General features: G+C 33.5%; 2 protein-coding genes across 7 annotated transcripts; one reads left to right on the top strand and one right to left on the bottom strand.

The window, feature by feature from the left end:
- The first annotated feature begins 51,466 nt into the window (after positions 1-51,466).
- Positions 51,467-64,241, top strand: LOC100882624 (sialin). Of its 3 annotated transcripts, none has more exons than XM_076533427.1 (10): positions 51,467-51,761; positions 55,564-55,769; positions 56,308-56,355; positions 57,015-57,236; positions 58,050-58,134; positions 58,195-58,361; positions 60,029-60,178; positions 60,711-60,843; positions 61,736-61,989; positions 62,806-64,241. In XM_076533427.1, exons 1-10 carry the CDS (start codon positions 51,695-51,697, stop codon positions 63,097-63,099), a joined length of 1,626 nt encoding a protein of 541 aa, XP_076389542.1. In that variant the 5' UTR covers positions 51,467-51,694; the 3' UTR covers positions 63,100-64,241. The 3 variants fall into 3 exon arrangements, with proteins under 3 accessions (XP_076389542.1, XP_076389544.1, XP_076389543.1); XM_076533428.1 differs by lacking the exon at positions 51,467-51,761 and adding an exon at positions 54,442-54,554; XM_076533429.1 differs by lacking the exon at positions 56,308-56,355 and having other exon boundaries at positions 51,471-51,761.
- Positions 64,242-66,114: 1,873 nt separating this feature from the next.
- LOC100874961 (uncharacterized) lies at positions 66,115-71,662 on the bottom strand. 4 transcript variants are annotated; one of them, XM_012286581.2, is made up of 3 exons: positions 71,480-71,662; positions 70,390-70,590; positions 66,115-69,825 (listed from the first exon to the last, which is right to left on the bottom strand). In XM_012286581.2, exons 1-3 carry the CDS (start codon positions 71,495-71,497, stop codon positions 67,894-67,896), a joined length of 2,151 nt encoding a protein of 716 aa, XP_012141971.1. In that variant the 5' UTR covers positions 71,498-71,662; the 3' UTR covers positions 66,115-67,893. The 4 variants fall into 4 exon arrangements, with proteins under 4 accessions (XP_012141971.1, XP_012141972.1, XP_076389364.1 ...); XM_012286582.2 differs by having other exon boundaries at positions 66,115-69,690; positions 71,480-71,660; XM_076533249.1 differs by lacking the exon at positions 71,480-71,662 and adding an exon at positions 71,238-71,440.
- Positions 71,663-72,089: the final 427 nt, after the last annotated feature.

The following is a 72,089-nucleotide window of genomic DNA, read 5'->3' as shown; positions in this document are numbered from 1 at the left end:
CACGCGTGGTAATTCGACGCGTGGTAATTCGATGCGTGGTAATTCGATGCGTGGTAATTCGATGCGTAGTAATTGCGCGCGTGGTAATTCCGCGCGTGGTAATTTGATACGTGGTAATTCCACGCGTGGTAATTCGATGCGTAGTAATTGCGCGCGTGGTAATTCCGCGCGTGGTAATTCGACGCGTGGTAATTCGATGCGTGGTAATTCGAAACGTGGTAATTCCACGCGTGGTAATTCTACGCGTAGTAATTCCACGCGTGGTAATTCGACGCGTGGTAATTCGACGCGTGGTAATTCGATGCGTGGTAATTCGACGCGTGGTAATTCGACGCGTGGTAATTCGATGCGTGGTAATTTCACGCGTGGTAATTCGATGCGTGGTAATTCCACGCGTGGTAATTCGATGCGTAGTAATTGCGCGCGTGGTAATTCCGCGCGTGGTAATTCGACGCGTGGTAATTCGATGCGTGGTAATTCGATACGTGGTAATTCCACGCGTGGTAATTCGACGCGTGGTAATTCGACGCGTGGTAATTCCACGCGTGGTAATTCGATGCGTAGTAATGCGGCGGGTGGCAATTCCACGCGTAGTAATTCGATACTTGGTAATTCCACGCGTAGTAATTCGATACTTGGTAATTCCACGCGTAGTAATTCGATACTTGGTAATTCCACGCGTGGTAATTCACTAATCCCAGCGCAAGTATTACGCGCGCTCTGATTGATCCATGTTTTTGACATAACATAAAGGTGAACATATTTCGCCTTGATAATATAGACCCACGTTTGAAGGTTTTTATTGGTAATAGGTTCTTAAATGTTACGATTTATATATAACTCTCAAGGTACAATTGACCTTTCGATAAAGGCTCATAATTAATCTCCACTTCATTAATCAAAATCTCTTTCCAATTCGGTGCACGTATAATTATAAAAATCCGTATGCCGCTATATACTATTAAAATGATTTTAATATTGTCGAAATGCCTATTCGATTAAAATCCATCATGTTATCGTGCGCACCATCTCGATGTTCGTTTTATCGAACATTTTCGAGAGCGACACTAAAACCGATTGCACCAATCGACACGGATCAATGGACACTTCTCGTCAAATATCGCAAATATTCATCTCGTTGCATAAATAAACGGCGGGAAAAAAAGGTAATCAATGAATATTCAGTTATCGCTTATACCTTGCGTTATTCATATTTGCAATATCTATTCATAGTTTCTGTCAAATGTGTTCTTCTTTTTTTTATTTTACTTCAAATTTGTCATTTTCTATCGTCGTTGTTTCGATCCACGATGATACGCTTATACAGTTTTTAAATAATACGTGTTTTTGATTATACACTTCCATATTTCCAAATTCTCAAATTCTTAAATTTTCAAATTCTCAAATTCTTAAATTTTCAAATTCTCAAATTTGGGAATTCCCAAATTCCCAGTTCCCTATATTCTCAAGTTCCTTATATCCTCCAATTCTCTATATCCCCAAATTCCCTATACTTCCAAGTTCTCATTTCCCCAAATTCCATATATCCAAAAATTTCCTATATCCCCAAATTCCTTGCATCCCTAAATTTCTTATATCCCCAAATTCCCTATATTTCAAACTTCCTACGATCACACCCCTGTATTCGTTAAAAAAAAATAATTTTAACGCGTTATTGATACGGCAACGAATGTACGTATTGAAAAATAATTGCATATTCGTCGAAAGGAATTTCTTTTGACAGATGGAAATTTAATAAAATAATTTCCACCAACGATTATTTAAAGCGACACGAGAAGGGTATATCCGCGTCATTGGTAACAGCCAGGTACAGTATTCCACGAAATTATCGAATCGATCCCGATGCACCCGCGACACACGACAAACTCTCCTCCCCGTTCACCTTCTATTCTCGCTCGTCTTTGCATTTACAACGGTGGTAGCGTGAAAAGCGACAACGAACGGTCCGTTTCACCGGTGACAGAAGTATCGACTTCTATTCAACCAGCGCATTTGTACAGTTTTTTAGATAAAAGCATTTTCTGCCGTGCACGCGGCTGTAAAGCAAAGCTTTTAGCTGAAAAGCACCGTTCTCAAACGACAAGTCGCTCGCCGGACGATACATCCTGCTGATCTTCCGTTACGACGGTCAACCACGATCAAAATTGCACGTCGCCATTTAATTTCATCGCGTTCCGCGACCGTAAAAGGAAAATAATGTTTAGTGGTATACTCCGACTATGTTTGTGGTACAGCAACCTTTCTATGGTATTCTATATCCGACATTTCGAATAACAATTTTTATCTTTGGTGATTTCGGTTTGTGGCGATATAGCGCGAGGTAACTTTCATCGCGTAGCAATTTCGGTGCTTTAATATTTTGGTGGATGTGGAATCTGGTGATATAGTGGCAATATAGGAATATGGTAATATAAGTGGCGGTGTGGATGAGTAGCAATATAACGCGTGGCGATATAGTGTGTGGAAATATAACACGTGGCGAAATAGTACGTGGCAATATAGATACATGATGATATTAGTACGTAGCAATGTGGACGTGTAGCAATATACCATATGGCGATATAGCGTGTGGCGATATAACGCGAGGCATTATAACAAGTGGTAATATAGTCTAAAACCGTGGAAATGCGTGGCAATATGACGCGTAGTATTGTTAAAGCGTAATAATCTTGACATATGACATTTCTGACGCGTGGCGATATAGCGAGTGGTAATATAGAGCGTAATGACAGTAACGAGTAGTGTATTTAACATGTGACAATTGTGACGTGTAATAACATAGTATATGGTGATATAGCGTGTGGTGATATAGCGCGTGGCAATATAGCGCGTAAAAATTTTGCGCGTCACTACATTGATTCGTGGCAATATAGCACGTACTGACGCGATGCGTAGTGATTTTGATACGCAGCATTTGTGTTGGGTGGCGATATAGAACGTGGCAATATAAAGTTTGAATGAAAGTGGCAATATAACAAATGTCTACTGTATACCACCAATTATCACCGTTCTTGTGAAATAATTACAAACACAATATAATTTTTGCAATGCTCGTACGTACTTAGAAATACACTTTTGTCTTTCGTTTACTGACATAACAAATTTGATTCTAATTATAGCGATAGAATGTTGCCACGAATTAAACACTCTCATAATTAGTTCCGTACAAGTGGTCAATTTCCCAGAAACATTTTACTTGATTCGTAGTGCGTAGATGAAATACATTAATATTAATGACATCACTGGGACAGCTAGTTTATCAGCGAAGATAATTAATTATGATCAACCACAGAAACCTACTATCAATTCGTACCCATGATTCACATTATTAAACACTTTTTAATGACCTAATATTCGTATGAAACAGGAGTACAGTGGGAGAATGACATGATTAATCAACAAAGTAAGTAATACATTAGTGATATTGGACACTGGTATCACAGTAAAATGGTAAAATTTTAAAATAAGTAATATATTGTTATATAATGTATTGTCACATAATAGAATTAGAGAAACGAGTAAAATTTTTAGAATGATAGTTTAATAGTGAAAGACTAAAAGTAGTAGTGTAATGGAAGAATGTAAATAGAATACGTAGTGGAAGAAAAAGATATAAAATAATACGACAGCAGCATATTACAACGATAAAACAATGAAATAAGTACTATACTATTAGCATGGTTACGAAGAGAATCAGTGTTAAATAATAGTACTATAATAAAGCACCATAAAACAGTAATTATAATGCTATAACAACTCCAAATAATTAACAAGATCTTCAAACAACTCTAGAGTCATCAAATAAAATTTTAATTACCAAGGAAAACGCCAATATACCGACAGCGTGTAATACTACAACTTTTATGGGTTTCTTTAAAGTAGCCTTTCGTCTTTAAGATACCTTGATTTTCAGCTCAGTATAGAACCAGCTTATAGTAAGCTTCGCAAGTAACAACATAAAATTACCGTCAGAATTATAATAATTTCGTCGCGTGTGCTTGGAGCGAGCAGTAAGTAGGTAAAGACGTGACGCGATAAAGATCGAGAATTGTTAAGGAGAATAAGGAACTGACGGAGGTTGCGAACTGCCAGGACGAACGATAAATCCTTATCGGCTTTCGACGTGCCGTGGCTGGAAAGTAATAAATAAAACGAACAAAGGAGACCAGCGACGGAGGCCAGGGTGCGGACCAATAAATATTTTCCGCACGGTCATCGCACGAAACGTATAATAGTCGAGGTGGTCCTGATATCCTCTTGTTTTTTTCGCGGTTTTAACAATTCACGAAAATCGTACGAATCCTGGATTTGGCAAATGTTTCTCGGAAATAACGAAGAGGAAGGTTTTATTAAACACATCTGGGTCACATCTATATTATCGAGCTTCCTAGCTCTTCTGCAGTTTAATTAAATACTTATAACACTTGGTCGTTAAACACCGGAATATTGTTTTCGATGCGTTATTCTACTCGGCTTTAATTGCTCTAATATCGAGCGAAAGACGAGCGGATTTACCTGCATTTTGGTATTACGTCCAACCGAATGTTTAGCTATTCTGACAGAATATTTCCGTATTCAGCATTTTTTTCTGAACAGAATTTTCTCTTAATTCAGCGTTTTGCACTCTTGCTTAACCCTTTGAGTACCCTACATTGGATAACATACCTACATAGATTAACACACCCTACATTAAACAATAGTAAAATAACCCAAGAACTTATAATTAGAAAGGGTGTCTCATAATTAGAAAAGCATGGACCAATAAGTCGACGCGTGGTAATTCGGTGCGTGATAATTTGATGCGTGGTAATTCGATGCGTAGTAATTCCACGCGTGGTAATTCGACGCATCGTAATTCGATGCGTGGTAATTCTACGCGTAGTAATTTCACGCGTGGTAATTCGATGCATAGTAATTCCACGCGTAGTAATTCCACGCGTGGTAATTCAATGCGTGGTAATTTGACGCGTAGTAATTCTACGCGTGGTAATTCGATGCGTAGTAATTCCACGCGTAGTAATTCCACGCGTGGTAATTCGATGCGTGGTAATTCCACGCGTGGTAATTCCACGCGTAGTAATTCCACGCGTGGTAATTCGATGCGTGGTAATTCCACGCGTGGTAATTCGATGCGTAGTAATTCCACGCGTGGTAATTCGATGCGTAGTAATTCAATGCGTGGTAATTTGACGCGTAGTAATTCTACGCGTGGTAATTCGATGCGTAGTAATTCCACGCGTAGTAATTCCACGCGTGGTAATTCGATGCGTGGTAATTCCACGCGTGGTAATTCCACGCGTAGTAATTCCACGCGTGGTAATTCGATGCGTGGTAATTCCACGCGTGGTAATTCGATGCGTAGTAATTCCACGCGTGGTAATTCGATGCGTAGTAATTCCACGCGTAGTAATTCCACGCGTGGTAATTCGATGCGTGGTAATTCCACGCGTAGTAATTCCACGCGTGGTAATTCGATGCGTAGTAATTCCACGCGTAGTAATTCCACGCGTGGTAATTCGATGCGTAGTAGTTCCACGCGTAGTAAGTCCACGCGTGGTAATTCGCTGCGTGGTAATTCCACGCGTGGTAATTCGATGCGTAGTAATTCCACGCGTGGTAATTCGACGCACTGTAATTCGGTGCGTGGTAATTTGATGCGTGGTAATTCCACGCGTGGTAATTCGATGCGTAGTAATTCCACGCGTTGTAATTCGATACGTGGTAATTCGACGCGTGGTAATTCTACGCGTGGTAATTCGATGCGTGGTAATTCCAAGCGTGCTAATTCGATGGGTAGTAATTCCGCGCGTGGTAATTCGATGCGTAGTAATTCCACGCGTGGCAATTCGAAGCGTGATAATTACAACAATTAATTCGAAATTTCAGCTCCCGAAGGTATGTACGATGGTTGTAAAACATCATAAAATCTCGTCCTTTCACATTTAATTTCTGACGCGAGCGGCATGAAGTTAAAAAAATAAACTAACCAGCCCACGCAGCGACCAGTTATCACGTATAAGGGTTAAATATCGTGGCAACAGCAACGGGTCGATTGTTCGACGACCATACACACACACACGAGCGTTAAATTGCCCGGCAAAGGGTTAAAGTGTCTACAATACGGTTCTCTTCTCGTAGGCTAGTGTATCACGTATTATTAAAAAAGAAAAAAGTAGTTGATCAACGCTGCTCGAGAGGATGCTCCTCGATAACACAATACTCCCGAGTTCGATGGCTATCTTTATTTCACGGGAAAGCAGCGATGTCGAGAGAGAAAAAGCTCGACGAAGTTGAGTATCCCTCGGCTAAAGTTCATCGATACAGTTTTGAAAAGGAACCGATATTTGAATACGTTCGGCAACGCCGTACGCCTCGCTTACTTCCAACAGAAACACCCTCGTTATGAATTCTGAATTCGACGCGGGTTTACGAGGTGAGGCTCGTGAAAAGCAACGTTTCATTTTTATTGCTGCTTTCGTCGAGATAAGTTATGTTGCTAGAGGACTGTTGAAATTTCTGTCCCGTTAACGCGTTAATTGGTGGACGGAGATTTGTAGACCTTAAATCTGCTTGGACAATTAAAAGAAAACGGTAGGGAAATGTTAGCTGCAATAAGATATGCTGACAATGCAAGATGACAGATTCTGAAAATCCAAAGTATCGAAATTAAATATTTATAAGTTATTAAAATTTTAATCTGTCATAATTTACTGCTCCTATCTGCAGTATGTGACTACAATTTTAATATTTTATCAAAATTATGGAGCACATGCTTTCACACTGGTGATGAATGCGTTAGTCATGAAGCGGATGATTAATTTTCAAATTAATGCCCACCTGCTTTATAAACACATTAACGTTATTTACAGTTGACCTCTTTATTGATTGATAATATAAAAATTCACAACCTCCATCAGCAATAATTACCATACCACTTCATAATCTGTGAACGGAGGGCAAAGATTTACGAAAGTGCGACGGGAAGTGCAAACTGGTCAGACGAGTAGAATAAGCAAAGCTTGTTACTTAAATGGATTAAGAGATGATAAGGTGAATTAAAACCGTATCCATCATGCATCTCCGCGATATTAATACGTAATGTTTAAATTAAAGTTGAAGTGGTCTATACAGAAAAGTAGAAGAAATGTTAAGTAGAATGAAATATAATTGATCAGACAAGTAAATCAATGGAAACTCATAGCTTAAGTAGAACGAGCTATAACTTGTCAGACAAGTGGATAGATTAATAATTGACTGAACTAAAATCATGTTCGTCTACTGTTCCCATGATATTTATAGATAAGATTCACATTACACTGAAGTTAACTACACTTTATGGGAAGTTTGATAACGTTTAATTTAGCGAAGTGAAGTATAATTCAGGGTAGATTGAGAAGTGTCTGATCAGATTAGAATCGTGTACATTAACTATTTCTATGACAGGTTAACATTAAATTAAACTGAGTTTGACATTTATATTCTACAGTAAAAGTTATTGTATAAATGTGGAGCACAATGAATGGTCAGAGAAGTAGAATAAAAATAGCTGGTCAGACAAGATTGAAAAGTGAATGCTCGGATACGTAGATTGAGAAATGGTGGTCAGACAAGTGGATTGAGAAGTGATTGATCAGACAAGTAGATTAAGAAGTGATTGTTTAAAGTAGATCGAGGCGAAATTGGCCAGACAAGTAGATCGAGGTGTGATTGATCAGACCAGTAGATGAAAAAGATAAATAATACAGAAAGTTTAGAGTCGGACAAGTAGATTAAGAATTATTGGATCAGACAAGTAGATTACTAACTACTTTAATTAAAATTATATTTTTAAATTATTTTAAATAAATATATTATTTATAGTTTGCAGTGGATGTTGTAAGAATGCACTGTAAAATGTGAAATGTATGGCTAGACAGGTGAAAGAGAACTAATTGTTCAGACCAGTAGAAAACCGACTAATCAGATAAGTAGATTATGTACTCCTGGGTCAGGTAAGTAGATTAAGAACTCTGTAGTCAGACAAGTAGTATCAGAAGTGTTTGGTCAGACAAGTAGTATCAGAAGTGTTTGGTCAGGCAAGTAGATTAAAAAGTAACTCACCAAACATATCATCTTAATTAACAATACTCACAATATTAATAAATAAAATTTATACAAAACTAAGAATGTTGTTAACTTTTTAGTTCTGCAAACTTGACAATTACACTTCATGGAAGTCGTGTTGCCAGAACGATAATAAATTACGCACAACATATACAATTTTTTATTGTCATTAGCAATTCACGTATTGTAATAAGAGCACGGGAAATATTTATAACTACATGTTCCAAAAGTTCAATGAATATTCATTAAACATTTTGGAAACAGAAGTTACAGTCAGACTGAAGCAGATCGATCATATTACACTTTATAATAACCCTATTGGAAAGTCTACCGGGAAGACATGTGGTACTCATACAAATCCATATTCACATTTCAATTACAAATTTTCCGTTATAATTGTTCATCATGAATAATGCATAACCTCAATGAACACTTTTATTTCTTCTGAAAGAGAACATCGGTATTACTGACATCAAACCTGTTTTGTGGGTGTCAAATTCCTAGTACTTTTTAACTACTACTAGTTGAAAAAATTTAACTTATCTTCTATTTAAATAATAATAATAATTACAGGGAACAAATACTACCCCTATTAATTTTTTTTTAATTAACTGAAAATTTCTTGGTATTCGTATGAGGTCAAATAAGCCCCACTATATTTCTTACACAACAAAATGGCCACCATAAGCTAACCACCGAGCCACCTAACCTAACCATACCAGCTGAAGAATACTCGAATAATTCTTTAACTTCAATAAAAAAGAAAATTTTTCCCTCATCCACATTTACTTTCTTATTCCCAATTTCAACTCCACGTTCAAGAATATCCTTTCACCTTCAACACGAGAATATTTAAGCAAATACGAAAATATTTAAGCAAAACCTTTCTTTAGATTGCCTTTACCCAGTTTGTATTCCGAACCGTGCTTGTTCTCGTTTTATTGTTTTTGGCATTGAAAATTCGCTCGTCCTCGTTCGCATGTGCGTAACATTCCGTGATACGTGTCTAATGGGGGCATATGGACGCGAAACACCATCGGCCGGGATCATTATGCAAACGTATGCTAATGCCGACCAGAATGATGACGTACAGAAAATGCAAGAATATTTTTCCACGCTCCGAACACGGGAACTGTCGCGTTGAAATGCATTCAAATTCCAGTGCCTTTCAACTGTGAACGATTTTTTCAGCTTTTTGTTCGAAAACGGTAACGAACTTCATTTCCGATATGAAATTATAACCGTCACGTCAGAAGGTGCTTTCTGAAAATTTTTTCGAATTTCACAGAAACCTTTGGTTGTTAAAATACTTTCATATCAAGTATTTTTACATCAAATTTTTGGTAAATTTGCAAGGATTCGTAGTTTAAAATTGAAGCTAAATGTGGAAACTTGAAGAATGGAAATTTCGTTGATCTGAAAATTGGAATAGTTTCAATTGGAATGCACAATTTAAATTTTATTCAACAATTTGGAAATTTGGAGATCTGAAAATTTTTCAGTAGGCAAATTTGAAAATTAGAAGCTAAAAAATTTGATAATCTAAAAGTTTGCAAATAGAAAAATTTTATAAATTAAATTAAAAACCTTACACACTAAAATTTGTTATCATAAATATATAACTGCAGAACATAAAAAATATATATAATATATATAATAAATACATAACTGTTATCATAAACATAACTGCAGAACAATTAAAAATATAGCAACAATTAATTCCGAGTCTCTGAATCGCCCATTCACAAATCTCCTAACGAACCACTCTTGCAAAGATTAAAGCAAGTCCGCAATATGGATTGCTGTTGAAACTTTAAAGCAAATCAAACGAAACTGCAAAAGCTAGGATGTGTGTAACAGGGGGGATGAAAGACAAAAGCATTCCTGGCATCAGACAATAGTGTTAACAGGTCTCTAATCAAATAAGCTCGGCTAGAAGCTCAGAAGCTGGAACAAGGCAAAGCAAGCCAAAGCCTTGAAACACTGTTTGTCCCGTTGGGAGAGGCCTGTTGACATTTGTCCCCTCCCATTTCATTGATAGGTAGGTAAAGGGCACTGTAAACCAGTCAACTTGTCGAAACGAATGTCTACTTGTCAACAAATTGAAATTTCTTATGTAGGTTTCGTTATTAAATAAGAGCATGTGAGTTATGAGAACCTTTTTGTAAATATCTTGTGAACGATCAGTTGTATGACAAAAATAGTTATGACCGAATTTGTAGCTTATACAATTCTCCACGAAAAAGGTTTACTACTATTTTATCTAGTAGTAGCCGTTTCCGAGATAATGACATGTGTATGTTAGAAAATTTAAAAGCGTAAAGGTGAGGATACTAAAGATTATATGGTGAGAAAGAAAGCTCGTATGAGGAAGCTTGTAGAACCTTTTTTATAGAGAATTTCCTAAGCTATAAATCTTGTAATAGCCATTTTTATGGTAGAAGTGACCGATCACGAGATATTCTCGAATGAAGATTCTTCTTCTTCAACTTCTAGCCTCTACTCTTAGCAGGAGTCACATAAATGACATGCATTACATTGATTAAATTTAAAGTTTGTAAGTAAATTTTGCTACAAATTATTTTATAGAAAAATAATAATTTTTTCCATTACGAATTTTAATAAATTTAACAGGGTGTAATTAGTTAAATATGCCTTTTGATTATGATGTTCCAGATGTGGGTTGAATCACTCTCCCGATTATGTGGCTGCATGTACGGATACCTGGCAGAGGAACCGAAGAAAAAGGGAATTTGCGAAGGCACCTGTTGCCTTGGGAAAATAAAAAAAGCCCCGTTGAAAAGCGTCCTTTTACACCGACCGTGTTTGATGGGAGTGGATGGATTGTGGTTCGTTTTCCTTCTTCTGTTTTATGTAAAATATGCTGTGTTAAGTAATCACGGCTTTCGTTGCATGGAAACTCGCTTTCCTGCTCGATTCTTCTTGAATTTGGTTTACGATAGATACATTTAAATTACCTGAAAGCAGCCGTGACAGAAGACTCGATTATGGTCACAAAGGTGATTGGTTCGCGATACAAGCGTGAATTCGTATTTATTCATAGAAATCTTTTATTCATAGAATTTATTCGCGAAACCAGAAAATATTAACGATAGATTTGTCGATGCAAAAACTTTCAGAATGTATTTTACAATTGGTATCGATGTTTAATCAAAACTTGAACACAATTTACAATGGTCAACCTTTTTTTCAACAAAAATATCAAAACGTTCGTTGAAACAAGTATCAGCTTTTCGTGATTGCTTTTTAAAAAGCAATCGGAATACGATCGTATTTAAAACAGATGAAAAATAATCTACTCTGTACATACCTGTATGTATTATCCTGCATTGGAACAGTGCACACAGTCGATATTGACAGTTTCGATTGCTTGCATTTTAAACTGCTTATGATCAAAATACGCAAGTTAAATTTGTATCTCGAAAATAAAATTGCAATATTGTACAAAAGGTGCAAAATTTCTAACTTTACAAATTTTTAAAGGTTACTTAATGATTACATTTCTGAATTTTTTATGGCACAAATTGTTAAACTCTCACACTTCTAAATTCCTATATTCTCAGATTTTATTATTCGTAGATTTATAAATTTACTAATTCTTAAAATTACAAATTTCTAAACTTTCAAATTTTTTAATTCTTAAGTTATCAAATTTTTAAATTCCTAAATGCTCAAATTTATTAATCCCTAGTAATTAAATTCTCACATTTCTAAATTTCCAAATACCCTATTATTCAAATCCCTAAACTTCCAAAATTCCAAGATTCAAATACCCCAAAATCCCAAAATTACTAGATCCAAAAATCCCTAGACCACAAAGTCCTCAGATCCCAATATTCCTAGATGTAAAAAACCCTGGGCCCTAATATTACTAGATCCAAAAATCCATAGACCCTAAAATCACTAATTCCCAAAATCTCTAGTCCCCAAAATTCCTAGATTCCAAAATCCCTAGATCGCAAAATACCTAGATCCCAATCACTCTACATCAAAAAATCACTAGATACAAAAATCCCAAGATCCAAAAGTCCCTAAACTCCAAACTCCCTTAATCCAAAAATTCCTAAACTCCAAAATCACTAAATGCCAAAATCTCTAGACTCCAAAATTCCTAGACCCCAAAATCACTAGATCTTAAAAGTTCTAAACCTTGAAATCCGTAGATCCAAAAATTCCTAGATCCTTAAATCCCTCGACCCCAAAATCCCTAGATCCTGAAATCCTAAATTCATAAATTATTAAACTTCAAAACTCCTAAATTGAAAATCTCACATATCAAAATCCCTTAACAATTTCCTCACTCTTCATATTCTTAAAAAAAAAGAACCCTTAATAAAACTTCGATGTGAAAGTCATATCTATTTCCGTCAAAATTCACGAGCCCCAGTAAAAATACGAGAAACAAACAGCGCGGAACCGGCGGATAAAAAGCGACGAGAGGAAAATAAAAGGGAAGAAAATAGAAAAGGAGTAAGTTGCGATCTATCCGGGAACGCAGATTGCAAACGATAAGTTGCACCGTGGTTCCATAGCGAGTTAACGGAAATGAGAAAAATATTAACATCGGGGGCACCGAAACGGAAATAGAGGGCTGAGCGGAAGAGGGTGTTTACTGCGAGACGAGATCCAACTCTGAGCAATTTCAGGACAGCTGTACGATGCCTGGATGAAACGGGGGAATCACGATCAAGAAATCGTTCCTTTTCGTCGACGGAATTAAGATCTCATATTTCACGACGTGAAATATACGAATTCACGTGCATGCTAGCCGTCCTGAGGCTACGGAAAACACACTTCACCTCATGCATTTTATATTTTGAATATCGTGTCCGTGCAAATTCAGCTACATATTTTTCTGCCGGGGCTTTTTTAAAATAAATTCGGTGAAATCCGGAAATTTACTGGGTAAGCGGATTATGTTGTTTTTAGTTAAAAATCAAGTTGTACTGGGTTAGTGCGTAGAATGTTGTTAACAAATGTTGAAGCGAATAATTTACTGATCTAACATGTTGTATAGATTTGTTTACTTCAATCATATAGTTTGTATATTTTAATGGATTATTTTATGTAATTATTTTTAGTAAATTTTCGATAAATTAATGTTTAAAGATCAAAATTGAATTTGATGTATTCGTTGCTCATAATAAATAAATTAATCAATTTATAGTCATAAATAAAATAATTAACAAGTTACAAATATATGTAGTATCAAGTAAAAAATAAATTTAGTACTAGATCAGAAACAAATTAATTTCTTTCGTAACCTGAAACTTCTGAATAAAACAATAGATAAATATTTCAAACACTGTGGCTGATTAATAAACTCACAGTATTCACAAAACTAATAAAATTAACTATCTTCAATAACCCACAATTCTAATTAAATTAATAAATTTCAAAATATCAGAAATCAATATAAAAGATAAAATACCTTAATCGAAGAAGTCTCAAATTATTCACGATACCAATTAAATTTAACCTACAAATATCAGAAATTAATATAAAAGATAAAATACCTTAAACGGAGAAGTCTCAAATTATCAACGATACCAATTAAATTTAACCTACAAATATCAGAAATTAATATAAAAGATAAAATACCTTAAACGAAGAAATCTCAAATTATCTACGATACCAATTAAATTACATAACCTACAAATATCAGAAATTAATATAAAAGATAAAATACCTTAAACGAAGAAGTCTCAAATTATCTATGATACCAATTAAAAACCTACAAATATCAGAAATCAATATAAAATACCTTAATCACGAAAAAATCTGAAATAACCTCCTAATTAAATTACATAACCTAAAAATATCAGATACCAATATAAAAAATGAAATACCACCACCAACCACGAAGAAATATGCAACTAAAAAGGAGAATATTAAAGCAAAGTATATTGCACGATGTAACTTTCTCGCAAACTTCGCAAGAATGTGTAAAATTATTTATTAAGAGTAAGACGGTAAATGTACACTGTAATTCTTCATGTTTACGAGGTAAATTTATTCTTTCGCAACATTCTGTATCATAATCTTGAGTCGACACGAAGTTACCCTCGACTTCCAGCCAGAAAGAGAGTTTCATTTCGGGCAAGAGAAACTTCTTAATTGTTACGAAATAATCTACGGACTACGTTTAACGCGAGTTTATCAACTGAGACCAAGTTCTCGAGATACATCTCGCCTCTGTCCGCCATTTGCTTTTGCAATTCTTCGTCGAATATCGCGATGCCGGCAAGTTTCGGTCACTTTACGAACTTTCGATGTTGTTTTCGTTTTGTTAAAACGATGTTCGGTGACGGAGAAAGGAAAACAAACCTATAATTCGATCTTACAGGAAGATTCAATGGCTATTCTATTTTGGTTATGGTACTTGGAAATTGTGGCTTCTTGAAATCAGAGTGTACTTATTTCAAGATCAAAAAGTTATGAGCTCATAAATTATGTATTAGGATTGCATAGTAGGGTTTAATTATTCAGAAGCGAGCTTTAAAGTTTCGAAATTATATTTGAGAGTTTGAAGATCAAATTTTTGAATTTCCAAATTTTATTAATGAATTCTACGATTATTAAATTTCCAAATTTCTGAATTCCACAATTCTCAAATTTACAATTTCTAAATTTTCCAAAATCCAAATATTCCAATTCTCAAATCTTTCAATTTCCCACCCCCTCAATTCATAATTTCCCGATTCCTATATTTCCCAATTTCTAAATTTCCAAATTCCAAGTACTCCAATTCTCAAATTTTCCAATTCCCAACTACTCCAATTTTTAAATTTCCCAAGTTTTACATTCCCCAAATCTCAAATTTTTCAATTCCCACATTTTCAAATTTCCAAGCACTCCAATTCTGAAATTATCCAATTTCCAAGTTCCCCAATTTCTGAATCTCCCTATTTTCAAAGTTACCAATTCCTAAATTTCCAAATTCCAAATACCCCAATTCTCAAATCTCCCAATTCCCAAATACCCCAATCCCTACATTGTCGAATTCTTAAATTTTTCAATTTCTACATCCTCCAATTCTCAAATTTTCCAACTCCTAAATTAGCCTAATGTCAAATACCCCATCTCTCAAACTCCCCATGTCTCAAATTTCTTACCTTCAAAATTCCCCGAATCTCAAATATTCTAACCTCTAAATTTCCTGCATCGCAAGTTTGTCAATTACAACATTCTCCAATTGTTCAAAATTCCAAAATTGTCCAAAATTCTCCAATTGTCTAAAGTTCTCCAATTGTCCAAAATTCTTCAATTGTAAAAAATTCTCCTATTGTCCAAGGTTCCCCAATTGTCCAAAATTCTCCAATTGTAAAAAATTCTCCAATTGTCCAAGATTCCCCAATTGTCCAAAACTCTCCTATTGTAAAAAATTCTCCAATTGTCCAAAATTCTCCAATTGTCCAAGATTCCCCAATTGTCCAGAATTCTCCTATTGTAAAAAATTCTACAATTGTCCAAAATTCTCCAATTGTCAAAAATTCTACAATTGTCCAAGATTCCCCAATTGTCTAAAATTCTCCTATTGTAAAAAATTCTACAATTGTCCAAAATTCTCCAATTGGCTAAAATTCTCCAATTGTCAAAAATTCTTAAAACCAAAAATTTTACACCTAAATCCCAAAATGAAAAAGTTCCCGAATCTAAAAATCCAAAAATAAAAAAATATAAATATAAATTTTTTCAAGCATATCTAACACACGTCCCATCTAAACGACCCGAGTCATCAAGCAAATTTTCCGAGCCGGAAAAATTTCCACTACAGTAAAAAAGATTGAACGCGCACGTGTCCACAACACGGTGTAAATCACCTCGGAATAACGTCGTCCTATCGCGTTATTAATTAACTCGAAACGAGCAAGAGAAAAAGGAGCAAAGAAAGAGCGGGGAACATCCTCGGCATCTTTTTCCCTTGGTATCGGTCGGATAACTTCAACGAACCGAGATTTATCATGGATGTAACAACCGTTCATTACGTAAGATCGAGTTTCTTATTTCGTGCTTCCAAGCATGCGATAAAAGCGTATCGGGAGGGCCGGTAAACCCGTAATTAATATTACAGCTGCTACTATTCGCCGTGGAATACTTTAACGGCCACAAGCAGGCGGTCGTAAATTTGTTTTGCTGCAGTAAAGGAAGAAAGTAGCGAGATAATTGCACATTTTCCTCGGCTCATCGTCGTTGATTACCTTGTCGTGTTTTGGCACTTTCATCCAGTCATCTGTTATGCGTTCAAAAAAGTCCTGAATAACTGGATCGTGTTTTAATTCTGGAACATGGCGGATATCTACGCGTTTAACACCTTCGATATTGCGATGCAAATTGTGATTTATAGAGTAATTTATCGAATTACTATAATAGTGATTTGATCGGGCTGCAAACATAAATTGTGTACTTTATGAAATACGTGATGTATTTATTTAGTATGTTTATTTGATGTGTATTTACTTATGTTTATGTTTGCGCACTTTGATGTGGATAATAAATACATAAACATCTAGGGACATACAAGTTGATATACAAGGTATATCACTATTTATTCACATGTGTGTATCTTGATGCACATGTTCAAATTGAATGCTCTAAATTTTTTAAAACATTCTATATAAATTTTGGTAAAATTATTTATCTCTAGCTTCACGGTTTAAGAGAATGTACATATGTATAACTATTCCATTTGACAGGAACAATTAATTTTAAATTATTATAAAAGTATGTATATGCACATTCTACATATGTTTAAAATGTGACTGATGTTTACATGTGATTCCACACTAAAGTGATTAAAAATAAAAATTTCAATTGTTACTATTATAAACTGATTCTATGCAAGAGTTATTGAAATTGTTAATTAATTTAATATACAATAAAATTTTAGCAGTGAAAAATCTAGATATTAATCTTCCTACTTTTCTATTTTTGTAATTGATTAATTAATTAAATTGACAGTATTAATTATCGAAGGTAGTGAACACGTTTGTGAAGAGATTTATTTTAACGGTCTGTTTCAAACGGTCCATTAAAAAGAATTTAATTAAAAAATGTAAATACGTAAAATTTTAATGGGAGGTAATATTTAAATGAGAAATATTATATAATCGCTCACGTTATAATTGTATCGTATTATTAGGGAAATCTGAGTATAATTGACGAATATACATATGCATTTTAATCCCCTATGTTACAATTTTTCCATCCCCAACTTATTTTTGGCCTATAATGTACGCGTTAAGTAGATCAGTTATTTTAACAAGGTAATAATATTCATTCTCATGCATAATATACAAAAATCAATAAACAGTATTTATACATATAGATTTCTGTGTACCTGGAAAATGAACCACACACAACTGATAAATACAACGAGAATAATTTTCTAATTCTAATAAAAATCAATTAAGGAAATAGTCTTGCTTAAGGAAATTTTAATTTCAAATCTTCAACTTGCTCTCTCAGGTAGAATTACATCATTTACACTTTATACAAGATGGTGCAGACTAATGGTGTCCTAATTACCCTAATTAATTCGAAAACTTAGCTCAACGAATTCATTTTTCTTAATACATTTTTAATGAAGAGAGCACTGCATATTTTTGCATCTTGCAATATTCTTAAATTATCGGATACGGGATTCTTTAATTCTCAAAATCGAGGTGTTTTAATTCTTAAATTCAAAATACTTTAATTTTCAAAATCAAAGTAGTTTAGTTATCAAATTTAAAGTGCTTTAATTTTCAATTTTAACATGTTGATATTTTCAGATTCTTCTTTCTAGGTTTCCAAATTTTAAGACATACGATTTCAGAAATAAAAAGATTGCAACTTTGAAACTTTCCAATTTTCAATTATTAATTTGAAAAAGTTAATCTCTTAATTTAGATCTTCTTACTGTAGCAATACCATATTATTTTCTATTCTGTTGAATTTATTTAGTTACGTTTGAAGCGTCGCGTGAGTCATACGTTCTCCAAAATGGCGGCCGACGCGTTAACATTGTACATCGCTTCCAATATATAAATTACTGTATAATAAACAGCATACGCGAATCACTCTATTATAATAAATAAAAAAAGCATTACATAATAATTCATAGAACACAAAAATCATTGTTTAATAACAAACGTTCTTCAAATACCGTATTTCAAAAATAAGCATTGTAAAATGTAAACATATAAAAAATCTTTATTTTAATAGAATAAGTATTATTACGATAAGTATTATAAAGATGATACTACGTGTGAGTTGTTCCATTCTGACTAGTTGGAAGCTTCTAAACACGTCAGCCTCTTCATCTCACGAGTTGACACCGGTGCATCGTTCCAAAATTCATATTACGTTTGTATCGACAGCTAACACGAACCAATAACAGAAAAACGTGCTCCTAGGAAGAATCCTGCGCCAGTAAACCCGTGAGCACATAAATCCAGCAAACACGCTACCGAAGCTCGAAATTGCTCGCTGATAAAGCGCCTTCGAGAGCGTCCAACTATAAACGTGAGAGATCCATTTTCGAAAATACGAGTAACGAAATCCGACCAACTTTACGACCTCTCCATAGCATAACGTCTTGCAGTTCGCTCGTATTGCCGTTAAGTATCAATTTCGTGGCGCGATACGCCATTAATCGACAACTTTTAATTGCTGACCACGATGATCACGAATATGCTCACGGAAACGGAACGTATTATCGACAGAAATTCCGTGACGCTGCATAATGCGCCATCGACGATAATACGTTTACGCTGTTTATGTTGCTGTTTTACTATGCGGCTGTTTGTAAGCGGTTAAACAGCATTTTGTGCGGTGAACACGCGTTTGTCAGTTTAATATTTCATTTTAATGCGATGATGGGGAATGTGGAAATTGCGATATGTGAGAATAGGGAAATTTAGGAATTAGGGAGTTTGGGAAATGGGTATTTGAAATTTGGAAATCTGAGAATTGGGGAATGTGGAAATTGGGATGTTTAGGAATCGGAAAATATAGGAATTGAAGGATTTGGGAATTGAGGGGGCAGGGAATTGGGGGAGTTGGGAATTGGTGGAGTTGGGAATTGAATAGTTTGAGAATTGGAATATTTGGAACTTGGGAAATTTAGGAATTGTAGATTTGAGAATTGGGGTATTTGGGAATTGGGGAATTTGGGAATTGGGGGAATTTGATAATTGGAGGAATTTGAGAATTGGGAGATTTGAAAATTGGGGTACTTGAAATTTGGAAATTTCAGAATTGGGAAATGTGGAAAATAGGAAATGTGAGAATAGAGAAATTTAGAAATTGGGGAAGTTGGGAAAATTGGGAATTAGGGAAATTGGGAATTGGGGAAATTGGGAATTGGGGAAATTGGGAATTGGGGAAATTGGGAATTGGGGAAATTGGGAATTGGGGAAATTGGGAATTGGGGAAATTGGGAATTGGGGAAATTGGGAATTGGGGAAATTGGGAATTGGGGAAATTGGGAATTGGGGAAATTGGGAATTGGGGAAATTGGGAATTGGGGAAATGGGGAAATGGGGAAATTGGGAATTGGGGAAATTGGGAATTGGGGAAATTGGGAATTGGGGAAATGGGGAAATGGGGAAATGGGGAATTGGGGAAATGGGGAATTGGGAAATTGGGAATTAGGGAAATGGGGAAATTGGGAAAATTGGAAATTGCAAAAAATGGGAATTGGGAATTGGGAAATTAGGAATTGGGGAAATTGGGAATTGGGAAAATTTGAAATTAGAAAAATTAGGAATTGCGAAAATTGAGAATTGGGGAATTCAGAAATTTGGAAATTTGGTAATTGTAATCTGATAGATAACAAATTAGTCTCACGATTTTAATTCAATTTTGTACACATTTACTAAGTACTGGTTTAGGTGCGTGAGTTGGACCTATTCTAAGCTGCAGTTTAGCCCTTTGCAATATTAACCCTCTTCCACATGTGGTTCGATACTTCTCTTGGCTCTTATAAATAATTCAAATAAGTAGAGTGGTTGAATATGTACCTTTTCTTACAATGAATGAAAAATATATTTGTCATATACCTATTGTTTGTCACAACAATTATTCAGTTATTCAGAAACCCTTCCTCGACCTATTCCTGCAAATTAAGAAAATGGTAGATTAAAAAATTAAGTAGTGCAGAGGGTTAAAGTGAATAAACTAGAATATTATGTCAATTCTATACATAACAATCTTCAACTCTGCAAATTATATTTGGACTCCACATTTGAATTAAAGTGTATTTGATTTGTCACGTTTGAACAGTGAGTAGACAGACTAAATAGAGGAATGGTTAGAATCAGAATTAATTTCGCAAAATTCAGTGGGGAATTTAGAAATTCTCGAAGCTGAGAACTTGCGACAATTGGCTCGTTTTATAGGGGTTTAAAGAGTTGTTAGATTTTGTTCTCGCTGGAGGGGTCGTTGCAATCGATTTATACGGTTTAGGGATCTTTCTGATCGAGTTACAAAACTCGGGGACCAATGTAATCTGCTTGTTATACGGCTGAGAGATCAGTGTAGCGGGTTTGTGTGATTCAAATGGTTGTATTAGTTGGCTCGAACAACTTCGAGGAAAGCATAATCCGTTTGGCACAAATTGGGGAATCGTATTTGGGGATTTGTACGAGTCACGGTCCGAGTTTATTCTGAAAATATATTTACGGATGTACTTTACAATTTTCGGACTCGAACTTATTTGGATACACTGTTGTGATTTAGAGTTGCGAATTAAGGGATTTGGGGATTTGGGGATTAATCAGAATTGGACAGTTGTAAAAATACAGAATTTACTGTTTGGGGATTTGACAATTTAGATGATCCAGAGGTTTAAAAATGTGGAATGTTGGAAACTTGAAATTTAGAGAAATTTTTTTTTGAGAAATTTGAAATATTTGAGAGATTTTAGGAATTTAAAGAAGTTGAGAAACTTAAGAAATTTGAGAAACTTCAAAGATGTGAGAAATTTGCAAAATTCAAGAAATTCAAGAAATTCAAGAAATTCAAGAAATTCAAGAAATTCAAGAAATTCAAGAAATTCAAGAAATTCAAGAAACTCAAGAAATTCAAGAAATTCAAGAAATTTATAAAATTTATAAAATTTGAAGATCTAAAAGTTTGCAAACATAGGAAATTACCGAGCAGAAACTTAAAACCCTAAAAACTTACAAGATTCGACAATTAGCGAAATTGAAGAATGATGAAATTCATAAATTCTTAACGAGAACGTAGCACCTACCAAATTAGGAAATTTTTTTATTCGAGACGTAATGCAAGGAACAGTGGACGAAACGTTTAGATGCGGAAGTGGTATGTAATTAAGCTGAGAGCACTTGAGGAGAAAAAAGGAGGCCCAAAGAGAAAAGAGACTCTTGGGCTCGCTGATATTAGTAATGAATATCGTCGTGTGGTTGCCAGAATTCACCCTCATCGTTTACCTTGACGTTTCTCCGCACTTTTCCTCTGAATTATAGCACCACTTTCTCATACATCATCGCAATTCCTTTGGGAGCTGTGTATATTAGAAGCTGCGGACGAGAAGTCGGTTGAATATCTTTTTGTTACTTTTGGATGATGTTGTAATAAATATCCAACCATCAATAATACAATTTTTACTAATACACCTAATTTTCTTCAATTTTTGAAATATTTTCATCGTGTGATTGTTGTCAACGTCACCTCAATTCTTCAACATTTTCATGTCATAAATTCTTCACTTTCATCACCTAAATTCTTCAACATTTTCATCCCCTTTTTCCTTCAATATCTTCATCACCTAATTTCTTCAAAATTTTCATGCCCTAATTTTTCCATTTTTGTGAAGAATTTCTAATTTCTTTATTTTTCTAAATTCTTCATGATTTTCATCCCCTAATTTCTTCAATATCTTCATCACCTAATATCTTCAAAATTTTCATCCCCTAATTTGTTCATTTTTATGAAGAATTTCTAAATTCTTCATGATTTTCATCTCCTAATTTCTTCAATGTCTTCATCACCTAATTTCTTCAGAATTTTCATTCCCTAATTTTTTCATTTTCATGAAGAATTTCTAATTTCCTTATTTTTCTAAATTCTTCATGATTTTCATCACATAATTTCTCCAAAATTTTCAATCCCTAATTTCTTCATTTTCAAGAAGAATTTCTAATATCTTCATTTTTCTAAATTCTTCAACATAATCCAATAATAACGAATAATACTAAAACAACGAATACGTATACGTCAAAGCTAAAACGTAACGTCGAAAGAGTTAAAACGACAGTCACTTAGCGTACAGCTATTATTTTAGCCCGATGCATCGTCGAAATTAAAATTTACACTCGGCATCGGAGGACGGAAATTTATGCAATGTTTCGCAAGCGGTAGATTTTGCATAATAAAATTTCTGTCGAGGACATGCAACAGCGAATTAAACTCTCCTGTAAAGTGGCCCGAAGCAACGACGCGCGTGTCAATGCATATCGTGCCGATGTTCCGAGCAAGAGAGTGTGACGTGAGCTTGCCGTTATAAAATGATATCGAAAACCACCCCTCTCTGCCGCCCTCTCTTCAGCATAGGGGTTGCGCTCGTGACGTCACTGAAGGCGCGCAAGCGCCTAAAGATGCTTACGTGTTGATCGTTACCCATCTTCTGCACTTTCCGGGCTAACTGAACATGGACTTTTGTCGTTTCTGAATCGTGCAACATCGTCATTAACCCTTTACATTTAACAAAGATATTTTTACTGGCAATTAACATGTTAGTAAAATAAAAAGGTAATTTATAAAGGTAATTTCGTTGATGGTATACAAAGATAATTTTGTTGTTGGCTACTTTAAAAGTTTTTAGTTAAGAAGTTTGATGGACTTTTTGAAGTTCTATTATTAATTGTCACTGTTTTATTGTGTTTATGAGACACTTTAGGTTAATATTTTAGGTCAAAATTTTGGAGACAAATTTTTTACTGGTACTTATAATTTTTACTGACATCAAATTTTTTAAGAGAACTGAAATAATTTTCAATGACATCAAGATTTTTTAATACAACTAAAATAATTTTTACTGACATCAAATTTTTTAAAAGAACATAAATAATTTTCACCGAGATCAAGTTTTGCAACAAAACTAAAATAACTTTGGTTAAAACCAAATGTCACAACAAGACCAGAATAATTTTTATTGAAATCAAATTTTTCAATAGAATTTACGACCAAATTTGTCAACGAGACGAAATGTTGCAGTAAGAAATTTAAATTTTAATCGAGGAAATGTTTCGATAGGAAGAACTTTTTTAATGAATATAAAATTGCACTCAGCAGATTGAAATAGCAAGTTAAAGGAAGAAGGTACAATTCTAATCCCTGATGTCTTTGGTAATCCACATTGTGGCATGCCATACCAAGCATATCTGTTTCCGCTATGGCGGTTAACGCATTAATACCAATTGCGTTGACACCTGGAACGGAAGTTCTAAACTCTCAAGACCACCCTGGCTGGCACTTAGGTGCCAAGTGTTAAATACCCTCAATGAAACCGCTTTCCTATTGTGCGATGCACAATTAATATTCATATAATGGTTCCCGCATTCTTGCATTGACCACGGATACAATGCTATTGAATCTTAAAGTATTTTGATATTAGCGTGTTTAATTCGAGATATTTAGTCAAACGTTCAATTATGATCTAGTTTTTTACATTACCAATTTTGTTTTATATATTCAAATTTTCAGATGGAAAAATATTTTATGCAATTGACAATTTGTGACAATTTGAGGTAATATTTTGGAACAATAGCTGTGTGTTTGGCTGTTTATTCGTTTACAAAAGAAATTAAAATTAAATTGACAATGTCTCTGTGGACATGTTGATGTTGCATGTGTGTCATGTTATAGATTGAAGTAATAAAAATGTCGTATATTTTCAATGCTCATATATTGACCCCCTATATTGAATTTTAATATGTTATATTCAATTTTAAGATATTGTATATTTAAAATACACTTTTGAAATTTCATCAAAGATAGATTTTTAAGTACATTTTAAAATACATTGATAAATACACTAGAAATTTTTAAATACATTGTTAAATACATTCTTTAATTTTCATAAACTGAACCTTAAATATTCTTCTTATAAATATATTTTTGTAAATATATTCTTTGACAAAATTGATTTCACAAAATACGTAAACACACAAATCTAATTTCGTTTTCTATTGATAATAAATGAAAGATGTTCCGCAAGAATAAGGTGCTGCAAGCGTTTAACTAGAATCAAAGATGAAGGGCTTATAGCGCGCTTTGATTTCAGATGTTAGCAACTTTCAGATTATACCAGTGCCAGAAACTAAACCGTTGTATGGTTAAATCAAGTTAACCCAAGTTTTGGAAACGTCTAACTATTATAAATTCCGTAGTTGCACAAGATTGCTAAATCCTATTGACCAATTACTTCAGTTTAAGGGTCTGCCAGTGTTCCTGAAAATTCGGTTATCGCGCTAACAAGCTGTGTGCATGTACATCCATTTCGTGCATTTGGACTTTCGAGTGTCTTCATAATTTCTGAGGTAAGTACACACAATTCTACGAATCAAGTTTTACCATTTTTTATTTCATTCATGAGAAATCATTGTCTGAAGTAAAAAGTAAATTTTCGAACTGCTAGTTTTTTTATGTTACATAAGAGTTCAAATATATTTATTATACGTTTGGAGCTAACAATGTTTGAAATAAAATAATAATATAATAGGCAATACCTAAAAATGAAAGAGGTAATAAAAGTGAAATAGCAAATATTAAAAAATAAACTATGAATTTAAATATGAAATGAAATATTTAAAAATGAGATAGGAAATATCTAAAAATGAAATGGGAAGTATTTAAAAATGAAATAGGCAATATCTAAAAATGAAGTAGGAAATATTGACAAACGAGGTGAAAAATATCTAAAAATAAAGTAGAAGGTATTTAAAAATGAAATAAACGATATCTAAAAAATGAAATGCGAGATATTTAAAAAATGAGGTAGAAAATATCTAAAAATGAAATAGGTAGCGAAACTAAATGAATAGATACAACGTACAAACGTTTGTAGCGAGGAGAGACAAGCAAAATGAATCAACCAAGCTGGCAGATCATTAAAATGAATAATATAAACGTGTTCACAATACACAGACATAGGCGGTCGCATCGTCAGACGATTAATAATTTCGAATTGTCGACGACAATTAGAGCGTACAGGCCATATAGAGTGATTAAAATTGATCCCATTACGTGCTTTGTGGCTATGGACCAAGCCTGACGGACGCTTGTATTTTGCATAAGACAATTACTATTGCTCCTGACGTTCATGGAACGCTGGTCTTTGAACCACTATCATTTATGCAACTAATGGAGGCTAAATTTAGCTTTGTACCAATCCTTCATATTTTGCTTGGAACCATAGACAATTGCGGAAGATTTTCATTATGGTCGGATAATGGCGAATGTTATCGCTGTTTTTTTAGAAGATGATCTGATAAGTTTCATCTTGGTATCCTAAATCTTTTCTATTCTTCGTTTTATATTTAATTGTTGTAATACCTTTTTTGAGGCACGTGATCTGTAAAATTTGATGGAGTTAGGATATTGTTATTTTCTTGTGATATGATGTTTCTGTAGTGACGTCTAAAAATTAGAATAGTTTCTTGAATAAATATGATACAAAACTTGTGGTGATCTTAAGCTGCGATATTTTCTTGAATAAATGATATGACACGTAAGACTGTAGCAATACCTTATAGCTATATTTTCTTGAATAAATTCACTCAGAATATTTTATAATAAAATTCTAAAATTGTAATATCCTCTTGAATAAATAATATGATGTATGATACACTGTATATTATACGCCATAGTGAAGTAGAAGAATTGTAATATTTTCTTGAATAATTAATAATTAATACTCATATTGGTAGAATAATTCAAAATTTTCATATATAAACATTCGAAAATAATATATGAACACTTCAACCCCTAAGAATCGATTTGCATAACGAAAAATTAAAACATAACCCAACCTAGAAAAAATTAGTTGTAATCTAAATAACTCTGACAAAATTTTAATAATACTACTTTTACAAAATATTATAAAATTATGATCTTCAAATATTCAATAAAAGAAAATTAACCTTTATTCCTGTGGTTAAAAAATTGCCATTTTTAAAACGTAGAAATATAATTTTCTTCAACATTTATTCGTTTGGTACTTTTCAGTAGCACAAAGAGGAGTACACCAGCTGAAATATAAAAATTAATTGGGAGTAGTTTTCGCAGAAAACATTGAATTAATTATATAAAAATGAGGAGTGCTTAAAAGAGAATTAAAATTGGTACCTTTCATTTGAACAGAAATTTCTGTACCGAATGAACCAACTTCACTTCCAATTCCTCAGTTCTCAAAGTTACAAATCGCGCAATCCCCTAATTAAAGAGTAATCCTACCATTTACACACAAAATAATTCAACTTCATTCCCAAATTCTTGGATCCCGAAAAGCTTGAAAATCCGCTGATTCTACGGGTGAAGTCATGGTACCATAATGAGCATGAGAAGTATTTGCTTTTCGAACTTGCACGAACCAAATTACAAATATAATCCTTTCGATATTACCTTCATTCAATTCAGAATTAATTCGGTACGTTAATAATTAACATTGGTACTAACAGTAATACCAATTTCCAATTCCCTATATTCCAATTTCCTATACGCTCAAGTTCCTAGATTTCCAATTCCCTATATTTTGACATTCCCAGACCATCAATCTCCAAAGCTCCAAAATTCCAAAATGATAAAATATCAAAATTCCAATGTATGAAAATTGATTACTTTGACTACACAACTGGTGGCATTATAACGATGTTCTGTATCAACGTCATAATAATCACAACATCAGACTAACACGAGATTTATGTTCTTAAAATGATTAACATCCATTACCGCGATTGAAAATCTGTATAAAGATTGCAGCATAACATGAGACCATTTAGAAATTTCCATGGAAAATTTTTTTCCCATAACCAACATGGCCAGTACACGTTTGAACAGATACCGTACTGGTCTCGTGAGAGCACCAAGGATGCAGTTAAATTTGCATCCCGTATACATTATGCAAATGGACATACTTCTCGGACGAATATCTTTGACTGACGCGATTCTCTTCCATCCGATCGTGATTCCAGATTTTCGCAATGGAATTCGCGAACGACGAGCTCCATTTGATGCGGCAGTTGAAACGTCATCCAGGTATCGACATCACATATCGATTTCCTCCACTTGTTCCCTTTAAGAGGCACCGTAACCATCCGACCATGGGAAGGCTACCTTCGTCTACCTTGTTCTAGGAAATTGTTCGTGATAGAGTGTTCTGTTCGATATTAACGATCCTAATTATGGATACCGCGATGTTGAACAGATGTTTCGACCAATCGCTGCGAATTATGTAAGTGGCGATATGTTAATAAGGTTGAGTGTTATATTATGGTCTACTCGTGTGTAGATTGGTCGTTACGTGTGTTAGGGGAAAATTTTGGTATTTCAACGTTTGCGGTCTTGGAATATTGGAAATGTTGGAAATTTAGATCGTTTGAATTATTGGGAATTTTAGAAACTTTCACTCTGGGATTTTTTGGAATTTTGGAAATTTTCGCTCTTGGATTTTTAGGAATTTTAGAGATCGTGATGTTAAAATCTATGCAAATCATGGGAATCTAGGGATCTAGGGAATTCTGAATCTTGTGAATTGGAATCTAAGGAATTTGCGATTTAGGGAATTCGAGGACTAGGGAATTTGAGATCTAGAGAATTTGGGTCTAGAAAATTCCAAATCTGAAATGGGAATCTAGGAAATTTGAGATCTAGGGAATTTTTGGTTTAGGAAATTCGAGAACTAGGGTATTTGGAGTCTAGGAAATTTGAGATCTAGGGAATTTTTGGTTTAGGAAATTCGAAGACTAGGGTATTTGGAGTCTAGGGAATTTGAGATTTAGAGAATTTTGTGTCTAGGAAATTCTGAATCTTGTGAAATTGGAATTTAGGGAATTTGTGGTCTAGGGAATTTTTGGTTTAGGGAATTCGAGGACTAGGGTATTTGGAGTCTAGGGAATTTGAGATCTAGAGAATTTGGGGGCTAGGGAATTCTGAATCTTGTGAAATTGGAATCTAGGGAATTTGAGATCTAGAGAATTTGAGGTCTAGGGAGTTCTGAATCTTGTGAATTCGGAATCTAGAGAATTTGGGCTAGGGAATTCTGAATCTTGTGAAATTGGAATCTAGGGAATTTGAAATCTAGAGAATTTGAGATCTAGGGAGTTCTGAATCTTGTGAATTCGGAATCTAGAAAATTTGGGGTCTAGGGAATTCGGAATCTTGTGAATCCGGAAACTAGGGAATTCGGGGTCTAGGGAATTCGTAATCTGGTGAATTCTTAAGCTAGAGAATAGGGAATCTAGGAAATTGGAAATGTAGGGAATTGCAATCTATCGAATCGGGGATCAAGGGAATTGGGTATCTAGAAACTTGGGAATTTCAGAATTCAAGTATTTAAAGATGTAGAGGTTTTTTTAATTGCTAACAAATGAAACATGTAATTGTAACACGTTGCATGTGCTATTAATACATTATTTTCAACTAGGTTTATTTACACGATAAAATTCATTTCATTAATTCGTCCAATTAATTGAACATTCATAATCCAATAAAAAATGTAATAGTTCATACATGTTAAGTTTTGATAATTTATTTCGATACTCTTCAAAACGACTAATTAAACAAATAAGAGAAATTGTATTCGCTCATTATAGTAACAGTTAGTTATTCTAAACGCTCCCGTAAAGTTTACGAGAAGAACGTTTTTCACTCAGACGTTTTTCTTTCCCCACGGAGTTGCTTTGTATCGTAAAACGTGTTAAAGATTCGTTTACACAAAGGACAAATGTATAAAGTCCGTGCATTCACGCCTCCAATTGTAACATAAAGACGTTTTATGCAGCAGCACGCTGGTTCCACTTGGTCCATTAAGGCCGTTTCACGCAATAAATTCATTCGTGCCCGTCTGAATTATCTTTTGGCAACTCTTTGTACTTACATCCATGTAAGAAAAGTGTTATCGCGGTTGAGAGGTTGCCAAAGACACCGTTGAGTCGATTCGGTAACAGCGATGAAATGGAATCCAACCTAATATTTCCGAGGATATTGCCGACAGAAAGGGTAAATTTGCATTAGGTAGTGAAACACTGGCATCGCTACGGTTCGATTAACTCTATACACCCTCGACCCTTTTCGATACTAAAACAGCTTTTGTGAGCCCTTCACTTTCACTTAATTAGAAAGCTCCATTGTTTCAAATTGCTATCGCAAACTACGGATATTTTATACACGTTGATCACCCTGAAATTCGTTCCCTTTATCATCGTTCCTCACGTTTCAATTAATGCACGCAAAATATTTTTCTTTTCAGTCAAGTATTAAAGTTAAAAAGTCTACAAATTATTCCATAATTAAAAAACGTTAAAACTGCACAAGTTTGAGACATTGAAAACTTACATTTATAAATTAGCATATCTGAAAAATTGATCATTAACATTTGAAAAATTTCTTTCAGTTGCTAAATACACCACAGTGTTATTCAATTAATTTCGAAGGAAAGTTTTAGTCCGATATTTGTAAGGAAGCTTACAAGGTAGTTTATGGTGTGGTTTTTTTCACTAGCCCGCGATTCGTTTCCTTTGACCACATCGAAGGGTGGGAAACAGAAATGGAAGAAATAAAAGGAGTCCGACGGAGCTTTAGCGGATTACGTTAAGCTGACCCCGTGAAACCGTGTCCCGAATAAAATTTATACGCCAGAGGAATTGAATGTTTGTCATGGTTTAATCGACTGTAAAAATCCTCGTGCTGGCCGGCTTCGCGGAAAAATCATTGCCAAATTGTCCGCGATTCATGCGTTATGCGATTGCAATTCCGTGCCAGCTTTTCCTGTTTCCATGTTTAAGGTATCGTTACATGTGTGATGGCCCTTTCAATTCCGACACGTCGTTCTTGTGTCGGCCACGTGCTACGAAATTTCTTGCTAAATCTTCCACATTGTGATCCAATGCGAACTAATGTAATTATTACGTGTACCACGCAGAGTGTTCTTGGCAATATTCTAATTTATGGTAGATTTATTATTTACTACTCGATCTTTTTATTTAAGTTTCCAAATTTTTAAACTTTTGAACTGTCAATGTTATTAATTATTAAATATTCAAGTTCGCTTTTTTTAAATTTGTAATTTTCTCAACTTTAAAATAGATAAATTATCAAATTTCCAAATTACCTACTTTTCAAAATACAGAATTTCAAAGTTCCAAATTCCCCAAATTTCCAAAATTCTCCAAATTCCCTAAATTCTCCAAATTCTCTTAATTTTCCAATTCCCCTAAATTCCCCAAATTCTCCAAATTCCCTAAATTTCCCAAATCCCCCCAATTCCATAAATTTCCCAAGTTCCCTAAATGCCCCAAATTCCCCAAATTTCCCAAATCCCTCAGATTCTCCACATTCCTCAGATTCCTCAAATTTCCCAAATTTCCCAAATTCCTCAAATCCCCCAAATTCCCCAAATTTCCCAAATTCCTCAGATTCTCCACATTTCCCAGATTCCTCAAATTCCTCAAATCCCCTAAATCTTGCAAATTCCCAAATTCCTCAAATTCCTCAAATTTCCCAAATTTCCCAAATACCCCAGATTCCCTAAATTCCTCAAATTCTTCAAATCCCCAAAATTTTTCAAATTCCCCAATTTCCTCGAATTCCCCAGATCCCCTAAATTCCTCAAACTCTTCAAATCCCAAAAATTTCTCAAATTCCTCAAATTCCCCATATTCCCCGAATACCCAAAATTTCCCAAATTCCCTAAATTCACGTAATACCCCAAATTTCCTAAATTCCACAAATTTTCCTACCACAAAAATTGGAGTTAATAAATGGCCCAGCCATGAATGCTATAAAGCGAATAACGTGTACGAAGAATGAAATAATTTTCTAATCGATAACCCAGACAGATGCCTCGATTGTGGTTTTGGAGTAAAATGGTGGATTCTAGAGACGGATATTATCGTAGGTTTGAAGTGGGGATATTTGCAATCCATGAAATGCGGGATGCATTGCCTATAGACACACATTCATGATGCTTCTACGGGCAAATCGAGCGTATTCTGTTGAAAGATCGAGGAAGTAATGCGAACCAAGGATTTGTTTCTTCCGTTGCACGTGCATTTGGCATACGTATGCATCGTTATCGATGCATTCAACTTTCTGTATTATCGGAAGACCGAGGTCTACCAATCGTTGGCTTACGGCTTCCATTTGTTACATTTTCGCCGTACCCGTGCAGATATCCGTTTGCTTTATTGAACACGAATATATGTATATGTATCTGTATTGCTTATTCGATCGTGATCGTTTTCTTTTTTTACCCCCGTTTGTGTTCGAATTCACTGTATCATTTCCCTAAATTGTTCTTTTGAAATCGTTCGCGTACTTTAAACTTCCTGAGATTACTCCTCGGGTTATTTTCGTTTGTTTCGGTGGTTGTGTTCTTGGTTTGGTTATATTAGTGATAATTTATTGGTAGATCTGCACGAATTTGTTATAGTATGAGGGGTGAATTGAAATAATTGTCGGTAAAGTTACTTATGCGTGAGTTGGTAGATGTTGAAGCTTTCGACTTTCCGAACTTTCAAACTTACAAATTTTTCCACTTGTTAATTTTTAAATAATGAAGAATTCAAAGTTTCAAGCATTCAGTTCTTCAGTTCTTGAATTGATCGAATTTTCAATTTTTCAATTTTTCAATTCTTCCATCCTTCAATTTTTCAATTTTTCAATTTTTCAATTTTTCAACTTTTCAATTTTTCAATTTTTCAATTTTTCAGTTTTTCAGGTTTTCAGTTTTTCCATTTTTCAATTGTTCCATTCTTCAATTCTCCAATTCTTCAATTCTTCAATTCTCCAACTTTGCAATTCTTGTTTTATTTTTCAATTTTTAAAGTTTCAGATACCCACATTTTCGAGTTTCTGCATTTCCAATGTTTTCAATTTTCACATTACCAAGTTACTAGATAATTCGTACCGATTAGAACATCGTGCTTCACAGCTTACTTTAGTTATCGAAATTGTTCATGTAGCCAATTAGAATCCGTATTGTATGCATTTCGTGCATAATTAAAATGACTACTTTAGCTAACATTTATCCAGGTCCAATTAAGTATCAGATCGAAAGGTATCGTTGAATTTACTCAGCTCGTTATCTTCCACTTACCGTACGCCTAAGTTTCGCTCGATTTATCACGAAAGTTCTCGCATCGAAGAAAGAATGAACTTTTTCACCGTGGGAAAGAGTTTCGCGTGTAACCATCCGAGAGTTAACCACGAATTTCCTGCAAAAACGGAGCTGCGCTAGAATTCTCTGGTCGCCGAGATAATATTGGCAATAAATCGAGGGTACAGATCTGTTTCTAACCGAAAAAGAAACCGTGACGAATACGACCAAATTGAATTTCCCTCGAAACGGAAATAAACAAATTATTCACGATTTGCCCGTACATTACTTTCTTCTTCCACCGAATTTGTCTACTCGCACACGTTTCTTTTTTCTACAAATTCGTCGAACTAAATTTCGCCGTTTTTCCGTGAATAAAATTGTTATTTTTAAAGCACGAACAACAACTGCGATAGTTTTATTGCCTATTAAAGTGGAATATCGTTCCTCGTCGAACGAGGCGTTTTAAATGAAAATCGAAATGATAGAGTTGATTGTATCGAGACAAGTTTCGTTGTTCTCGTTCGAGAGCAAATTAGAAACGATTCGAGAGGTGGGAAATGGCTTCCCTTTTGTTGCGAAAGTCGTTCCGTTTAATCCAAAACGTGGATGGAATGTGTGAGAGAATTCGATGCTTCGTGGTTCAAATGTATTTTCAGATTCTTTGGCTTTCGATCGATTCGTTTAAGATGAGTATCCTGAAAAGTATTTGTGGATTCGTTAAATTTATTGGAATTTTCTGACACAATTTTTTTCTCTATTTACTTGTTAAACTTTTTTATTTCTTTTTTTTGAAACGTGCATTTGGGCTTGAGATTATTTAATTATTACACTATAGTTAATATTTATATCTACTACTAGTACAAAAATGATTTATGATTACACATGGTATGAATTTTCATCTATACAAATTTTCAAGTGAACTATTTATGTGTCAATAATTATAATTACAGTATAATTTATATTTATACGTACTACTATAGCAAAAATGATTTATAAATACAAATAATTAACATGGTATAAACTTCTATCCATACAAATTTTCAGTTGAACTGTTTGTATCTCAATAATTATAATTTCATCGAGTCTGACACATCCATTTTCGCTATGACAACGAATCCCCAAAATGGCGAACGCGTGGCATCGGAATGACCAAAAATCGATTAAAATTCCTCGAATAAAACAAACATGTTGCATTTTAATGCATTCAGCGTGTCACCAAAGCGACGTTTATTCTAAATTGATCGTGAAACGTTCATTAATCAAGTTCGTTCTAAATCGAGCCCGTGACCCCCTTGATCGTCAAACGATTGAACGACAAATCATCGAAACGACACAACGAATGCACCTGACGATCCACCGAAAAAAAACCGACATTAGGCAGTTAGGAAACTGCCAAGAATAAGCTCGAAATAGCTTGGGAAGCGGCAAAAAATGGCTTTATTCAGAGGAGGAAACATCTAGCGAATGGGTTCGTTAATAGCCATTTGCCCGGCCATTTTTAAGCAACGTGATTCTACGTTCCGGATTATTTATTCGATAAAACTGACAGAAACAGATGCTGGATTATATATTATTTAACGAATTATTTTTACTTTTTTGTATTTAATGGCTTTGGTTATGTTTGACAAACATTTTGAGGTTAATTTAAAAGATTTGTTTATTTTAAGTTAGGAATTTTCAAAATTTCAAATATTCAAGTTTTCTATTTGTTAAATTTAAAAATGACTGATTTATTCAATTTTTTATAGTCCTTTTTATATGCATGTATAGTAGTTTGCAGATGTATATGTTTATTTTACATATTTAATTTAAAACTTCATATGTTTCATTCACATATGTGTGAGTTTCACTCACATATAATTTATAGACTCATATATGGTCCTTTTTTATTCAATTTAAACACTCATATGTCTTTTTACAAGACACATGTTTGATTCAAAAATTCACGCATGTTTTTCAAGAATTTAAATAAAAAATTTTTTTCGTACATATAATTCAAAGATTCATATGTGCTTTTCATATTGTATTCAAACACTCATATGTGTCTTTCATATACATGTATTTGACAATCACATGTACCTTCCATACATTTAATTTGAAAATTCAGACATATCTGTACATCCAATATAAAAATCCCTACACTTCTCATATTTAATGTAAACATCGATACATTCACCATACGTATTTAATTTAAAAATCCACATACAAATATTTCTGCTACAAATACAATTTGAAGATTCATCAAGAAAAGTATCCGTTTGTTAAAAATTTGTATGAGACGAGGAACATCGATGAAATGATATTATTCGGCGCGTTCCATCTCGCTCTTATAATTTTCTTCCGACATCGTAGCGAAGTTGAAATTAATTTTTAAATCCTTCGCGCCACGTCTAACACGTCGGCGAGTTTATCGGGGAAACTTGTGCACTTTGGAAAATAATCGGGTAGAGTCTGTCTGTAGAGATCATTGAATGTTGTAAAACTTTACTTTCGTTATCAAACTTTCCTCAACAGCGTTGAATTTCTAACGGCTGCGACGCTTTGACCGCTATTTGCGTTTCGAAAGTTTCGTTATTGTTGGTAGTTCCTTCAGACGTTGGGTTTTCACCTGGCATGCTCTATTTAAACTTCTTCTGGTTAACATTTTAAACAAATACTCTGTTTGATGCTTCATTAAACAGATACTTTATTATGCTTCTTCGTTGTCGGGGAAAGTTTTGCAATGATGTTTGATGATATCGAGAGGAATTTATGACGATGTAATTCTTTCTTGTGTTCGGTAGATAATTACGATTATATCAAGAATGGAGGATATTCTTTGCTTTCAATTCTTTAATTTTTCAATTTCTCAATTTTGCGGTTCTTCAATTTTTCAATTTCTCAATTCTGCGGTTCTTCAATTTTTCAATTTGTCAATTTGTCAATTTGTCAATTTCTCAATTTCTCAATTTCCCAATTTCTCAATTTCTCAATTCTTCAATTTTTCAGTTTCTCAATTTTTCTATTTCTCAATTTCTCAATTTCTCAATTTCTCAATTTCTCAATTTCTCAATTTCCCAATTTCTCAATTTCTCAATTCTTCAATTTTTCAGTTTCTCAATTTTTCTATTTCTCAATTTTTCAATCTTCCAATTTCTCAATTTCTCAATTTCTCAATTTCTCAATTTCTCAATTTCTCAATCTTTCAATTTCTCAATTTCTCAGTTTTTCAATTCTTCAATTTTTTGAATATTTAAGTTTTCAATTCTTTAATTTTTCGAGTTTTCAATTCTTCAATTTTTCAAGTCTTTCAATTCTTTAATGTCTCGAGCTTTCAATGTTTTAATTTCTCAATTTCTAAGCGTCTCAGTTTCTTAGTTTCTCAATTTCTCAATTTCTCAATTTCTCAATTTTTCAATTTCTGAATTTCTCAATTTCTCAATTTGCTAAACATTTCAATTTTCCAGTAATAAAATCTTCATCTTCCCAATCCCCAAGCAGCAACTTCAAATTACAAATAATAAGATACTGAACCGAATCTAAATTACAGTCGAATAAATCTCCCTTCACAACAATCCTCCCTTAATAGCATTAAGAAGGGAACAAAAAAACATTAAGTACACGTGTTAAATATACTTGACCTTGTTTTCAGTACACCAGAGAAGAATAGAGTACCTGTTAAGCAGAAAACGATTTAGTACGACCACAAAGTACTTGAACCTCTTTTGCCTTCATTTTGTGGACATTAATGCGCTTAGGTTTCAGCCTAATGAGATTGTTCATCTTTGCTTGTATGAATAGGTCTGCGTGCAAAAAAATACTTAATCTTTTTTCTTAAAGCATACATTTTTTATTTTCTAACTAAACTCTTTACTCCAATTAACAGCACAATCTAACCTACAAAAATAATGAATTTAGTTAAAACGTGGACATAAAAATTATTATTGCTTATGTTTGCTGTTGTATTGTTCATGTATTACTACGTAAATCATGTGTTACTATATATAAATATTAAGTAAAAATTAGGGATAGTAATATTAGAAATGAATATGTATAATTATATATATTAATATTTATATTTTTAATTATAATTTTTGTTCCAATATGCTCAAAATGTAGGAATATAATAAACACACAAAATCGATATATTAAATAATATATAATATGTTTAAGTACCGTATTCGTGAATAAATCATATGATATTTTTCCAATTCCCCAATCGCAAAATATTGGTTAAAACGTTATCTTGCGATTATAAATGAATTGCAATGCAGGAAACAGAGGGAGGATGGAGGTATGATATTGCAGCTGATAAAGTATCAGCTGCAGTTTGGTTACCTTTTTCGTTGGTTAATTTTATCGGTCGTTAATTTACAATATTGTAACGTCCGTGTAAACGCGTGTATTTTACGCGTATTTGCGTTGTTTGTACGAATAAACACGTTTATAATTCCGGACGCTCTGGACGAGATATTTGCTTTCGTACTTGTTCGAAGGCGAAACATTCTTTATGTAGTTTATGAATATTAATGTGGATTCTAAAAAGTGTTGAGTGGGTATGGAAATCTGGGAATTGGGGATTTTGGAATTTTAAGAGTTAGCGAATTGGGAAATTGAGGATTTTGGAATTTTGGAATTTTGGAATTTTGGAATTTGGGAATTTGGGAATTTGGGAATTTGGGAATTTGGGAATTTGGGAATTTGGGAATTTGGGAATTTGGAAATTTGGGATATGTGGGAATTAGGATATGTGGAATTGGGGAATGTGGAAATTGGGAAATTTTGGAATTGGGATATGTGGAATTGGGGAATGTAGAATTGAGGAATGTGGGAATTGGGGAATGTGGAATTGGGGAATGTGGAATTGGGGGATGTGGGAATTGGGGAATGTGGGAATTGGGTAATATGGGAATTGGGGAATGTGGGAATTGGGGAATGTGGGAATTGAGGAATGTGGGAATTGGGGAATGTGGGAATTGGGGAATGTGGGAATTGGGGAATGTGGGAATTGGGGAATATGGGAATTGGGGAATGTGGGAATTGGGGAATATGGGAATTGGGGAATGTGGGAATTGGGGAATGTGGGAATTGGCGAATGTGGGAATTGGGGAATGTGGGAATTGGGGAATGTGGGAATTGGGGAATATAGGAATTGGGAAATGTGGAAATTGGGAAATATGGGAATTGGGGAATGTGGAAATGGGGAATGTGGAATTGGGGAATGTGGAATTGGGGAATGTGGAATTGGGAAATGTGGAATTGGGAAATGTGGGAATTGGGAAATGTGGGAATTGGGAAATATGGGAATTGGGAAATATGGGAATTGGGAAATATGGGTATTGGGGAATGTGGAATTGGGGAATGTGGAATTGGAAAATATGGAATTGGGGCATATGGGATTTTGGAATACACAGCCTCTTCAAATTCCACCAAAATCAAACCCCTCATCTTTTCTGTAAAACCGTACACGTCAAACATTTTCAAACTTTATAAAGTTCCCTCTCAAAAGAAACGATTTTCCCCTCGATATGCTTAGAATGTGGGAATATAACACGTCTATAACCAGTTTGGCAACAGAATTCTATTAAAGACCGAAATTCCGTGTTTTAGGCGAGCATTAGTGGGAATCCAATGCGGCGCGTGATGGAGCAGTGATCTATGAGCTAATTTCGAGACGATTTTCGAGATCTTTCATCATTCTGGCTGACATACCGACGCTTCTCCGATAATTTATTGGAATGGCTTACATGCTCCGCCGTATCGATCTCTTAAAGCCCGAGACACCAACCGGTGAGAGAAGGAGAGAGGAAGAGAGACAGAGAGAGTTTCAATCCTTGAACTTCTCTTGCGAAGTGCAACGACAAACTTGAAACGGTTCGAATGCGACGACGGGTCACTTAAGCCGATGAACATCTGGGGAAACATGGCTCTCGATCGAATTGAAAGAGAGAAATAGAAACAACCAGGGAATTAAATATATTTTTATCTTGGATAAGACTGAAACTTTTATTCTGATAACTCCTCATAAATATTCTACTACAAAGCAAGAAACTTAGTTTTTATTGAAGTACATTGTTGTAAACATTTTTAACTTTATTATTTTTTATTGAGGATATCTTGTTTCGGGTGAGAACGTGTGTGTGTAATTTTAATTCAGAATGTGTGATTATATATATGTGTTTTTGAAATTTTTATTCATTTGCATAATTTAATTTTGTATACAGTATTTTTGAGATTTTTTATTATTTTGTATTATGAATACTTTGTAGTGTGCTATGTCAAAAATTATTTATAATATTGTATGAAATATGTTATCAATTAAAGTGTTATTTCAATCAATTTTACAATTTATTACTACACTATTAATGAATGTTATAAATATTTATTTAAAACTAACAAGTGAAAAAGAAATAAAAATTTTTAATCACAGTGGCAGAATAATGTATTGTAATTACTATTTAAATTGTTATTTTTGAATTTAATTTCATAACTTAATAATGAATTTTCAATTTTATTTTTTCATGCGTATACCAATTTTGTGTTACATTCTTTGATTTAATTTTTTTATTTTACTCTTAATTTCTTAATTGTATAGTATTAAAGATTTCAAGAGCACGTATTAAATATTGTATTTTCGCATAAAATATATGAGTCACTTTTTTATTTCATTGATCATTAAATTCAGTGGTAGTAGAGCTAACTTCGTTCCCTTCAAAGTTGCCTCATTGTTATTCATTCAGAGCCTTGGAGCTACAGCCTCAACGTCAATTATGGAAAATGTCAATGTCAACGTGGAAAAAGTTTTCTTCGGCGTATTTGTAACATAACGATTCTACAAGGGGTTTCGTTGAACCATGTTCAAAAGACAACTTTCAGCCCTTGCAAAAAGTGTGAACCGAAGGGGTGAAAGTTTACGTGCTATGAGGGTCATCAGCGGCTGTTGTGAATTTAGATTGATTGACTTGGAACGAGTTTTACAATTTTCGAACTTTTTAATTTGTCAAATTGTAAATTTTCTAGTATAGCGATTTTTTACGTTTTTAAATTATTAGATTTACAATTTCTTCATTTTTCATCTTGCAGGTTTACTCGGTTTTTTAATTTTCGTCTTGGCAAGTTTTAGAGCGTCTTTCAATTTCTCAAGTTATCAAGTTTTTAAGTTTTCAAGTCTTCAAGTTTTCAAGTTTTCAAATATTCAAGTTTTCAAGTTTCAAAATTTCCAAGTTTTCAAGCTACAAGTTTCAAGTTTTCAAGTTTTCAAGTTTTCAAGTTTTCAAGTTTTCTAGTTTTCAAGTTTTCTAATTTTCAAGTTTTCTAGTTTCCAAGTTTTCAAATTTTCAAGTTTTCAAGTTTTCAAGTTTTCAAGTTTTCAAGTTTTCAAGTTTTCAAGTTTTCTAGTTTTCTAGTTTTCAAGTTTTCTAGTTTTCAAGTTTCCTAGTTTTCAAGTTTTCAAATTTTCAAGTTTTCAAGTTTTCAAGTTTTCAAGTTTTCAAGTTCTCAAGTTTTCAAATTTTCAAGTTTTCAAGTTATCAAGTTTTCAAGTTTTCAAGTTTTTAAATTTTCAGGTTCTAAAGTTTTCAAGTTGTCAGATTGTTAAGTTGTCAAGTTGTCAAATTGTCAAACTGTCAAGTTTACAAGTTTCTAAATCTTATAATAGTCCAACTTTTCAGAGACCAAATTCCCAACTCACAAATGTCCTATTCTACAATTCTCCAGCTTCCCAATTTTCAATTTCTCAATTTTTCAATTCTTTCAATTTGCCACTTTTCCCATCTGAACATTTTCAAGTTTCTAAATATTCACATTTCCAATTTCAACATTAATCTCTCCAGCACACGCAAGATCCTTCTACACCATAAGATATATTCTACAAAATACAATTATTAACTGTAGAAGATAATTACATTCAATAGATAATTACATAAAATAGTTCATTTAAATATTCATTCTCCACCTAAAAGACAAGGCGATTCTCAATCTAACCTAAACCTAAGTAAAACTCGATCTCGAAAGGACACCGGTAATTTCGATCGGGCCAACTAAAAGCGACGACGATGAAACGCTTTGAAACGTTCTCATGAAGCTGTCTAACAAGGTTCCCATTTCGCTGCCACAACGTATGCTTGACACGTGCTTATCAACGTCACAAACGGCCACCTAACGTACGGTGTGATAACGTAGTTAGGCTACAGCCAGGCTGTAGTTTACAGCGCACGCGAATACCTACGGGTATCGTCTCGGAGACGTCTGTAATGGAATTAACGGAGACATCTGTTGAAACGTTTTAGATCATGTCGTAAGGACACTATCAATAATCGTGTTATGATCGATACGTTATCATCAGTATGTTCATTATCGTCAGATTGTTCACTGAACAGTGAAATCAAACTTCGTGTGTGATTGGAAGATATGTTAGTTAACAGTATTTTGATACACGTGTTAATTAGTACATATTTTATTTGATGAAATTTGATATTTGAGGTTATTTGGTATAATTGATTGTTACTTAATAGGTATGTTAACTGATGCAACTAATTGTTACCATATATGTGATTTAGTGCTTCTTGGATGCTCATGTTATTGAACATGTGTAATTATTATTTGATACATATGTTGCTTCATGCTATTAATTTTTTTCTAATTATATATGTTAATTAATATAATTAATTGATTTGTAATATGTTCTTCGATACCTTTAATTGCTTTGTGGAATATATAGTATTTTATACAATTGAAGTTACTGTAATACATATGTTGTTTAACATATGTGATTATTCACATATTCATATATTTCATGCGATCAATTCTATACTACATATGACATCTAATACGATCAATTGACTTTTAATTCATTGTCTAATATACTTAATTGTTAGAAAACACATATGTTACATACGTGTTACACATATGACACATATGTTACACATATATTATACACATGAACACATATGAACAAATATGAACACATATGTACACATATGTATCTACTCATATGAACGCATATGTACACACATGTACACACGTGTACACATATGTACACACATGTACACACGCGTACACATATGTACACATATGTACACATACGACACATATGAATATATATATGTGTCCTCATTAACTGTATACAAAGATGTCTAAATACGAATTTAATAACCATCATTAAAATTGTACAAAAATATATAAAAATATTAATGAAAAATAAGAAATATTTGTGAAACCCTCCGAGATTAAAAATGAGGAAGAAAGTAGTAGAAATGGAAAGTGGAAAGTAGATGAGGTAGAGAATTAATGTTTGTTCGTTAATTACAGATGAATTCCACATATTCAAATATTGTGAGCAATATCAACATCGTGATTACTTCAATACCGCGGAGCATTTCTGATAACTCATATGGGATCGCGTTACACCGCACGTGGTCATCGAAACAATTTTCCACCTGCACCTTGCTCGATCCAATTAAAATGAAAACTCAATGTCATAGTTCAAGTGGAAAAACGTCGATATTAATCACCGAACGTTTTCATCGGTCCGTCTGTAAGTTGAGCACTTCGACTGACACAGTAGAAACAGACCTATCTGCACGTATGTGTGTACTAATACGAATTACCGGGAATATTAACCGAAGAGGAACTATGAGAGAAGTAGAGCCATTTTGATTCACGAGGGTAGCTTATAAGAGCGGAAAACTGATTTAATTCTAACTTGCAAAATTGGGAAATTGGAATGCTTGAAAACTCGGAAATTGAAAATTCAGGAAATATGGAAATTTAGAAATGTGAAGATATGAAGCTTTAAAGACTTCAAGGATTTAGAAACTGAAAACAGAAAGTCTGAAAAATTGAATAATTGAACTGTAGATTGAAAAAGCGATAAATTGAAGGATTGAAGAAGTGAAAAATTGAAAAATTGAAGAATTGAAGAATTGAAAAATTGAAGAATTGAAGAATTGAAGAATGGAAGAATTGAAGAATTGAAGAATTGAAGAATTGAAGAATCGAAGAATTGAAAAATAGAAAAATAGAAGAATTGAGGAATTGAAAAACTGTGAAATTGAGAAATTGAAAGATTGAGAAATAAAAAAATTGAGAAACAGAAAAATTGAAAAGTTGAAAAATTGAAAAATTGAGAAATTGAAAAATTGAAAAATTAAAAAATTGAAGAACTGAAGAATTGAAGAATTGAAAAATTGGAAATGAGAGAGTTGAAAAATTGAAAACTCGAAAAATTGATAACTTAAAAAATTGAGAAATGCAAAAATTGAAAATTGAAAAATTAAAGAATTGAAATACCGGAGTATTTTGAAATGTGAGCCACAGAATTTAAATGTTGTTCATCACAGATCACCGGCACAATAATCAAACACGTCAAACTAAACTAAAAAATGACGGTAAAAGTTTGAAAAAGTACAGAAGCCCGTAACTGGGGTTGCTATCGATACTTCACGATACGAGAACAGGTCAACAATGTTTACCTAATTCGCTTGTTGCGAGTTGTGTTTACTATTTGAAATCATTGAAGCTGGTTGCGAAATTCATTGAATGTCCCATTCAATGCTTAAACCATACATCGAAATTGAGTAGCAATTACAAAGTTATATTTATACTGTACATTTTAAACGAAGTCTAATTGCATATTTCACCATATAATTAATTGCAATTTTGATTTACAGAATACATTCAACGGTATTCGAATCTCAGTGGAGAAACATATTCTTTTGTAACCAGCAAACGAACTATGCATGAAAATACATTCCCGTTTGTAGTGAAATGTTATACTAATATTGCAGCGTAATAATAATTATACTAATTTGTACAATAAACTGCAAAGTTATTTATGTAATAAACTGTATAACGATGAAGATAAAATTCTCCAAATGGAGCCCTGTAAATGTACAGCTTACATAAAAACATAAATGGTACTTAATAAACTTCATAAAATTCGATACAGCTTCACTATTACTACCATAGTAAAATTAAATGCGTGTACTAACAACGTTCTCGAAAATTAAAATTTTCATATAACCTTTAAAATGTGCATGGTCTTATAAGCATATTAATTTCTGCGCTTCTAACATGACTGCTTTTATATTAAAATTTGGCAATTTAATCCGACCGAAGTATTCGCACAAGTTTAATTAAGTATTTTCCAACAAATGCGAAAATAAAACGATTCGTTGGGCTCAAGGGTTATTAAGTTTAATGTTAAGTAGTAAAGAGTTTATCTTTTTAAGAAATGAAAGCTCTTTCCAAATTTAAAGTTTTCAAATAAAGTATAATAGAAAAATTTTCTAAAAATAAAATTGTCTAAATTAAATTAATTCGATAGCAAGAAAAATTCTAAAAAATTAAGAATTCTTAAATCAATCTAATCTGTAGAAGTTCTTTTTAAAAACAAAGATTTTATATGTTTGTCTAATGCAGTAGCATAAAAGATCTATTTCGAAATAAAAATTGTCTAATTCATCAACACGAATACATTCCGAAATAAAAATTGTCTAAACTCGTCTAAACAATCGCCGCGCTTCTATTCAGAAATAAAAATTTGTCTAAATTTACCAAGTTCGATAACAAAATAATATCTTAAGCCGCAAATACCCGATTGCCAATAAACTAAAATTAAACGCATATAAAAATAATTGTTTATCCCACATTACAACGTCACACGGTTTCCATGTCCGATAGAATCGATTGAACCAATCAAAACGCAGCATTTCTAACGCACAATCGCGCTAAATTCCTCGCGACTACCCCCTCAAAACGCCGCCATATTTATTTATCTCACGCTTATCATTCAAACGCGAGCTTGGCAAACACGTATCATCGGAGATCACCTCTCGGTTCTAATCAGACGTTCGATTAAAATTTGAGATGATATATCTGTTCGTGCACGCGAGAAAGCTTCATGGTTGTCAGACGACAGGGGCGCACGCGGCACCGGCGAACGACCCTTCGGAGCATCGTTCGAATCGTGGGCAATTATCTACGTCGGCGGGCAATCGAAGTTCGAAACGTTGCTTCCGACGATTAAAGCATACGAAATGGAACTCACCTTTCGACGTCACGGCAAGGTGCACGCGAAATCCGACCACGCCATTCTCTCTCTCTCGAGCACAGCACCGCACTGCACCATATATACACAGAACACACTTCAACACATCTCCACCCCTCCCGTGCAGCTTCCTTCCGTTTCTGTGCTTCTCGTTATTCCTCGTTACTTGTCTATTTCTCTCTCGCCCATCTCCGTTTCTCGGTTTACCGGTCTCCCTCTCCCGAGCCCTTCTATTTCATCCCCCTTTCTCTCTCTCTCTCTCTCTCTCTCTCTCTGACCAACCCGGCAGGAAAGCTTTCACGTCGGCCTCCCTTTTCTCCGGCACCTTTTCTTCTTCTCGTTTTCGGATGCAACGACAGCCACCGGCGTCCTTCGACGATCGAAAAACGACGCAGGACGAGCTTTAGGAGGAAGAGGAAGAAGAAAAGGAAGCACCTCCCTGCGACACGCGCGCGCACGAGAGAGAGAGACAACCCAGCATCCAGCTACGCCCGTGACAGCGTCTGGGCAACTACTGAGGGCGATCTGCGCGGTCCGGCGCAAGCTTTCGTTCGAATTTTGACCGATCGTGGCGCCACCGTAGTTATCCCTTTTTCGTTTGACGCTTCAGAGATGGCCATCCGGAGCCGAGCCTGGCCACCTACCACCCCCTCGATACTTGCTTGATACCCCTAGCTTGCAACCCGTGTTTCATACACTCAGAATGTCGGTAATTGTTAGCAATTATTTCTTCAACCCTTGCTCTATGATAGCGTGTCACGAGCGTGACACGCCAGGTCGGATAAACCATAGTCGCATGAACCGTACACAAATTCTGGGCTTAATTCTGATTGTTCTGATTCTGAAGGATTGCTGAATGCAGTCGTTTTTTTTTGACGTTGAATAATTGGCTTTGTTGCAACTAGATTGCGAGATAAGGATGATAGTTCCCGGTGAAATTTGATGTACGGGTGTTTTTTGGGGACACGCAGAGGGTGAATGGATGAGGAGTGCAGAATGAAATTTGTTTATGTAAGATCTTTCGAGGAAATTGAATTCGAAAATTCGTTAAAAAGTTTGAGAGGAAAGTTGCGGTGAAGATTTCAGCAATAACTTTGAAGATAAACTGATTTAAGGGATGTTGTAAATTAATAAATGTAATTATTAGTATCGGTAAAATGTACTGCTGATTGTTTTTGGTCATGATATTGTTCATGTACTAATGTATATATAGTTTGATCAATTTAGTTGGAAGCATGATACATCAGCAATATTGTGAAGTATTAAAAATAATAGTTCAATCGATTTTATAATAATGTACAATTTTGTATAATATTGAGCAAAATTATTGGTTAAATTTTCAGTTATGTTCAATCCTGTACATATCTTTAGTATTCAATTTTTTTTATTCGTTATTAAAAAAATTAAGTTCACTGTTAATTCAAATTGCAATTGAATGCAATTAATATTGATTTTGATTATATACTCTTATGAATTTCACAGTTTTTTATTCTTCATAATGTTACAAATAAATATTATATTTTTTCTTTAATTTTTAGTATATTTTGTTTTTCGATTAAATTACAAAAGAATTTTTTACTAATTCAGTGATCGTATCTTGTTAAATTAATTATGATTTTCATGTGAATTTTGTTGGAAATGTTGAGACAATAGCATAGTATTTATGTTAACAGAAAATAATATAGTAGCTTTGTGTTTAAAAAAATAATTATTGAATGAATAAAATCAATATTTTTTATCAATACCGTTAAATTTACATTCTTCCTTTGTTCATCATACTGAATTTAAACGAACAAAGGGATGATTAAAATGTTATTTACTTTCTACCCAAAATCTACCCCAGTTTCCCTTCCAATTATTCTAAAAATTATTGCATGATTATACAAATACAAATATATACAGATAAATTACATTTTCCTTCATGTCATAAATTAACAATGAACAGTAATATTAACAGCGTCATAATTTAACGATGGTAAAAGTAATCAAATACTTTGTAATGATCAACCACCCCAAAAATTTCCCCGATACATAAACCACCCCGATATTTTATTAAAAATAAATATCGGTAAGAGTGTGGTGAATGTGGTCATAAATTAACAATAAACAGTTCCATGTATTAACAGTGTCATAAGTAATTTAACGATGGAAAAATCAAAGATATACTTTGTAATAATCAACCACCCCAAAAATTTCCTTGATACACAAACCACCCTGATTTTTTATTAAAAATAAATATCGGTTAGAGTGTGGTGAATATGGTCATAAATTAACAATAAACAGTTCCATGTATTAACAGCGTCATAAGTAATTTAACAATGGAAAAATCAAAGATATACTTTATAATAATCAACCACCCCAAAAATTTCCTTGATACATAAACCACTCCGATATTTTATTAAAAATAAATATCGGTAAGAATGTGATGAATGTGGTCATAAATTAACAATAAACAGTTCCATATATTAACAGCGTCATAAGTAATTTAACGATGGAAAAATCAAAGATATACTTTATAATAATCAACCACCCCAAAAATTTTCCCCATATTTTATTAAAAATAAATATCAGTAAATTTTATTAAAAATAAATATCGGTAAATTTTATTTTTAATAAAATATCAGTAAGAATGTGGTGGTATAACAAAATGTTCAGTAATATCGACTTTTCTGTCGAAGATAACCTATAAAAATCTTTGTCCATTAATCAAGAGGCACGTATTTTACACCGACATCGAACAACACAGATACTAATGCCACATCCGACGAAACCGATTTCATTCCTTAAACCGTATCAGCGAATCAGACAAACTAAATCTTTATCAGATTTCTGAGAAATCCTATTCGATCCCAATTAGCCAAACGATTAGCCTCCGTTTTCCACGTTCCTCCTCAAGCTTCGGTGATCGATGGAAATCCGTAATGAAATGACGAACATCCTACGCTTTATCGGGAAACAGGGAACCTTCCAGGAAATCTAATCGATTGGTACACATGCAGTGGGCCACGTGTGAATTTCACGAAATACTCGTACACGAAGTACAGAGGATTCCCTCAGGAGCACCGACAGGACTGAATAGCAAATCAAACACGAGTCGCGTTTTATCAATGCGTTACCATGGTAATTATGTGACTGATACCGATAAATACATGCAGTGTCTGTATATCGTTTGTCGTATGAATCAGACGCATTCGATTATGATCGATAACTGTTGACTTTACCGGGAAGGAGCAGGGTGGATTGAACCCTCCGAAATACGAATTGAGCCGAGCTGTGTAATGCGAGATATGTGCGGAGGATGGAAGATGTTTTGTGTATTTGGTATTAGAAGTTTGGAAACATTTTTAAATTATATAGTTTTAGGTTTAATTTTGTAGATTTTATATTTTATAATTTTTTAATTTTCGAGTGATGGAATTTCTGAGCGATTGAAATTCAAAATTTGTAATTTTTCAGGTTTTTGAACTTATGATTTGAAAATACTTAAGTTTGTAAATTTGCAATTTGCAAAATTTGTGGACTTGGAAATTTCTGAGTTACTAAATTTGCAAGTTTAAAAATTCAATAATTCTAAATTTTTAAATTTCCAAATCTCCCTACTCGCCAAATTTCCTATCTCTAAGTTTTCACATTCCTAAATTCTCCATGTTTGAATTTCCAAATTTCTATATCCCCAATTCTCAAATTCCCACCATCCAAAATTCCCAATTCTCAAATTCCCACCTTCCAAAATTCCCAGTCCTCAAATTCCCACCTTCCAAAATTCCCAATTCTCAAATTTCCACCTTCCAAAATTCCCAATTCTCAAATTCCCACCGTCCAAAATTCCCAATTCTCCAATTCCCACCTTCCAAAATTCCCAATTCTCAAATTCCCAATTCTCCAATTCCCACCTTCCAAAATTCCCAATTCTCAAATTCCCACCTTCCAAACTTCCCAATTCTCAAATTCCCACCTTCCAAACTTCCCAATTCTCAAATTCCCACCTTCCAAACTTCCCAATTCTCAAATTCCCACCTTCCAAAATGCCCAATTCTCAAATTCCCACCTTCCAAACTTCCCAATTCTCAAATTCCCACCTTCCAAAATTCGCAATTCTCAAATTCCCATCTTCCAAAATTCCCAATTCTCAAATTACCACCTTCCAAAATTCCCAATTCTCAAATTCCCAAATTTCTAAATCAGACATCCCAAATTCTCAAACATTTGAACGTCCAAAGATCTAAATCCCCAAATTTCTAAAATTTTGGAATTTGTAACATAACATATTTTTTAACCCTCAAATTCCCAGATTTCCAATCCCTCAATTTTCAAACTCTCCAATTTCCAAATCTCCAAATCCATAATTTGCAAATTTCAAATTTAGGAGAAGATTTGCTTTATAAAATCAAGATGGCTGTATATCCATTAAAGTTAATTAAGTAATCTAAACCAAAAATTAATATTAAGAACGTAAGTAATAGCAACCGATGTGTACATAATTGAATGGTTAGGGGTTGGAGATTGGATAGTTAGTTAATCATATTGTTCATAATAAAATTTTTTTCGATAACTATGACTAAACTTAGTTTTGCAAATTGTCAATTTGAAAAATGAAGTCAGAATTTTTTATTCGCTGTATTTCAAAAAGACCACCCCTATTTCAAAACATTAGAGCCATCTGTGTAGGGACGAAAAATTAATCTGCACAGTTTCATGTCATATTTCAATTGGACAATTTTTTAATAGAAAAATTGAATAATATTACACTATTCACTCTATTTATTCAAGCATATGATTGTATATTAAGACGAAAATTCAATGTTAGTTTTTCTAGTTAAAAGTCCACGCACGGTACATAGATTTCTACATTTTCGAAATCGGTAAATAACAAAATTTATGCAAGTATACGTTTTCCAAGCAGATTAGTTTTAAGTGGCGAAGCTTTGGAAAATCGTTGTGTTTCAGTATCAATGGAATTTTGCAAATAAGCTCTTTTTAAGAAGATATCTGTGAAAATGGTTTTTGGCGACTCGAAAGGAAATCTATTGTCATTCCCTATATTATCGACGAGATACGAATTGTTCTAAATACGTAATTCGCATTTTTGGACCCTCGGAATATATTTGAAGCAGTATAAAATTAATATTAATAAATATATAGCACATTATTCAATAAAATCACTATTAAATGCAATTTTTTTTTAATGAACACGTGGCGCCATCTCTTCAACGAACAGGGTGAACTACACACTTTTGAAACAGTAGTTTAATTAGTTCCTATACGCTGCCACCAGATGGCGCCATGTGTTATCGTCTTGTGGTGATCATTGGAGTCGTCGTCGGTCAAGAGGAATTCTATTTTCAAGCCGTCGATAAAGAAGAATTTTATTTCTAACTAATATTCAATTTTATTTATGTTCAATTGTATTTTTAAAAGAAAAACGTTCGTTATTCATTCGAGTCAGTCCAGTCAGTCGTTATTCAAACCAGTCATACTTTGTTAATAAACTTCATTAATCTTTATAATTATTAAATATTATTCTACAATATTAATCAAATTACATCGTAGTGCAAGAGCAATTAACTTCGAATTGTTTTGACTTAAACTATTACCAAATTTTGACCATTCTTAGGTTAATACTAATTAGCCTCAGGGTGTCTACAGAGGGTGTTTTTCTACATTTAAAATTAGTCAATTAATAATAACTTTCAAAAATAACTGATTTATTGAAATTGAATTTAAAATATGTGGTTTTAAATTCAGATTTGATTATGAAATGAATAACGAACACGTTAAAATGTCTTTTAGAAATACAATTGAACATAAATGTCTTTTAAAAATACAATTGAACATAAATAAAATTGAATATCAAATGCAAATGAAATTCTTCTTTATCGACGGCTTGAAATTAGAATTCCTCTTGACCGACGACGACTCCGATGATCACCACAGACACTCTTAGGCTAATTAGTATTAACCTAAGAATGGTCAAAATTTGGTAATAGTTTATTAAGTCAAAACAATTCGAAATTAATTGGTCTTGCACTACGATGTAAATTGATTAATATTACAGTCAGTTAAGCTTACAAAATCAACAACATTAATTGAATTGCCTAAAAAGACGATAGACGTTTCGCCATCTAGCGGTGGAAGAGAAGAACTAACGAAACTAGAGTTTCAAAAGTGTGTAGTTCACCCTGTTCGTTGAAGAGATGGCGCCACATGTTCATTAAAAAAAAATTGCTTTTTCGGTCCAAAATTGATCATATCTCTTTGAAAAGTAATTCTAGTTGGATTTAGATTTTCATATTTTGTAAGATATCTATTAATCACCGTATTAATGTGTATTATACCATATCTATTAATTTGCAATTACTTATTGATTTATCATATCTCGCATAATTTATTGCTTTCCTAACTTTCATCAAATATTATACAAAATCTCCTTTATTCTAACTATTGAAATTGATTGCCTGTATTAACTTTTGTCCGTAGAAATTTCAACTTTATTTTACTTTTGTATGATATGGTACGATAGACATGTCTGTTTGAAAACTATCAAATTAAAAAATAATACAAATTAAACTAAATATTTAAAATTATAGCTATACTACATATTAGTTATGTGGTTCTCCTATTTTTCTTCCTATACCTCTACAAGTCTAAAGAAAATTTTTCAAAATAAAATACTCAATGTCCTCATATTTAAATCGAACACTCTGCTATTATTTCCTAAATAATACTTAAGTTCACAGACCATTATAATCCCTACAAGGTTCATATACGATTTAAATATTTTTATGCATCAATTTTCAAAATCAAAGAAATCACAGATCGTTGAAACTGAAACCGATAAATCTGAGACTCTGTTTTCATTAAATATTTTTATCAAACGCGTTGTTATCGCGTACAGATTTTGCGATATCATTTTCTGACACAGACCAGAAAATATCACGAGGCAGGCTTGAAACGGTGATTCAAGGCTGACCTGGCATAGGTACTTATTGTATCAAGTCTCGTTAACAGAGATGTTCATTCACTCGTACTCCCAGATGACCAGTATGGTTCGTGCAACTCGCTACGGTCAGATTGGTCCAGAATCTCGGTACAGAGGTGTCAGTGAAAAGTCCCGAGTGACATCGTAAAATGTGTTCAAAGTGTCGGTGCCACGTAATGAAAACTCGAACTATACGTTGGTACATTCGATAGACATGGCAGCGCTCGTTCGTCTTAAACGTGGAAGTGTCCAGTTGAGACATGCGGCGCGGGAAATGAAAGGTAACCAATTATTCTTTCAAAACGATTACTTCATATGTTCTAAATACTATATTGCGAGTGCTATTTAGCAATTACTGTTCCAAATATGTTTTGTACTATAATTTGTTGGGAAAATAAGGTTGATTTCGTAAAATTTGAAGATTGATGAAAGAATTACTTTGATCAAAAGGATTATTAGGTTAAATACTTCACTATTTTGGTAGTTGTGAATCATACTTGAAAAGTTTCGTAGTTACTTTTATCACGACTATTGCTGTCTTGTATAGCCTACATAACGTTGTAGATTTAATTCATAATTATTTTAAATTACTGTAAAGTAAACGTTAAGTGCACACAGTGAAAATCTTGAAATTTAACTTTTAGTTAAATGAGTATCAAGAAATATGTAATTTTTGTATGTTGCAAAGTTAATGTAATGTACTTTTGATTAATATTAAGACTAAATAACACCAGTAGTATACTGGAATAACTATGTCATAAAATAACCTTAAGAGAAAAAGGCAAACTGAGTAATATAATCACCTTAAAAGAAAAAGATAAGTTTTCCCAAAAAAGATTAAATATTTACATCCAAAATTTAGTTTACTAAAATTACTTTCAACTCATTACTTTCTATATTCATGATAATTTTCATTAAAAAAATTTTAATATTAAAAAGTTCAATTTGCAAGATTTTTTAAAAAATATTCTTACTCGAAACAACTCAAGAATTATTAATTATTTTAACATTGCTCCTCACTCTTTTTATACACAGAATATTTCAAGAAATTTAGAATTTCTAGAAGTTCATTTCTACAAATGTACCTCCATCTTTTTCACCTATGTATAGAATTATATTTAACATCAAATCAATCTTGCAAAATAATTAATAAAACTTGTAAATAACTAATTAAATAGAGTTTTAACTGAAATTTCATGAAGAGAAGATAAAAATGCAGCGAACAATAATGGCGTGACAACTTATGTACAAAAATAGCAAATACATGGCGCCAGATATAAGACTGTTAATAATCCATAATACTTAATTTTATTAATGTCGAATTATCAATGTTCAGACCTCGATGAGTAATATTTAGATAATTCTTAGGTAAATCTGTATCCAGACATCTATAGGTACTCAACGTTATCGTCAGTGTACATATTATTACATTTGTTAGTTTTCCTCAATTGTGTCGCAGTTACAACGCGAGTTAAAAGAGCAATACCCAAAACAATGATCCACGCGTAATTACATCGTGTAAATAGTAACGTGGACAAAAATTGTGGCACCACTTTTTATCAATGATGATAATAAACCGTACATTGTACGATAGCGACGATGTAATGATATGTTATCGATTGTCTTCTAATTATATAATTTCTCGTATGATGTACATGAAATTTTCCATGCTGTCTAGGTAGGTTGAAACGATACACGATCTTATCTGAGGAGAAAAGATATACCTTCGAAATCTTTGTGGGAATTTTGAAAACTGTAATGATACTTGTAATGGATTATTTTTTGAGAGCAACGAAGTTTTGTGATTAGATAGTATGGAAGGATGGAGATTTTAAAATTGTAAGGATTAGAGATTATAAAATGGAGAAATTCTTGTTTGACAAAATTTAGAGTTATGAAAACTTTAAAACTCTCTCTCAAACTTTGGAATTTTTAAATACAAAATTCCAAAATAGCAAAATTTCCAAATTTCCAAATTCCAAGATTTCCAAATTCCAAGATTTCCAAATTCCAAGATTTCCAAATTCCAAGATTTCCAAATTCCAAGATTTCCAAATTCCAAGATTTCTAAATTCCAAGATTCCCAAATTCCAAGATTCCCAAATTCCAAGATTCCCAAATTCCAAGATTTCCAAATTCCAAAATCCCAAATTTCCGAATTCAAAAATTTCCAAATTCCAAAATCTCAAATTTCCGAATTCCAAAATTTCCAAATTCCAAGCTTCCCAAATTCCAAGATTCCCAAATTCCAAGATTTCCAAATTCCAAAATTCCCAAATTCCAAGCTTCCCAAATTCCAAGATTCCCAAATTCCAAGATTTCCAAATTCCAAAATCCCAAATTTCCGAATTCAAAAATTTCCAAATTCCAAAATCTCAAATTTCCGAATTCCAAAATTTCCAAATTCCAAGCTTCCCAAATTCCAAGATTCCCAAATTCCAAGATTTCCAAATTCCAAAATTCCCAAATTCCAAGCTTCCCAAATTCCAAGATTCCCAAATTCCAAGATTTCCAAATTCCAAAATCCCAAATTTCCGAATTCAAAAATTTCCAAATTCCAAAATCTCAAATTTCCGAATTCCAAAATTTCCAAATTCCAAAACTTCCAAATTTCAAAATTCCCAAATTCCCAAATTTTCAAATTCCAAAATCTGTCATCTAAAAATTTACTAATTTCAAAGTCCTAAATATAAAAAATCCCCAAAGTACATATCCTTTAAATAAAAAATTTTATTCATAACTTCAATAATTATCCTCATTTGGGGAATTCCTATTGCACCCAATAGTTTGGTTAAAACTGTACAAAAATTCTTCTTATCTAGTTAGTTGTTGTTTCAATAACCACTGTTTGCACTATGTCCCAAAAAAACCAAAGTCGAGGTCGCCTTCATTGTACGTAGTAGGAAAGAGATAATAGGCGTAGAGTCAAACAACGGAAGATAAGAGAGGTATGCACTCGCCGATTTCGCTCTTTTCGAGTTTTGTCAAATGGCAGAGTTTGTTAATCGAGAGAGTGAAAAATTCGCGAAACATGGTAGCATTAAAAAATAAACAATATTCTAAAGAACTTCGAGGTTCGTCCGATCGATCGTAGAATCTCATAAAATTTCCATCCCCTAAAATGCAATTAAAAATCTTATTAAATTCAATTTTTTTCGAGAAAGCAATTTTGTGATGTACAATTTTTTGAATGGTATAAGATGGTCAAAGTTAAACGGAATTTATAAAGTAAAATATGATGGGTGTATAAATTTTCGTTTTGTAATATTTTATATATTAAAATATGAAAGAGATATTTTTTAGGGTTGTCTTTAACCTTAGATGGTTCGATATTGAATATTGAAATGGAAACCGTCTGTTGTTCGATTTTCTTATCTACATCAAACGTATTACACGTGACGACCAGTGTTTCCAATACAATGCACGTAACAGTAGCTTGTTTTATAGTAACGATGCATATTTTATAGTAACAAGAGTTACTTTGTTACTATAAAATAGTGACGAGGTTCATTGACGAAGTTCAAACTGTGGACGAATTTATTAAAAGTCATTGTCTTGTACTTTAATAAAATGAAATCGTATTTACTGTAATAAATCGGTGAATGTTTGTAAAGGTTACATTTTATGATTAAGTTCTTCTTTATAATTTGGGTTCCTATGTAAAATTGATTCAGATCTAAGACATTGTATGTTCAAGATTATTTTTTAACATATACAAGTTTTGATACTTTTTTAATGATTTTTATTTAGGTTTGTAGAATTAAGGGTGATAGTAGTTCTCTTTATAAATTGTACTTTTTTAATGTTTTTTGTTAAGGTTTATAGAGTGAAGGGTGGTAGTACTTCTCTTTATAAATTGTGCTTTTTTAATGTTTTTTGTTAAGGTTTATAGAGTGAAGGGTAGTAGTACTTCTCTTTATAAATTGTACTTTTTTAATGTTTTTTGTTAAGATTTATAGAATGAAGAGTGGTAGTATTTCTCTTTATAAATTGTATATAACTTGATATGTTCAATGAGATAGCAGGAGATTTAGGTATAGTTAAATTGCAATAAATGATTTAATGAAAATGTAATTTGTTTAGCGGCTGTACGAGCGCGACACATCGTTGCAGCGCTCGTAGCAGTGGGGTTTGCGCTTTGCGGTGCAGTTGAAGTCAGCTCTTCAGTTGCATTGCTTGCCAATCAGAAAGACAATCATGCCATCATCGACACATCCTGGCATTGTGACATGCTGGTCAACGTCAGTAGTCGTAACCGAACAGAAGATTTCGAAGTTATACTTATGGAGGTAAATTTCGTAAAACAATAACTACAAGTATCATAGTATAAGCACAAAAATTGATTTATCACTAGATAAAATTAAATGTATGCATTTCTAATCATGACAAAATCATGCAATAAAGTTCCATAAATTATTCATACAAAAATACACAATTTATCGAAAATAATTTAAAAAAAAAAATACTGCAAACGTTATTACAAATAATTTTAGAAATATCAAATGTCAAATATTAAAATATCAAATTCAACTCATATACATTCAACCATGATTCATTTATCGAAAGTAGTACATTATTATAGTACTAGAAATTCATTTAGGATAAGTAGATTTCTGGAATAAAATTTGAACAATGGATCATTAAATAATGTTATTGTAAGTTGTGTATCGCCCGACGTAGAATATTTTCGATATCTTAGTGATTAACAAATATGGAAGAGTTTATTACTAAAGGAACATGAACTTTTTAACTGAAAGTTTTACTTCAACGTCGGATGATAAACATCTTAGACCTATTTAATATTCCATTGTTCACATTTTGTTTCAGAAACCTGCTCATCAGAAGTCACGCACATCATCCAACCGCACTCGCCAGGTACCATCATGCTTATTTTTAAAGAAACATCAACGTAAACATTTCTGCATTTATTCTTTTATTCATAGTTGCTTAAAAATGAAGTCTCAAATGTGATAGCATTTTGTTGAATTTTGAACTTGAATTTTGTTGAAATTCAGTGAATTCTTCTGACACTTAAAATAGCTAAATTCATAACTAACTAGCTGGATGAAATAACGAAATTTATTTACAATCTACTGACACCTAAATCAGTTATTACTAACATATTCAGTGATAATATTTCACTATTCAAATATTATGTACTTGTAATTCTGTCGTTATATTTCCACACATGATTTTAGCAAATTTCACAAAGCAAATTCTCATAAAGATTTTTCATAACATCATTAACACTCTGTCGCCACCATAGTTCAAAGTATAAAACTTTGTAGTCAATTTTCTAAGTTACCATTTTACTTTATTATCAATTTATCAATTTATTAATAATATATATCACTATTCTACATCACCAACGTTCAGATCCTACCCCATTTATATTATTATAACAACCTTCCATAAATACTACAAGACTTTTCCTACTTTTTCAATAAAATCCCTAATTTAGAATTTGTATTCTACTCGTGCCTTCTTCACGTGCGTTCACAACGTAAACACGTTATAATCGAATATCCTCACAGTTACCACCCGAGGAACGTACAGAGTCCATAATGAGAGAAGCGTTTCTATGGGGACAAGTTGCTGGGCCAATTTTGGGAGGGTGTTTGGTATGGGGAAGATCGGGACCATCGATGGTGTTTTCGCGCGCGGTTCTCAGCGCATGTTTGGCGTCTTTGTTGGTACCAGCCGCATGGAGAGGTCCGTCGCACGTGGCTCTTCGTCTTTTTCAGGGATTGTGTACGGTGAGAATAAACAATATTATAAAATTGCATAATCATGAATTCATTAAACATTCACTCTTTAATTTGATAAGCTCGACGATTTATTTACGTCTTATCGTTCTGCTGGATGATACTGTCAAACGTGTTTTTATTATTATGCTCGTGTTGCTTCACTGCAGCTTCATATGTTTTGTATTATAATTTTGGAAAAAATTTAGGTTGTAATTATAGGAAGATTATATTAGAAGCTATGACAAAATTAACGTGCTAAATGTTTTTATAGCAACGTTAAAATATTTTGAAACTGACAAACAAATTTTGGAAAGTTTGATGTAAAATGAATTTTAAAAAAATAGTGAAATGAGTGTACGTTTATAACTGTAATGTGTAATTTGTAATTATAATAAGTAATTTGTAATTTTAATGGGCAATTTGTTATTGTAATGAGTAATTTGTAGTTCTAATGAGTAATTTATAATTTAAATGGGTAATTTGCAATTTTAATGGGTAATTTATAATTATAATAGGTAATTTATAATTACAAAGAGTAATTAGTAATTTTAAAGGGTCATTTGTAATTTTAATGAGTCCCTTGTAATTTTAACGAGTAACTTGAAACTTTAACACATAATTTGTAATTATTATTGGTAATTTGAAACTTTAACACATAATTTGTAATTATTATTGGTAACTTGAAACTTTAACATATAATTTGTAACTATAATTGGCAATTTCTAATTTTAACAAATAATTTGTAATTATAACGTTACACAGTTTAACCAAAAATAAAAGTAACGATTTCATAGAAGAAATAATAAACGAACTCTTTTACAGGGTGCAACTATGCCTGCAGCACACATGTTCGCAATGACATGGTTCAAAAGCAATCACAGAAGCTGGTACTTCAGTTGCTATGCTGGTAAGTGTTCATTTTCAAATTTCATTGTTTTCACATTTATTAATGAAAATTGTTCGATAGCTGTCAGTGTTGGATACTGCCTCACGGGGTGGTTAGGTACAGCCATGGTTCGAAGTTTCGGTAGAGACTCTCTCTGTTATGGTCTCGTCCTCGTTGCATTATGTTGGTACTTTGCTTTCGGGAGATTCGTGAAGGACACTCCGAAATCGTATCAACACGACACAAATGTAAGAATCATTCTTTAAGAAAATATTTTTATGCATCTACTTATTAGAAGGTTTCATCAAATCATCTGAAAGCTTCATCTGATTTATTTACATAATTACTGAGTGAAATATTTGAAGAAGACGAGTAGAATATTTCAACAAAAAATATTTATTTTATATACAGAACTTTCTACTTCTTTTAATTAAAAGTTCTATCAAGTAGTTAAATTATTTATTAATTCTTAGATCGCTAAGGACTGAAATGTCTAAACCTAAAAGTTGCTCTTGCTTTATAAATAAAAATGTATTACCTACAAGAATAGTTATGTGAACAATTACAGTTACAATTTTTTAAATAATTCTTCGTATTCAATTCATCTTCCATTATCTCTTTATTAGTTCTTTATATTTAATTTTAAACAACAGTTTCAAGTTTCTTTTGTATAAAGTTTGCTCTTCCATGTTGTCATTTTTATGATAGTAAAATTGTTCTTTTTAAATTCTATACAATATTGTAAATAATGAAATCAATTGTAACTAACTTTTCACTTAACATTGATAATTTTCATAAAAATCAACTTTCTGAAGAAGTCAACTTTCACGAACATACAAATACGATATTAATTTAGTCCTAAGTTATCTCCAATAATCGCATTACCAATTTTACATTCATCTTTCCTCAACTTGCGTCACTTTTCCTGAAAAGGAAAATGAAACGAAAGATAAGTAATATCTTTCGGTTTTCCTTTCCGATTGTGTTCTTTGGGATTACAAATGGTAACGTAATTTATGCCTATGTATACATTCCAGCCTGTTTTGGCAACGTAATGTACGTGTTACGACATTTGTCACGTAAAAAACGAGCAAATGTCTTATAAATTATACGACACTGCACTGTTAAAACGAAGATGCCATTGTTTTAGAAGATTAATTAGGCGTTACGTATATTAATTGGGGTCTCTCTAAATATTGAATAAACTGTATCGTTGTCAAGTTGTAACTGATCTTTACCAAAACTTGAAGATGTTTAAGTTGTAATCTTTCAGTCGTGAAGATATTGCATGAATTTTAATCCTTTATCAAATAAAGGTATAAATTTTCTGGCACTCGGGTGAAATTTTTGAAAAATGGGAATGTTTGCTATTTCAGAAATTGCAAATATTCTCACTGTTTGGTATACAGATTCTTGTTATTTAATAAATCACATAGGTGGGTTTTGTGTGATGATACGTAGGGGGTGATATATAATATGTTGTGGTATAATAAATATGTAGGTTATGTTTGATGATATATCGGTTGTAACTGATAACAAGTACAAGGTTATCGGTATGTAGGTTATGATGATTATAATATAGGTTATATTTATATTAGAACCGACGATAAAAAATTAATGGACAATTGCTACCATACATACACATATGGTATACATTTTAATTAATTTCGAAACTTGAAAATTTCTAAATTTCTACATTCTACATTTTACCAAATTTTTATAATAAACCTCTAAATTCGTAAATTTGTACATTTTTAAACTTCCAAATTTGTAAATTTAAATTTTTTATAAATGTTCACCTCTTCACTACATACAGCATGCGCTCACAGCTTTAAAAGAGAAAAATAATATTACTGCATTGGTTAGCAACAATACAAATAAAAAAAAATAATAACTGAAATTTATGATAAAACAGGCAGCTGTAATTCCATGGGGAAAACTGCTGCGATCTGTTCCTGTATGGGCGTCTGCTGTAGCAACCATGGGTAACCAATGGGGTGATGCCACCCTTGCTCTTGGTATGACAAAGTATCTGAAACTCATCTACGGATTCTCTACAGCCAATGTAAGTTTTTTATTTCATTACAATTTTAACAATTTGCAATTAATACATTATTTCGAATTTTTATCTTGATCTTTAACATCAAAATTTATTTTTACCCTTTTTTATAGTTATTTTAAATATTCTGTTCTATAATTAGCTACAGTATCATTCTGTATCAATCATGTATACATTGTGTTATACTGTACGTACATGTGTATACATTGTATATGTATGTTGTATTACACTGCATGCAATGCATATGTATGTTATATATGTTTGTTGTATGATACTGTATGCAATGTATATGTGTATACATTCTATATGTATGTTGTACTATACTACGTGCAATATACACGTCTATGCATTGTATACGTTGTACATGTTGATTTAATTTTCTAAATACATCTAAACATTCTCAGAACTCCCACCATACTTCACCCACAATATTCTGTTAATAAAAATAATTTGAAAAATACTTCCAAGTAAAATATACTCAATTGAAAAATAAAAAGAACTGAATGATAATGAAGCTTGAAATTTATAAAAATTCCAGGATTCCGTTCTCACAACATTACCTCACATCGGCCATTTTATGGCGGCATTAACATGCGGTCTACTTGTGGATCACGTACGTGAATCTAAAATAGTTTCAACAACCACAGCAAGGAAGCTGGTAGTTTACACTGGTATGTATTGCGATTAAAAGTGTGTACACTTTTACGAATACTCACCTAATTTTATCGTGTCTGTCTAAAACGAAGAAATTAAATGACTCGTGTTTTCAAAAGGTTGTTATCTCTGTGATTTATGACCGTGTAATGTACAGGAAGTACAACTTTTGGATAACTTGCATAAGTATCACATGGACAGATCATGTTCATCTTTACGTTTATTGTATACTATAAATGATTTCTTTTTGCTGATTATTTTAAATAATCTTTACACGTGGAAAAATCTAAAGATTAAATCGTAGTATATGTAGTTAATATCTGCAGTTATTTGTAATCGTCCAATGACACTATTTAACATTGCTGATAGATTATACAATTTGTTTGAAAATATTTATTTATGTAGTCACGTTAAGTATATTAAATATTATACTTGCAGTATTTATTTTTCTCTTAAAAATTTTTATCTTAATTATACTTTCTCACTTGATAATTATTACAATACTTGAATAATTTATTCGTATAATTTTTATAATATTAAATCATTTAACAATGTTAAAACGAATAATTTATAACGAATGCAAATATTCCTCTGTAATTTATTTTCAGACCATGTTAATTTATATTTTTATTTATTAATCTGATCTACAAAATTAAATACACAGAAAATGTCTTCCAATCAATTTAATATTTCCATTTAGTTAACTCAATATTTTTTCCAATTTTATTGCACTTATTTTCTTAGATTAAATTAAGTGAATTCGGTTTAACTGTATATCGACTAAATTTTCACGACCCCATTTTGTTTTACGACCCCATTTCCTACGTTTCTCTTTACGACCCCATTTCGCGACTCACCCTTAAAGAAACGCTGTTATAAATTCACGCAGACTAATTTCTCATTTTACAGCTCATTTCATACCAGCAGCCCTGCTCTTTGTTGCCGGCTATGCCGGTTGTCAAGCTCTGGGGGCAGCTTGGTTGGGCATAGCTGCTCTCCTAGTTTCTGGAACTGCACCCGCAGGTGCTCTAGCAGCTATAGCAGACCTTGCACCTGTTGAATCTCCAGCCTGTGCAGCGGCTGCATGTGCATTATGCTCTACGTTAGGGGCAGCGGGATTATTAGCCGCTAATTACTTTGTTACCCAAGCTCTGCATGGTTCTGTAAGTTTTCCTATTTTGAAAATTAAATATAAATTTACAAGGTTATTTCTTTGGATTAACTTGGTTCACTTTTGTATGAGAATGTTCAAATTACGTGTTTAATAACATGTTCTATGAACTAAACAAGATTTACTATAAATTAGGATATATTGATGATTGTATCGATGTATTGATAAATTGACAAATTGATGTCGATCATATTGACAAATTTACATTGATCAAATTAACACATTGAGAAGCTAACATTGATCACGTTGATGTGTTAACAAACTGACACTAATCACATTCGTGTATTAGCAAACTGGCATTGATCATATTGACATATTGATTTATTGGCAAACTGACATTGATCATATTGTCTCGTTGACAAACTGACATTGATCATACTGACATATTGACAAACTGATACTAATCACACCATCATACAGTCAAATTCAATAATCTGCTTCCTGTATACAACTTTTCTCAATTCACATGCTTACCATGTACTCTATCAAGTTATTCAGTGTCCCATTAATTTCTAACATTTCAACATTCATATCTAAATTAAAATATTAAAAAATCTCTCATAACAAAACTCTATGCCTCAAAGTCCCAATATTAAAAAATTAAAACGTTTCAAAGTAAATCTCAATGTGTCAAAATTTCGAAATCCCAAAATTGTAAAATATAAAGAACCCAGAATTTTGTTTGAAGAAAATTGAACTACTATTGTGAACTACTATTTAATAAATTTTAATGAAGTTTCAAGAAAAGTTTCGACGATCAATAACAGAAATTTGTTATTCGGATAAAGTGATAATAAATTTGTATCAGATTGCAGGATCTTGGCGGCTAGTTTTCGGCGTTGCTTCGGTTGTTCTTTTATCAACCGCTGCTGTTTTCCTGGCCCTTGGAAAAGGCGTTCCACAACCGTGGATTGCATCTGTCGACCGCCCACGAAGTCACGACGCCATTTACGAACAAGATGCCTTGGAACTCGATTACGAGGACGTAGGTGTACAAACAGAGCCTTTCAGTCCTTATTCTCTGGAGGACGATGCTGAGAGTGCGAAAAATGTGCCCCGTTCTGCTTCGGTTCACTCGAAAGTTTCGCAAGCGTCTAATTGAATTTGTCGGGGATTGTCGTATTTATTCAGTATTTTAAAGGTATTCGAGTGTTATGAGTCATGCAAGCATTCGTACCCTCACTTTTATTATGAAATTCTGACCGATAGCGACTGCGTTGAAATTTACGGAATCTTAAGGTGCAACCATTATTGGCAAAAATCAATTTAATTCGACAAAATTACAATTTAAATTTTTGTTACACATTTTGCTGTTTTTATTTTATTTTGTAGGAAATTTTTTTTGCACTTTCTAATGGACTGCAAACGGTTCATATTTTATTTTTGAAAGATTTAAATTTTAATGAAACTGTTCTTATTTGAGTTACAATTTGTTTAAGAAATTAATTCTTTGAGATTTGATTTTATTTTAGGAAAAAATTTAATTTTTTTTATTTTTGTTGATGAACATTTAACTAAGTCAGAGTCAGGATTTTGTAAAGGCACTATAAAAAATGTGAAGTATAAGTAGGTTAAGAATGTCCATACATTTATGACGTATGAAAGAATAAAAAACCAATATAATACATTTAGAATAGATTATATTTGACTAGTTTGAAAGAGAAGAATTATGTATTTGCATGAACATGCTCAGTAATAATGTAGGATATATATGTAATAATTATAAATTGAAAATTGATAAATAATCAATTTATCAATTTTAAGTTTGATAATCTATCAATTCCTTATTTAGATCACTGATAAAAATCTCTATACTTTAGTTTAAAACCGTATGCACATCTTTTGTAATTTTAAGCACACATGAGTTATCACGATAATACACATGTGTTTCACGAGAAATATTGAAAATTGCAGATTTTTCAAAATAAAATTTTACAACAAAAGTTCTGTCTTGTTACATTGAAACAAGTTTGTGATCTTTTGAAAAATGAACAATTTTAAATTTTGACTCTTTCTGAAAATATTTGAAATATGTATACATATATGAAACACCACATGTGTGTGAATTAGCAAATGATTATTTAGCGAAATGATTGATAAGTTTAGAATAAATGTGTTCCAATATTGTGTATATAGCGTGTATTATAGATAAGATAATTTTTAACTAGACCTAGTGACTCGTTTATAATATTTTTGTTAAAATATCTTCAAATAAGTGAACAAATAAAGGTACATGTATAATTACATCTTTGTAAGATTTTTTTAATTGCAAGCTGTTTATTTCACAAAATTAATAGCTGAAGAGAAAATTTTGACAAAATCAAAACTTATTAAAAATAAAGCATGATAATTTTTATTAAAAGATTTGAATGAAGTAATCGACTTTTACAAATATTTTGATTCTCCGCAAAGAACCTCAAATTAAATTTTCGTTCTATCTTCACTTTTTAAATTTTATCAAAGAGCATGCATTTTCTTTACAAATTCTTGTTCCTGAATTTAATTTATGTTACATATACATTTTATATAACAATTTCCTCAAAGTTTAATTTGCTTCATAAAAACATTCGTTACCAAACAATTTCCTACAAACCCAAAAAAGTCATTCATCAGTAACCAAGACAATAGTACTTCACTGTGAACTTTATTACGTGACGAAGTATGAAATGAAGAAACGCGTATAAAATTGTCTGCGGAATAACTCTGTTTTGCAATATTTTGCTACACAATTGTTGGCTAAACTCGAGGATTAATCAAGATGGTAATCTGAACGCTGTGAATTCACTTTTCTTCCTCTCGGTGTTTCTTCTACGATTGCACATAAATACATCTGCGCGGTGTACACGCACGGCAAAACAATGAAATACTCCATCTTTTACGAGGACTTTCCGACGAGGAAAGTTAATGAAAACAACGACCGCTCTAATTAGCCGTTTCGAAGGCAAACCATTTCTATATCCTTTTAAAACTACGTTATTGGCACGTTTACAGGATACCGGAAGTCACAGTTTGCGGGGCATAAGAACGCGGTTTCGAACGCTTCTGTCTTTATACGACAACCTTTCACACGTGCATCCGGTTCCAGCGGAAAAATCGAATGCTTGAAAAAAGAAATTCTTGTTCATTTACGCTGAGCTGGCTTCCGTTCTATTTCATATTAAATATATCACTTCTGAATGCGGTTTGCGTAATACACAAATTGAATATATTGATTTAAACATACGTGGATTGATTTTAATATTCCAATTCATGAAAGACATGTTTTCTCTGTTTATCGAATGACAGGCTGTGAGGAGTTTAAAATTAACAATTTTGAAATTGATAATTTCAATGTGGAAGATTGAAGAATTGGAAAATGGGGGTATTTGAAATCTTTGAAATTGTAGAGTTGGAAGTTTGAATATTTGTGGATATACAAATTTAGCAAATTGAGAAAAGGACTTAAAAATTTGCAAATCTGGAAAAATTTAACATCTTACAAGCTTGGAAATTAAAAGACTTAAAAAATCAAAATTTAAATATTAAAATTTTTTAAACTTGTACACTTGAAAATTTTTAAACTTGATTATTTGAAAACTTCAAAGCTTGATTTGAACGTTCAAAAATTTACTAATTTGTTCACTGTTAATTAAGAAATTAGGAAACTTGAGAACTAATTTCAGGATCAAACTTCTCATAAAACCTACAATCCACTCTTGCACGTGATTATTTCAGCATCCACTTTCCACCAGTTAATTCCAATAAATAACAGATGTATCACGATACAAGTAAACAGTCAATCATCGCGATTTCACTTTACCATAAAAACCGTCAAACTGTCATTTCTTTAACGAAACATTCTGATATTCCCATAAACCGAAACTTTCTCGAGTGTCCCCATCCGGAGATTTGGCAAGCAGCATGCTGAATACGTGAAAATCACGTGCAAAATCCCATGGTTTACACCCTCGTGCAGCCATAACACATGCAACACGTTCTTCTAACAAACAAACGAGTTCTCGTATCCGACAGTAAAATGTCGCAACTTGCGATGCTAATTACGAACGGCAGACACGTTATTATTCTTTCCTGGTACGCTGGCTCTCAGGAGGCTTATGAAATGAATTCTCACACCACGTTTATCTGTAATCTAGCTCGCTTTATTTCGATACGTATATTACATTGGCTTATATAATATTATATTTACAATGGAACGAAGGCTAAAGGACGTCAGGTGAATCGATACGTTCAATATTATCGACAAGAGTTACTCAAAATAATTATTGAAAATTATTTTCGCTTTTTAAAATTTTTGGAGAGGATCTTTGGTGGAGGATTTTGTGAAATTTTATATGAATATAGATTTAATGTACAAATACTGGGATAATAGGGATGTGATTAGGGGAGTATGATTAGTATAATACTTCTATTAATCATGTCAGGTATGTTCTTTCATATCTGACATATTAATGTGTGGAATTGCATACAGGATTTGTGACATGTGTTGTTAAGGTTTTGGAGACTCATAGAGAATTACTAATTTTTAAACTCACAAGTTTGAGTATTTGAAGGATTATAAAGACTGAAATTTAGTCACTTACAAATTTGGAAATTTGAATATGTAGAAATATTTCATATTTGCATTTTAGAAACTTGGAAGTGTTGCAACTTAAGAATTTTCTACTCTTCTATTTCTAAGACTTTTCTAATCTCTAAGATTTTAAAATACAAATTTACAGGAAGTTTCAGATAGCACTGTGAACATAGATGAGATTTACAAACCGAAAGAATTACCATCTGACGAAACATCACGATGAAGCTTCCGTTCAGATGTGTTAAAAAGAATATTAAACAGAATATGAAGAAACACAATCAAAATATAAGAAGTTGACAACTGTGCAATCAAAGATACTTAGTTACAAAGATAACAGATAAACTAAAACACAACCATGTTCGTGCAACGAATTTTCAACCCTCTGCATTGGCAGCCATTTTGTTGATTTAATGAATTTTGTCGACTGATGAATTTTTTATGAATTTTTTCTCCACTATCAATTGCCATTACTATGTGTCCCACTATGTCTACACACCACATAATTCTCTTAAAAAATCCAAATCGTAAACCAGATAAGTGTGACGATGACATTGAACGTATCCACATAAATTTTGCTCAGTGCTCTATTCTATAGGGTCATCTTTGGATGTGCTAACGTTTGTAGTGACACAACCGGATAGGGCAAGATCAACGCAACATACCGGGTTGACCATATATATACGTTGATTTAATTGCTTTCTCGATTCCAGAGGCAGCGACGATCCGACTTGAAAGCAAAAAAACAAACGTTGCGAGATACTTGAAAGTTGTCGTGCGGAAAATCGTCGAACACACGGGACATTTCCCTTTCTGAGAAGCCGATTCGTTTCGCCAGTGATTTCAGTATGTTCCGTGAAAACTGTGTCGCTGCGATTGTCTATCAACGTTACTTTTCCTTTATTCTCACGATCCCTTATGCGAAGCTTCTCATTAAGAAAAATGAACATGAATTGTACTGCGATATCGTGATCTTTCGTTGCCCAAATTGGATTCAAGTGTCGCGTTAAAAATATTCTCATATCTCTTGCAAGCTGCTGAGAATTTCATATTTAAAAATATTAATTCAATTTTAATGTTTGAAATTGTGGAAGCAAAATGAACGGTGACCTCGTGAGTGTGCAATACTTCGAATACGTGTTGAGTAAAAAAGTATAAATAACTAATAAATAATTCAAAAGTTATTTCTCTAAATCTTATACAAGCTAATCTTCAATATTTATATGGTACTCAATTCATATGTTTTTTACACTGCCTGTGTTCTAAAATCATCGTTAAAAAAATAAACTCTGCAATTTTGAAAAAATTTCTCTAAGACTCTACCCGTTACATCTTCTTCTTCATCATCTCCTTCTCCTCCTCCTCGTCATCCCCGATGATCTGCACACTCCGAACAGGTCCCGTCTTCCTGTACCTGGAAGCAGGCGTCGTGGTCATCATCGTAGTAGGAACCATGGGTGGTCGTTCAGCATTGATCGCCAGTTGCAGCATTCTGAGCAGAAGCGCCTCCCTGATAGGCGCAGGCAGTATCTCATCTCCGTCGTCGGTGACCTCCGGTGCATAGAACTTCTGTCTATAAACTCTCTTCGGGTATCTTTCGTTGTAATCATCGTACTGTTGCGACTGATAAACAGTCGGATTCAGAGCTCGAGTGTACACGGGTCGTCTGAGAGGCACACGATCTCCATACTGAAGAGACACCTGCTGATCGTATCCGATGTCCGGGCGGGGTCCAGTTGTCTGATACGCGGGCTGATAAGAAGGATACGGTTGCTGATCGTATAACGCGTCCTCCAAGTAGCTTTTGGGATAAGACAGAGCCTGCACACCGTACTGACTCACGAGTAGTCTTCGCAACAGCAGCTGAAAATCGCGACGACTCAGAGGAGGTGCAATGGGGTTCGGGGGTTCTGGCGGCAAAGCTATGGTGCTTCCCCTGTAGGGATACTCCGGGGTAGTTTGATACTCCCTGTCGTCAACCGCGTGTGTGACCGGAGGAGAGACAGGTCTGAGAACAGGTCTGGGTCTCGGTTCAGGTTCTTGATAGATCATGGGTCGCAGAAAGGGTCTCGGACGCGCGTACCCCGGCGCCATGGAGACTCTCGCATTCTCCTCTTGCTCTGGAAGAGGATTCTCCGTCAAGTAATGAATGTTTGCGTCCGTAGTCGTCGAGTAGAGAGGTTGCTGACTCGGTAGGGGACGCAGAAGGATTCTGTTAAGAGGAATAGGCCTGTAGGCTGGGTCCTCCTCGATGTTATTCTGCGGAGAAGGCACCAGGATCCTCCCTCCTGGTAGTTCACGAAGAAATTGTTCCGGTTGAGGTCTGACGAAGACTGGCTCAGCTCCCTGTCTCGCGTATTCTCGATTTTCAGGCAGCAGCGTGGGACCACGAATTAACACCGGTTGAGATTGCGATCGCTCTTCTTGCGGCGCTTTCGTTTCTGCTTCGTACACTCTGGAGCTGTCGTACTTCACGTTCTCGAACCTCGAGGGTCCCAGATTCTCTCGGTTCAGGTACACTTTCGGTTTCTCGCGGTTGCCGGAAACGCGTTGGAGAACCCTCGGAGGCGTGGTTGTGGTGAACAGAGGACGGGTCGTGGACAGGGAACCGCCGTAAACGTCGGAATGGTCGTCGTTGCTGCCTTCCACTATAGGATTCGGTTTCGTGGTGTCCTCGTGTAGTTGTCTTCTCAAAGCGTTCCCTGTTGTCACTTTCCCGGTGTCATCCTTCTCTACGAAGTCCTCGGAAATGGGTCTCAAAGTCTGGTCGATCGGTCGCTTAGCGAAGATGATCCTCCGGTAGGTAGCTGTCTTGTCCTCCGTACTCGGCCGGTTAATTTGCGAGTCCTCGTCCTCCGCTCCTTCCTCTTCGGCCACTAATGGCCTCTGCTGACCATTGATCACGAAACGTACTCTACTTTTTCCTTCCGGTTGCTCGGTGGTCGTGGTGCTCGTGGTGGTCGTCGTTGTCGAGGTTGTCTTCTTTCTGTTTCTGTTTCGTGGTATCGACTGCACCACCGATAATCTCGTCGGAGATTCGCTGGTCGAGTCGGGAACGGTTTGTTTCTTCGTCGTTGTCGTACGGTTAAGGCGAGGTATGCTCTGCACGACGGACACGTGTTCCTGCAATGGGGACACGGTGGTTGCTTTAAATCCCGTCCCGTTAGAAGAGGAGTACGACACCCTCTTTATTTCGCCGTCCGCGTCCACGAAACCGAACGTGCCCTTGATGTTGCCGAGCACGTCGCGACTCTCGACCTGACAATAATTTCTTATGTTCAGCAGTATTTCAGAAATTCTAATCGGTGACATGCGAGTTTTATGGCTAAAAATAATTTGCCTACGTATAAATTTTGTTTTCAAATTTTATTACATATTGGATTCTGTTTCTTATGCTGATTTATTCATTCTTATGCTGTTTCATAGGTACAACTTTGTCGTGTTTTAGAAATTATTCTAAAGTTAAATTTCATTAATGTTATTAATACTTTTATAACACTATATAATACTATACGTTAAATAAACCATTAGTGGGTTCTTTTATAGTTTCATAAGCAATATCTTCCTTCAAAAATTCATTCTCCATAAGAATATTTTTTAGATACACAAGTTACATATTTCTACTTCTATATGATACTTGAAGTATAATTCAAATAAATTTTATTATGTAAATATTTTTGTACGATTTGTTTATAGAAGTACATTTGTTATACTTCCTCTGAGCAAAGCATTCCAGTTATAAAATAGTCACGAAGTATGAAGAAACAGAGAACCATTACATGCCTTTTGCATTAAACGACTGCAATAACTCCCTAACCTCACCTTGAAAGATCCGTCACCCGCCTCGTAGCCGTACGTGTAAGAGCCGTCTTCATTCACTTTTCTGATCTGTTTCAAGATCGCTACTTGTTGATCGTGATGTGTCTCAGATGTTTGCTGATCCGTAACATTTGAGCAGCCCGCGGTTGCCAGACAGAAAATTGCCATCAACCATGGCGTCATCTTACGAGTAGATGATAATTTCTACAAGCAAGAAATGGAATATCCATGTAATTTCAAAGAATGTCAATGAATTTGAAATATTTTTGTGACTGACTTGAAATGTTTAAATCTTCAAATGATTTGACATGTTTAAATTGTGTGAAAAAAGAAAGGTTTAATTCTTGGACGAACTATTATCTTCTCAGACATTTTTGCACTTTAATTTATAAGAATGTAGTATATTCCTTGAAGTATGTTGTGTTAAGTGACTTTTTTAATTCAGGAAAGTTCTTTGGTTAGAAATTTGAATGACTGTTTTTACTTCAGTCATTGTACTTGATTTTAATGGGTTTGAGATCATAACTGACTCGTCTCCTTCAAAGTTTGTAATATATAATCAACTACTTTTATAATTTAAAATCATCTGTCTTCATATTGTTAGTTTGTTCATACTCAGTTTTGTAAAGAAAGTGGTTACTTAATTTCATGAGTATATTTTATGTGAGTAAGACGTTGAATGTAGCATCAAGTTATGTCATTAAGCATCATTTATAAAATAAAAAAATTCGTATCCTAACAAGTGCATTGTTTAATTTCTTACGTAACAAAAAATGAACCGAAAGATTAACCACACAAATCACTGTTCACCAAGCGATCGAAACTATATCTAAATAAAAAAGCGTACGAACACCGATCAACTGTGAAACTGCACTGCAAGTGAACTAACGATGCACCGCGATGTTCACAATCACCCGGAACGAATACACTCTGCGGTGAATATATCCCGCGAGACCGGTGCTTTAATTGTACCGTATTATTTTATAACAATGCTTTCTAATTATTCGATACCGATCAGTTCGATTACTCTGCACAGTGAACACATCGCTGCACTGGTCGGTGAATTGTAAACGAGTTACTATGGAGTAAGTACCTTGTAACTGGAAACCATGTTACCGCAGATGCGGTGAACGTTCTTAATATCGCGTGGGGTGCTGGCTTGGCTTTATATATAGAGTGACACAGCAGATAACCACCACCCTTTCCATCACGTACTCCACACTCCAGCGATCCATTCAACCTTGATGACCTCTAAACATTGAGAGGTGCGATGCTGAATAGGTTATCGAATAACCTGTTTCTGGAATTGGAGATTAATCGTTGTGTCTTCATCGGTTGTGTATTTGAGAAATAATAGACGATGCGTTAATATAGATCTAATAATAGATGATTATTTACGAATAAAAAATAACGGTGAATAGTATGTTACTCATGAGTGAAGAATAATTCTGTAAGTCGTTAACGAGGAATAAAGGAAGATTTTAATAAATTTTTTAGTAGACATTCACTATCATTAACATACAAAATACACAAAAATATTTGACTGATTTTATATACAGTTGCAATCAGTTTCTTGTTAGAAATGACCATTGACTTATCATTTAAGCAACATAATGCAAATTCATTCATCAATGTGAGACCTTGTTTCAATTCGTATTTTACATCCATAAAATTATATTTAAAATAATAAAAATTGTTTCTGG

This window comes from Megachile rotundata, chromosome 7 (assembly GCF_050947335.1).
Source record: "Megachile rotundata isolate GNS110a chromosome 7, iyMegRotu1, whole genome shotgun sequence".
In the NCBI taxonomy this organism is placed as follows: Eukaryota; Metazoa; Arthropoda; class Insecta; order Hymenoptera; family Megachilidae; genus Megachile; species Megachile rotundata.
Note: the sequence above shows the minus strand (reverse complement) of the source record. Positions and strands in the feature narration are given on the sequence as shown.

What these genes read in the sequence shown, in the direction of transcription:
- LOC100882624 (XM_076533427.1), top strand. Translation starts at nt 51,695, where the DNA reads ATGGCAGCGCTCGTTCGTCTTAAACGTGGAAGTGTCCAGTTGAGACAT. An exon ending in GTACTTCAGTTGCTATGCTG is followed by an intron (nt 58,135 to 58,194) that starts GTAAGTGTTCAT and finishes ATTGTTCGATAG; the next exon opens with CTGTCAGTGTTGGATACTGC. An exon ending in CCCAAGCTCTGCATGGTTCT is followed by an intron (nt 61,990 to 62,805) that starts GTAAGTTTTCCT and finishes AATTTGTATCAG; the next exon opens with ATTGCAGGATCTTGGCGGCT.
- LOC100874961 (XM_012286581.2), bottom strand. An exon ending in CGGGTGACGGATCTTTCAAG is followed by an intron (nt 69,826 to 70,389) that starts GTGAGGTTAGGG and finishes AATTATTGTCAG; the next exon opens with GTCGAGAGTCGCGACGTGCT.